The sequence below is a fragment of the Notamacropus eugenii genome, chromosome 5 (assembly GCF_028372415.1).
Source record: "Notamacropus eugenii isolate mMacEug1 chromosome 5, mMacEug1.pri_v2, whole genome shotgun sequence".
NCBI classification, from domain to species: Eukaryota; Metazoa; Chordata; class Mammalia; order Diprotodontia; family Macropodidae; genus Notamacropus; species Notamacropus eugenii.
Window position 1 is genome coordinate 122,834,390 of NC_092876.1, and position 72,089 is coordinate 122,906,478.

The window sequence follows — 72,089 nt, forward strand, 5'->3', positions numbered from 1 at the left end:
AGTCATTTTAAGCTTTGACTAAACAGGGTTTAAGATTCATTCATTTAGACAAGATTTGCTGGTCAATTCAGCTAACCAAAAATAAAAACAACAATAAAACTGGCCAATTCTCTCAAGATTCTACTCTGTATCTTCCCTTTGCATATGGTAGAAGAAACAGACCACTCTCAGACTGAGAGAATCAGGACTTTACATCCTGACCACTTACTAAGTAGATATCTGACCTTTTATAAATTGATTTTCATTGCTGCACCTCAATTTGTTGGAATATAAAATGGATGGGACCACTAAGGTCATGGTTCTCAAACATTTTATCCCAGGCCTCCTTTACACTCTTAGTAATTATGAAGGACCACGTCTTCCAAGAGGTTTTGTTTATGTGAGTTACGCCAGTGGTGTGCTGGCAAATGTTTAACAAGCAGCTCTCCTTGAGGGGGTCTGAGGACCACATACAGAAAACTGAAGCTCTAAGATTATCTAAGGACAGCTAGGTGGCTCAGTGCATAGAGCACCTGGCCTGCAGTCAGGAAGATATGAGTTCAAATCTAACCTCAGACACTTACTAGCAGCTATGCAACCCTGGGTAAGTCACTGAACCCTGTTGGCCTCAGCTTCGTCATCTGTAAAAAGAACTGGAGAAGGAGATGGCAAACCACTCCAGTATCTTTGCCAAGCAAACCCCAAATGAGGTTGGACACAACTAAACACGACCCAACAACAAAGGCGATCTACTCCAGAGATATTAATCTCATTGATCATTGAAATTAATTAATGAGACTAATTTCATTCATCTCATTAAGCTGACCTGAACCAGATTGGGAAATGTGAAACAAAATAAATAAAAACCCAACACAGATAATGTTAATTTGTGGTTTTCTAAGTCAGTATGAGGCCTGCAAGGATCCATTTCTCTTTGAGTTCCATACCACTGCTCTAGCCCAACATATACCAGGAAAAGGATGCCTTTAATAAGCCTTCTGATAATGTGGCCTCTATCCCAAAATGAACCAAATTTATTTGATCACTTAAGCGATCACTTAAGACCTCAGGTGAAAGACCACCTATAAAGGCTCAATCTAGTTTTGTAACACTCCATTCGGAAAATTTCCTGTCTTAAAGCTGGAGTTGGAATATTTGCCCCTTCCACCTAGTAGTCTTAATTTTTACAAGATACATTGTAAATTCATAGTGCTCTAAGTTTTCCTGAGTCCTCAATGCAGCAAAGCAATTTTTTTTTATTCCTCCCAAAGAGACTCCTTATCTCATTCCATGCAGAAACTATTTCAAATAGTCTCTTCTCCCCTCAAGCCTGCCTCTCCTATCTTCCCCCGCACTTAGCTGAAGTCCTTGCCCCTTTTACTGATAAAACTGAGATCATTCACTGTGAGTTCTCCTCTCCTCTACTTCTCAAAACCTTATAATATCATCTCCCACTGTCTAGGGGATAGATGATGGAGATATAGACACAGATTATACATGGATATTGACATATACTCATATATATATATATATACCCACCCCCACACACATATACACACATACATGTACATATACATATATGTACATATATTAAATACACATATGCACATACATGCATTTTTCCCTCTAATCCCAGAAAATGACCTAGCCCCTTTCCTTACTAACACCAGTCTCTCTTCACGTGCCCTCAATCCCATTCACTCCCACCTTCTCTAGCAAATTTCCATGTTCATCATCACCCTCTCTCTAATCTTTGACTTTTTTCTATTACTGGTTGCTTCTCTATTGCCCACAGACCTCCCCTAGTCTCCTCCAGCTTTAAGGAAACCTGCACTAGACCCTAGCATCCCCTCAAGCCATCATACTGTATCTCTCTTCCCTTTCTTAGCCAAACTCTTCAAAAAAAAAAAGCAAAACCAAAACCAAACACCCTGCCCATACTTATCTCTCCTTTTGCTCCTCTAGCTCACTGCTTCACCCTGCGTAGCTTGTCTTCCTCCTTCATCTCTAAGCTACCACTGCTCTCTCCAAAGTTACAGTCTCTAAATTGATAAATCTCCATCTCCATCCTTCCAAACCTCTCCACTGTATTTGACTCTATTGACCACCCTCTTCTCTTAGATATTTTGTTTTCGTTTTTCTGCTCTAGGTATTCACGATTCTCTTCTGGTTTCCCTCTGACCTCTCTCACCTCTCTTTATCAATGCTATTTGCTGGCTCATTATCCAGTAAATGTCTGTCCCCTAAATATAGATGTCCACAGAATTCTGAGCTGGACCCTCTTGTCACTCTTGATGACTTCACCTCTTCCTGTGGATTTGACTTCTTCTCTTTAGATAACTCAATAATCTACATATACAGTCTCAATCTCCCCCCATCCTCCAGCTTTAGTCCCACTAAACTGTCTATTGGACATTTTGAGCCAGATTTCCTAGAGACATCTGAAACCCAGCAGGTTTAAAATAGAACTCTCTGTCTTTCCCTCACAACCACCCTCCTCTCCTAAACCACCCTCCTCTCCTAAACCACCCTGTTTATACAGAAGACACCATCTTTCTTCCAGTCTCTCATGTTTCTAATTTCATTATTTTTCTCTTAAAAGAGAAATTCTTCATTTGGATTTTCATCCTGATTTATGAAGCAAAACTAAGGACAAAGAGAATTAAAATGGAGTTTATTATAAGTATGTCAAGGTAGTAGCATGTTGTGGCAGACCAATCACTAAAAATCAGAGGTGGCTTCAAGATGGGGCCAACTTTTATGGGTAACTTTAAGACAATTCAGATCAGTCAACATTAGCAAGAGAGGTTCAACCTTCTGTGTGACTTCCTCCCCAAACTAGCAAGAACATGACAATTTGCTGGCAAAGTACAAAAGTCTCAGGTAGGGGGTTACTTAGATGCATGACAAATATTGGGGGACTAGGTGACACCTCCTAGAACATTGATTGACAAGCTGGGAACAATGGGTCACTGAGTCAACATAACTTTCAATAATCCTCTCCATCACACTTTCCCTCACCCCCATATAGTCATGTAATTGCCAATCATTGTCTTTTCTTCCTCCCCAGCATTTCTTGCATCTGACCCCTTCTGACCACTCACACAGCTGCTGCCTTAGTGCAAACCCTCATCATCCCCCACTAGGGCAGCTAGGTGGTTACAGTGGATAGAACACCAGTGCAAGAGTCAGGAGGACCTGAGTTCAAATCTCACCTCAGATACTTGACACTCCCTAGCTGTGTGACCTTGGGCAGGTCGTTTAACCCCAATTGCTTGATCCTGGGTCATCTCCAGTCATCCTGATGAATGTCTGGTCACTGGATTCAGATGGCTCTGGAGGAGAAGGGAGGCTGGTGACCTACACAGCCCTCCCTCGCTCAAAACAAAGTCAAGTGCAAGTCATGTCATTATTTCTCTGATGGCATGGTCTTCTTTGGCAACGAAACACAAACACACACACACACACACACACACACACACACACACACACACACACACACACACATCATTCCCCACTTAAACTATTGCATTGACTTCCTAATCGGTCTTTCTGTCTCAGCCTTCTCTCCACTATAATCCTTCTTCCACACAGTCGCCAAAGGCATCTCCTTAAGCAAAGATTGGTCCACACCACTCCCCTACTAAATAAATCTAAATAGCTCCTTAGCACAGCTAAGATCAAACTCTCCCTTTTGACTTTAAAACCTGACACCAAATAATGTTTTCAGTCTCATTATACTTTGCTCTCCTTCCCACACTCTATAATCCTCTCTCTCTCTCTCTCTCTCTCTCTCTCTCTCTCTCTCTCTCTCTCTCTCTCTCTCTCTCTCTCTCTCTCTCTCTCTCACACACACACACGCACACACGCACTTTCTCTCATTCCCTCTCGTTGTCTCTTTACCCCCCCACTCACACACACACGTTTTCTTTCTCATTCTCTCTCTCTCTCATTCTCTTTCTCTCTGTCTCTCTGTCTCTCTCTCTCTCTCTCTCTCTCTCTCTCTCTCTCTCTCTCTCTCACACACACACACACGCACACATTCTCTCATACTCACATACTCTCTCTCCCTCACATGTACGTGCACACACACCCCATAGATGCATGCATGGGTGCATTTTCTTTCCCCATGCCTTTGCTCTGGCTGTCCCTCCTGCCAGAAATGCCTTCCCTCCTTACCTTTGCCTTGTAAAATCTCTCTTTCTTTTTGACACAGATCTTAGACCACACTTTTTTTTGATGCCTCTTGATTGCTAGTGCCCTCCCTCCCTAGCTGCCTTGTCTTTAACTAACTTACATTGATTTTAATTGAATATATGTGCATACATACATACATACATACATACATGTATGTGTTATTTCCCCAGTAGAATGTAAACTTTTGGCATTAGTATTGTCTGATTTTTTTTGAGGTTTTAATGTATGGCTCCTAGCACAGGCACACAGAAGATACATAACCAGTCCACAAATATGTACTAAGCACTCACTATGCGCCAGGTAATGTGCTAAGTACTGGGGATACAAATATAAGCAAAAAAAAAGACAATCCTGGACCTCAAGTTCTGGTCTTCCCCCTGTAATGGGGGAAGACAACATATAACATAAGCTGACAATAAGGGAGGGGGGAAGGGAAAAAGGTACCCATATGAGGGAATTGTGGAATCAGAAGCAAGTCAGAGAGAGGAATGATAGAAGGGCCTTGCCCCAAAGAGAGACCCTGGAAGGAAATCCCTAATGGAAGAAAAGGAGTGTTCCAGGGTGAGAAGGCCACAGACACTGAGGAAAGTTAAGGGTCAGAAGGCAGTTGAATTATGGTGGCAAAGTCTAGAGGGTCAGAAACAGACCTGTGAAAGGAAGGGAGGAAGGCCTGATTCCCTGCTCATAATGGAGATCCTGCTGGAGACTCACCAATGGGGAAAAGAGGCTACAGGGATGGAATGATATTTCAGGGTGGTATGGCCACAGGAGCTGAGGGGGAAGTTACAGAATGAGAAGGCATGGAGGCAAAGGCTGGATGGAGATCTGTTGATTGACTGATTCTACCTCAAGAGCCTACCAGAACAATGCTAATCCTTCAGCTATTTGAAACTAGTTATTATTCTCCCCTCTACCACTTATAGTCTAACATAAACATTCTTAGCTGCTTCAACCAATTTTCATATGGCATGAGTTCAAGGTTCTTCACCTTTTTGGTTTCTTTTTTCTGGATGCTTTCCTGGTTACCAATGATTTGTTTGGTTTTTCTTCTAAAATGTGACACTGAGAACTGAACTCGTTCCCTGTGATGTGTTCCAATCAAGAATTCAACCTTGAAGTTCATTCAAACACCTGGATCTTTTTCAGACAAACTCCTCTCTAACTATGCCTCCCCCACCTTATACTTCAACACAAGTATAAGACTGCATTTGCTGTTGTTGTCTAAAAACAACAATAAACAAAGAATAAAAACAAGACCACATTTAATCCCTTATTCAATTTGGTCCAATGATCCAGCCTTCAAGACCTTTTTATATCCTAAATGTGTTATCCATTGTATTGGCTATCCTGCCACATACCAGCTTTGTATCATCTTTAAAAAATTAGAAAGAATGCCATCTACTCCTATATCCAAGTCATTGATAAAAGTGGAAAGTAACACAGTGTCATGTAGATCCCTGAGGCCCTCCAATGGCGATTTCTTTCCAAACTAACAACATCTTTGTTTGGACTACACATCTCTAAAGGCTCCTTAAAAAAATAAAAAATCTCTGTATTGGATGAATTAAGTGATTGGCCTTTTCTCCCTTCTTGGTAAATTCCTTGATGATACTTCCATCTCTAAATGTATGAACTGTATAGCTCTTGCACCAAGCCTAAAATCTTGCCCACAATCATTACTTAATAATTCATTTGAATTGCTAAGGCATTTGATCCATTTGATCAGAACATTTGGTTACTTCTATACTATGGGAACACTTAATCAGTCAACCTTTACATTTCAAGTCCCTGTTCGCATTTGCTCTAGGCTTTTTTGATTTAACCTCTCTATCTCCTCACCCTCTTTCCTCCAGACTCTTTTGTTTCTGGCAACCATTATTTTTGCTTCATGGCTTTATAATATTCTTGTTTCATACCACTGTATATGAGTTGTTTCCCAGGCATCCATTTACTCTCTTTAATTCCCACTCAAGTCATGGTAAGTTTATTTATGTTGGCCAAGAAGGTCAATTTTTCTACCTCAAGGTATCCATGGACAAACCCATTGATTCATTCTCTCCATGGAGGTTCATCAGTCTCATACATGCCCTGTGTGTCACCGACCACCCAGCTACTTGGACCAGAACCAAAGTGGAGGGTCAGGCAGTGCTGCCAAACATTTGTCTGCTCTAAGCCTCCCAGGATGCAAAGAGCCACACATGATTTGAATCTTAGCCCGGATCTTGTTTTGGATATTGTCTTCAGAGGATAGTTGTAGAGAGAAACCTGTTTAAGAATAGATCTCAACATCTATTCTTTTCTGTGGATCAACTTAGCAGGAGACTCACAGTAACAAACACCTAAAGTACTCTTTGAATGGAGCTGAGCAGGAATGAATTACTGAACTCTCCAGCTGAAACAAGTCCCAGAAAAAGGAAGCACCATATAATGGAAGGAATTATAGGTGCATAAATTTGGATTTAAAGCTGAAAGGTCATTGAGTCTGGTTCCTTTCTTTTACAGAAAAGGAAATTGAGACCCAAGTTGGAAACCTGAACCATAGGTTAAACAAGGCAGAGAATTTAGTATAAGGCAAAAGGCCCTAGATTGGGAATTGAGGGCTCTAGGTTCAATTACTAATATGTATAAAATATACTATGAAATCTTTAACAAGTCACTTGACTCTTCAGGGCCCGAGGTTCTTCCTCTTTAAAATAAGGAAAATGAACAAAGAAGAGTGAATGTTAAAGCATAGGAGTTGGAGTCAGAGAACCTAGGTTCATATCTGGGCTCTAAGAAGCCTTGGGCAAATCATTCAATCTCTCTTCACTCACTTATAAAATAAAGTGACTAGACAAGATAAAGTCTTTTCCCATTCTAAAATCTCTGATTCTGTCATTCCATGATGTCCTGAGGAAACCAAAAGAAATGTCCTCCTTTGGACAGTTGTGTTCGTCCTTCTTTTTTGAAGAAGACCATGACATCAGAGAAATGATGACATGACTTGAACTTGACGTTGTTTTAAGTGAGGGAGGGCTGTGCAAGGTCACCAACCTTTCTCCTCCTGAACCATCTGGATCCAATGACCAGATGTTCATTAGGATGACTGGAGATGGCCCAAGATGCAATGGGAGAACTTGGTCTTTTCAGGTACTCACTTAGAGGGACGTAATACCTATTGAGAGAATAGACCTCTGTAAGAAGTAGTCAGGAAATGGACCTTTTAATAAATAAAGAAAAAATAACTAAATCACACTGGGAGGGAAAGAGTGTCCAACCTATGGCCTTCAGAGTGCACTGGGTTTATCCTGATAAGCAAAACAGTATGGCAGGCAAAGTCAAGTTAATCTGAGGAAACTTTTGGACAGTGTTAATTGATAGAAAGTTTTGTCTTGTTTAGTTTTATTTTTCCTCATTGGGAGCTGAAATTTTTTTTTTATCACTTCTATCCATCTTGCTCTGCCCAGGGGCGTCAAGTCTTTCTTCAGCATTGAAATCATTTCCCATATGCTCTACCGTGTTCCTTTGTTCAGTCCTGTTCATGAAACTTGGAGTAAGCCCTTAGATAATCTAGGAAGAACTGCTTTGCATCAATCATAATGCATATCTCTATTTCTCTTTTTTCAATGAGATGGTTTTTGTTTTTGTTTGAGGGTTTATTTATTTGTTTGTTTTGGTCCAGATCTGTGATTTCACTTATTTAGGTCAAGGTTACCCAACTCAAACCCTGCAGAAAGCACATTGACTTAGAAAACCACAGATTAACATTATCTACATTCTATTAGTACCCTCAACCTAGTTTAGCCTGTCTTCCTGGTACTCAGGTATGACCACTGTGGCTGTGCATGCTATACCTTCTTGGAGCCACAGGTGTGAGTTGGGTGAAAAATGGACACCAAAAATGAATGAGCAGCCTTGAAAGGGGGCTTGGCAAGCCTTCGTACCAAAGGTGCTGGTTTTCCCTGAACATTCCCCTCAAACTCATTGGTGAGTTAAGGGAATGTCTACCCCAAACATGTGAAGACTTCCCCTGCTGAAATAGGTGGATGAGAAAAATTTGTTGCAATTTGTCATGAAGGTGGCTGAAGCAGGCACTCTTAAGCACTAAGAGCCAAGGTCATCCACCGTATCCCATGCCAACGCCAGTCATCCTGACATTTGTCTTGCCACTAGACTTCAATGGCTCTGAAGAGAAAGTGAGACTGATGACTTTGCTGAACTCTACCCCACTTAAATCCAGTCCATACTCAAGTCAAGACGTCACCCTGGGATATCACTGGTCCTCTTCAAAACTGAAAGAGAGCATCAGCCATGTTCTATTGTATTTTTATTTATTTTGTAAAATATTTCCCATTTTATTAAATATTTTTTATTTTGTTCCATATTTCACAATTACATTTTAATCTTGCTGCTCAGAACGTGTGAAACTCCTTCTCTCGATACAGTTCAATAACTCATCTGTACTTATTGACTGCGATTGTTTCTAGAAGGACTGTGCCTGGGGTCACACAGCTAATATGTTTTGGGGGCAGGATTTGAACTCATATCTTCTTTATTCTCAGGTCAGCCTTCTATTCACTGTTCTAGGCTGCAGTATTCTTGATTATAGTTACATGATAATAATGGTGATGATGATGGTGATGGTGAAGATGATGAGGATGGTGATGATGGCCATGTTAGCTAGTCTTATGTAGTGCTTTAAGGTTTACCAAGCATTTTACAAATTTGATTTAATTTAAATTCTTACAATAATTCTATGAGGTAGGTTCTATTGTTACCCTTAGTTTGCAGGTGCACAGTCAGAGACACACTGAGGTTAAATGACATGCTCAGGGGAAAACCACCAGTAAGTGTCTATGGTCTGATTTATATTCAACTCTTCCTGACTCCAGACTTAGCAACACCTAGCTAGCTGCTGGCAGAGCACTTTTCATATATTGTCTCATTGGCACCTCATGATGACCCCATGAGGCAGGTACTTCGAGTACATTTGTGTCCGTTTTGCAGAGGAGGAATTGAGGCTCAGAGAGGTTAAGTTACTTGCACAGTGACTCTACTACAAAATGTCTGAAGCAGGATTCAAACTGAACAATTCCCAAAGCCCAATGTTTCGCTCTTTATACTACACTACACTCTTTCTTACATATAACATGGATTAGTTTAACTGCACTGTGAAATATGGACATTATCTAGACTTGGTGTCTTCCTGCTTTTAAAGTAGATAATGTAATTATAGTTCATAATTATAGTTATAGTAACTATATAATATTGTAATTATAATAACTAACCACTAATGTGACCTAGACCACCACAGCCAGAGGCAGAAGTAACTCATCTAATATGAGAATGAGTTCAGGACTTGAAAGGTTATCTCCTCAACCACTAGAACCAGATTCACTAGACAATATTATTCTAACTAGTTCAGTTATAAACATTCCCCATCCCGCTCCCAGTCACTGTGTAGCTTTTATTAATGTATCCTATATTTAATTATCTCTGAACATACCCTATGAAAGTGTAAGCCCCTTGAGGGTAGGAATTGTCTATTTTATTTGTACTTCTAGCACCATTGTACATCATAGATGCTTAATAAATGCTTATGAATTAATTGGTAGAAGCAGGATCTCTTGAGGAAGAATTCTCTCATGAAACTGGAGATGAAATGAAATTTTCTTCAATATTTTTCTAATGGAGTATACAAACATCATCCCATTTACTGGAATACTTTCTCTTATTATCGCACCATTCCCAAAGAGTCATCAGTCCACTCCTGCCTATCCTGATACAGCTGGATCAACCATTAGCAGATGGGAACATAAGGTCTTAAGTTTACTGAATATAATTTGTGATTAGTCTTTGTCACGTTGGAGCATAACATCTCTTTAATCTGTTCACAGTCATTTTAATTCTTCCTTTCCCAAGGTTCTTCTGCATCTTAACCTTCCCTTCACCTGATCATCCTGGCACAGGTCTCATTGCAAATGATTCGACAGAAAGATTTGCCATCATAGGAGATGATTTTAAATCCTCATTCTGAATCACTACTTCTGAGATACTTTGTAAGTCAATTCAACCTCAATGGACTTCAATTTCTTCTCTAAAATAAAGGAGGTCATACTGGATAAACTTTAAGGTCCTTTCTAATACTGAATCTAGAGAAGTTAGATGGTGCATTGGAATCAGGAAAACCTGAGTTCAAATTCAGCTTCAGATAAGCTCTGTGACCCTGGACCATTCAATTAGCCTCTTTCTGCCTCAGTTTCCTCAACTATAAAATGGGTATTATAATACCACCTACTTCCTAGAGATAATATTTGTAAAGTACTTAGCATAGTTCCTGATACATAGTACATAAACGTAATAAATGTTTATGTCCTTCTTTTCTTCTTCCCTCTTAACCTGGGGTCCATGAACTTTCTAAAAATATTTTATAATGGTATTTCAATATAATAATAGTTGTTTAATCATTTTTAGTCATGTCCAATTCTTTGTGACCCCATTTGGGGTTTTCTCTGCAGAGATAGTTTGCCATTTCTTTCTCCAGCTCATTTTACAGATCAGGAAACTGAGGCAAATAGGATTAAATGACTTGCCTGGGGTCACATAGTGTATAAGTGTCTGAGGCCAGATTTGAACTCATGAAGATGAATCTTCCTGATGTCAGGCCTGCCTCTATCCACTGCACAACCTAGCTGCCCCAGTATAATAATACAATGCTATATATTTTAATTTATCTATTTTTAAAAAATCCTGAGAAGAGGACCATAGGCTTGATGTCTAATCTTACCAGAAGGGTCCATAACTCTTGTTCTAAATCCATGATCCTAATCTCTGGAACATTGCCACATTCCTTAAACTCAAGTCATAGACTTTAGATCTGGAAATATCCTTAGAAATTATTTGTCTAGTACGTCATTTTATTATGAGAGTTAAAATGAATTTTCCAGGAAGTGAGTGAAAGATCCAGGATTCTTACATCATTCTTGAGCCTGCAAATGCAGTGATCTTTTCGAAAGCTAGCTAGGGAATGAGAGAACAGGCCTAATGATCTCCCCAAAGCCAATAGGTATGTCCTAAGACTTTACATCCCTTGGATCAGAGGCGTGTTTTTTCCCAGCTGCAACTTACTTTCTACATCCATCCAATTAATTTAAACCCATGACCACTGTGACCCCTGGGGGAAGTGGGGGGGGGTCTTTACTTCAAACCTGCCTTCATAACTGGGGCAGCTAGGTGGTGCAGTGGACAGAACACCAGTGCAGGAGTCAGGGAGGACCTGAGTTCAAATCTCACTTCAGACACTTGACACTCACTAGCTGTGTGACCTTGGGCAAGTCACTTAACCCTAATTGCCTCATCCTGGGTCATCTCCAGTCATCCTGATGAGTATCTGGTCACTGGATTCAGGTGGCTCTGGAGGAGAAGTGATGCTGGTGACCTGCATAGCCCAGTCTCACTCAAAACAAAGTCAAGTACAAATCATGTCATTATTTCTCTGATGGCATGGTCTTCTTCAGCAACAAAGGACAAACACACACAAAGCCTTTATAGCTATTCAGCATCTGCTAGATGTGTCCTACCTTGTCTCAGGTGATGGCCCTTAATATACAGAGAGTCTGCTCTTAATCTCTCCCTTGTCCATTGGAGAATTATTTAGGATAAATCTTGCTTTCAAGTTTATTAACCCCACCAGTTCTATTTAATCACCTACTTTGTTAATATCTCTCTCTCGTTACAACAAATACCCTCTCCTGTACTCTATTTCCTCATAGCTTTATCTTCCCTGGCAGAGAAGCTATTTGAAGTAGCACTTAGCCACTGCCTCTACCCCAGGGAAATTTCCAGATGGTATCTACATTGAGTTGATGCTTTGAAGAAGTTGGATGGGTAAGATGTCTATTTCTAGCATAGAATGAGATACAAGCAAGGGTTAAACAAAGATGAGAGATGGGTCAGAGGTAAAAGGAAGAGGAAAGGAATGGCAGTTATGTGTATTCTTGTTCATGGTACTGACTAGCTTTCAATTTCATCTTGTTCCTGTAGAGATTTGCCTTTATGGAAGTCATGAATCCTTATTTGTTTATTGGCTTTTTGTTTGTTTGTTTTTTAACAATCACTCCAAATCACCCTTTTGGCAAAGAAAGGGAGGAAGGAAAAAAATAAGAAACTATGTCTTAGTCTCTGTGTTAAGTATTTATAGACCAGATTTCATTGGATCTTTCCAACAATCCTGGGAAGCTGGTGCTATTATTACCCCCCTTTTACAGATGAGGAAACTGAAGCAGACAGAAGGTAAATGGTTTTCCCAGAGTCCCACACCTAGTGTCCAAGGCCACATTTGAACTCAGGTCTTCCTGACTTCAGACCCAGAGCTCTATCCACTGTGCCACCTAGCTACCACAAAGCAGCTCTGAGGTATGCCCACTTTTCCCTTTTTTCTTCTTCTTGTTGAAACCTTAGACCTCCCCCAAGGTCCACCTCAAAGGCCATTTCCTCCGTGAAGCTGTCTCTGGCTGCTTTAGCCCTCAATTCTCTCTCTTCCCAGTACTCTTCAGTGAACATTTAGCCTATCCTGCTTTATATAGAGAATTCCCACCTGTATGTCTTGTCTTCCCAGACAGATTATAAGCTTCTCTGAGCAAAGACCATTTCTTTTACCTCAGTGTTTCCTTTGGGGGCCTACTGAAATACTTTACTTAGAGTTAGCAAACATGCAAATATTATGTGTTAATTGAATACAACAACATTTGAAGAACTATTAAGGCAGAGGTTCTTCATCTGGGATCCATGAATTTTTTAAAAAATTTATTTTGATAATTGCATTTCAACATAAGTGATTTCCTTTGTAATTCTATGTGCTTTATTTTATGTATTTAAAAACATTCTGAGAAGGAATCCAGGCTTCACCAGACATCCAAAGGAGTTCATAACTCCCAAAAGGCTAAAAGAACTCTTGTTTTAAGATTCTGCCACTTTTGAGAGTACTGAGAGTCATATCCCTAAATCAGGTTGGGGCGTTTTAATGCTAGGGGCCTAGTGACCCCATTTTCATGAGCAGAGAGTTGATAAAGAAGGATTCTCCACTATCAAACAGCTCCTGACCTAAATGTCTCAATGTAAGTGATTAGAAAAAATTCTGTGATAAACACAAGACTATAGCTTAAAAGAGGTGTTAAAAGAATCGTTAGGGATTGTGTGACGCACAAAATGTGCCCTTTACTCTCTAACAGACAGGATCCCATGTTTGCTCCTGAAGTAAGCATTTATCAGTCTGAATTTAGGATTGGTGAGTCAAGAATGGGGAAGTCTCATCTGTTCAAGGAAATAAAAGGAAGAGCTTTCATGCAGCTACTTCACAGTCTTGATGGCAAAACTCCATCAAAAAGGGAAACATCACCCATAGGGGTCTAACCATGCATTCCTTCTTTCTGTCATTCATTCATATATTCATTCATTCAATAAGTATTTATTAAGTATGTAGTAGGTGCTAGGCATTGGGCATTTAAATACAGAAAAAAAACTACTCCCTGACTTTAAGCAGCTTTTATTCTACTGAGATAGACATGTACATGGATAAACAAATGCAAAATATATCCCAAGAGTAAAGTCTTTGAACTTGGGCTTTTATTTAACTCTACCCCATCAGACCATGAGCTTAACCTGGTGTCCCCTAGGATTAAAAAAGCAAATACAAAGTTATTTCCAGGGAGGGCAGCAGGAAGGGGATGGGGAAGGGGACGGAGATCCAGGGAGGAACAAACATCAGCAAAGGAACAAAAACAGTCCATTTATTATTCAAGGCTAGAAATGTTGAATGAACTCCTCTCCAGCCAAATGTCTTACTAGGCATCTCTGTAAAAGGAAAGATGAAATGGTTATAGCATTAGGGACCTACAGAAAGCTTTCTTAGAAAAGCTATATCATTGCTTTGATGGGGTGGATAAGGGGAGGGGAACATCTTTTAGATGTCAGTGTGACACATCTGGTAGAGTAAAAGGAAGTTTGCACAGTGGAAAAGACCCTGAATCTAGAATCATGGGATCAAGTTCAAACCTTGACTGTTATTTACTATCTGTGTTACTTTAGCCAAGTCAAGTCTAGTCAACAAGCCTTTATTCAGGCGCCTACTATCTGCCAGACACTATGTTAAGCATTGGGGATACAATAAAAGTAAAAACAGTCACTAACCTCAAGGGGCTCCTAGACTGATGAACTTCCTTTCCCTCATCCTCAATTTTCCTTCTGCAAAATGAAAGAAAGTAAATAATTGAATAGGGTCCTTTCCAGGTCAAATATAGAGGATTAAAAGAAAAAAAACTCTTATTTATATTGCTATCTTTTGTTTTTGCATCACATCCATTTTCAAATAAGTTCCTCCCCAGCCCCAAGCCTCTCCTTGTTTCCATTTCCCAGAGGGAAGTGTTCAAGATGAGGCAGCTGTGAGGGGGCAGCAGTTCCACTGGTTATCATTTTTTTATTAAGCCACTCTGCAACTTCTCCCACCCACTCAGTTTGCTCTAAAGAAGAGAAGGAGATTTATTTTCTCACTTCTTCTCCAAGGCAGAGTATGAGAACCATAATTATAAAGAGGCCAGTTTCTTTTATTGTTAATGTTACTTCTATTGTTTTCATTTACTTCGCTGTAGTTGGTGTATTTCCCTGGTGCTTCTTATTTTCTTCTGCATCAATTACTATAAGCATTCTCATGCTTCTCTGAATTCTGCACATTCCTCATTTCTTCAACACAGCAACATGTACATTACAGATTTCATTGGCCATTCCCCAATCAAGAGATAGCAAAGGAATATTTTTTTTAGTACCTAGGTACCTTACATTAACTTATAGGATCATAGGATCATAGATTAAGAGCTGGAGGGAGTCTTAGAAGTCCAATTTCCTAATTTTATAGATGAGGAACTGAGGCACAGAGAGTTTAAGGAACTTGTCCAGGGTCACATAGCTAAGTAATTATCGGAGACAGGGTTTGAAATGAGGGTTCCTAACTCCAGGTCCAATGCCCTATCCACTTTGCACAGAATTAGTCATGTGTCTGTGGCCAAGGTTTTTACCCTTTTCAGACTTAAGTTTCTTCATCTATCAAATAAAGGGATTTAAACATATGACCTCTAAGTTTTCTTTATCTTTTCACATACTACATATAGTTTAAGGTTTTTTCAAACCTTCACGCCATGTTCTGACATCCTCATCTGAGGTTCCTTCCATCTCTAATGTCCTAGGATCCCAACATAATCTCTGTTTTCTGTTTGATACTTCTCTGTCTTCCTGACTTGGTGAGATAACTGTTTCAAGAGAAGTTCTGTTCCCTTCTCTGACTCTGCAACTTGAAAGTCTGTTCTTTGTTTCGAAGTGAAAAAGTAATCCCAGTGTGTGATTTGAATGTCTCCATAAAGCTTAGTTATGGCTATACTCCATCTCAATCCTACATAGTCTTAGAAGATCAATAGTGGCATGTTCATTAGTCTAGAATCGAATTCTTCTCAAACTTTGGTCAGGAAAAGGTTACTTGTTGTAATGATTTTTTTGCCAATTTCTTCCAAAAATGGAATGCAATGGCAATGGTATTTTTTTTCTTTATTTAGGAGTTTCCTCATTTTCTTCTTCTAACTATGAAGGTCAGGAGCAAACTCACTGCGAAGGCAAACATGTTTTTGTTTCTAATACCAACAGAAGCTGAGAGGTAGATGTTCCTGTTCTCTACAAATTTCTGAATTTTCATGTTAAGCTAAGATAATGGATAATATTTATTTGGAATGTTGTGATTGCAAAATGCTTCTCATAAAAGATTTCTTTTGATGTTCACAATATGGATCACAACTTATCAATGCCTTTCTATTTCATATGATTCCTGTCCCTGTCTTTCCATAAATTCTGAATGGAAAATATGCACAACAGGTGACTGTCTTGACCTGATTCTTTTAGTTTTGGAGGGATACAAATATAATACCAGGGCAGCTAGGTGGTGAGGTAGATGGAGTACTAGGTCTAAAATCAGAAAGACTCATCTTCTTGAGTTCAAATCTGGCCCCGGACACTTAATAGCTGTAGGACCTGGGGCAAATCAGTTAACACTGTTGGCCTCAGTTGACTATCTGGAGAAGGAAATGGTGACCCACTCCATTATCTATGCCAAGAAAACCCCAGATAGGGACAAAAAGAGTCAAACAAAACCAAAACTACTGAACAACAACACAATATCAAAGTTATTCTGATATTCTCAGTCACTTTTTATATGAAAATCATCTTTGATACAGTTATTGTCTCTATGCTGATCACGTAACTTTTCGGTGTATCCCAAGGGATGACTGGTCATTCTCATTCTTCCATGACCATGCTTACTATGAGTCACAACCATATAGATGACCTGAGAGAATACAGGTGGTAAAAACATGGATTTTTTTTCTACAGCAGACACTTTTGGATCACTGGGAAAGTGGAATCGTTTCCCAGATGCATTTGAGTTCCCTCTCCATCGAGGTGACATAGTGGAGAGAGTGCTGAATTTGAGATGGAAATATCACAGTTTAAATCCAACCTTGGACACTCACTAACTTTTGACCTATGTAATTTCTCTGTCCTTTAGTTTTTTTCATCTTCAAAATGAAAGGCTTGACCTCTAAAGTCTCTTCTAGTTCTAAATCTCTGATGGTCCTCCTGCTCATTGTGAACCCCAAACAGGTAACGTAGGATAGGTGAGCCCCATTTTACAAATGATGAGTCTGAAACTCCCAGAAGGTAAGTAATTTCATTTAAACTCCCTGCAACCCAGAGCTATGATGAGGCTCAAAGGAGATGATGAATATAAAGTGCTTAGTAATTATAAAATATCATGAGCATATGAGGCAAACATCATTACTCAGGAATAAGGTGGTATCAGTCTCTTATTGGCCTGGGAAATGTTTATTGAGCACTCAACCAATAAACAAGCATGTATTTATTAAGTGCCTATTATAGGCCAGGAATTGCACTTGGTTTTGAGAATACAAAGATATAAAAAAAAAAAAAACAGCCTTGACCTCAAAAAACAGATATTCAATGAGAGGAGGCATCAGAGGACCATAGTATCAGAGATTTGGGGCTGCAAGGCATCTTAGAAGGAAACAGGTCCCTCAGTTTACATGTAAACTGAGGCATGGAAGGATTAAAGCACTTGTTCAGGGTCACATAACTAATAAGTATGTTTGATGTGAGATTTCAGCACAAAAAATACTAATTTTCAGTCCAGTGCTTTATTGGTCATCTAATTTATGATCTATGAAGTGTACACAAAATAATTATATGCAAAATATATACCAAATAGATACAGGGTTGTTGTGAGCATCACATGATAGAATAATTGCTTAACACTGTGCCTGAATATCTGAGAATTGATTTGAACCCAGGAAGATGAGTGTTCCTGGCGTGAGGCACAGTATTCATTCCACTGTGTCAACTAGCTACCCCAGAGTCAGGAAGACCTGCGACCAAATCCGGCCGCAGGTACTTTCTAACTTTGTGACCTTGGCAGGATATTTAACTCTTGTCAGTTTTAGCTTTCTCATCTGTAAAATGGGGCTCATAATAGCACCTACCTCCTAGGGTTGTTGTGAGGATGAAAGGAGATAATATTTATAAAATGCTTAGTATAGCACCTGCCACATAGAATTAACTTAATAAATGTTCCTGTTCTCCCTTTCTTTCCTTCTTTCTTTTTCTTTCTCTCTCTCTCTCTCTCCTTCTTTCCTTTTTTCTTTCTTTCCTTCTTTCTTTCCTTCCTTTTTTCTTTCTTTTCTTTCCTTTCTTTTCTTCTTTCTTTCTTCAAATGTTCTGTCCTCCCTCTCTCCCTTTCTTTCTTCTTTTCTCACTTCCTCCCTTCATCCTTCCCTAAAATTTTTTAAGGAAAAAGGTAACATGGTCAGACATCTGCTGTAGTAATACCATTTGGGTAACTATGTGGAGAATGGATTGGAGAGAAAAGAGCCTTAGTGTACCTTCTACCATCAGGAGAAATAGGAAGCAGAATTTAGTAGCTCATGGGGAAGTGACATGCTGCAGTGGAAATAATACCCAATAAGTTGACCTGGATTCAAATTTGGGTTCTCCCTGAGTGACTGTGGAGAAAGTAACTTAACTTCTTCACTTCTCAGATTCCTTACCTGTAAACAAAGGGATCAGACTATATGGCCTATGAAGCTCCTGCAAGTTCTAAATCCATAATCTAATTTGTACAATCAATGATATTTGAAGTAATACAGTACATGAGAAGGACCACTGTGTTGAATGTCATAGCCCTAGGCTCTTGTCCTATTTCTCTCATTAACTTGCTTTGTGATCTGACCAAATAATTTCTCTTCTCTGAGCCTCATTTTCCTCATCTGTAAGATTAAGGGTATCACTTAGTGAACTCTAAAGTTCCTTTCCAATATTCTAAGATATACATGGTCTGCCCCTTCTTTCTAACTACCTCAAACTCATCCATCTTTCAAGGTCCTGCTCCATGTATTAAAAAGTGTGGAGAGGTTAGGGGACTGAGAGCAAAGACAGGGAAAACTAGGACCTTAATATCTTGCTTGGTATCTTGAGCGTTTCCCCAGTAAGATTTGAGATCATGACATTCTGAATGACATAGATATATTTATTAGAGAGAAGAAAGCACCTCAGAAAAGGGCTCTTTCTTTGTTTGTTTGTTTGTTTCTTTTTTTTTTTTATTTAAGGCAAGATGCTTCTTTCTCCAAGCTCTGTTATCTGCAGTGGCTGGAGAGGTCAGCAGCTGTGGGAAGCTAATTTCTGTTGGCTCAGGCTCATTGGAAATCATGAAGCATTTAAAAAAAAAACAACAACTAAAACCCAACCCACTCCTAATCACCTAGAGATTTGTATAACTCATTATAACCACACACCAAGGAACAGCAGTGACATTTATTCCACATTTGTGTACAAATAGATTACATTATTTAACTAAATCAGTTTGGGCAGCTGGAAGCTACCAGTGTATTCATTTAGCCCCGTGTAAGACTGAACAGTGATTAAAAGAGAATACCTCCTTAATTCCAGATGTCATATAAAATCCGCATGGAGAGGGTTGCTTGAAACTTCATGATTATAGCCTTCCACTAACCAACCGTCTCCTTTCATGCCACAGCCAAATTCAATGCACAAATCTTAGAGAAACTTGTTTTTGCTGCCATCTGGGACAAATCACTTCATTTCCCTCACCACCACCATTCTTCTTCTCCCACTCCCCATGCCAAACTAACCTGAAGCAGCTAAGATTACAATAATAAGGAATCAGATACCAAGTCCATCTGTCTAATGGCTTGATTCCTTAATTTGACCATCTGGAATTTCAGGTAGCACATGGATTCTAAATGTGAGCTTTAAAATGGGACCTGATCCATTTAAGATAACTTACCTTTCTTGCTGAGTATCTGTTCCTTTTGCCTTGAAATCTTTCCATTTGCTTTCTTTGACCCCAAAAGATTGAAATATGTGGAATCTAGCCAAGGCATCCTTCTCCACAGAGGGTCAACAATATGAATCAAAGACCACATTAGCAGTGAAAACAATCCTGAAGGATTACTGTGATTTGGACTCATTCAAAGGGTGTGTCTGTGTGTGTCTGTGTGTGTCTGTGTGTGTCTGTGTCTGTGTCTGTGTGTATGTGTATCTATATATGTATATGTGTGTTTATGCAAACATACACACATATATGATATAAGGATACAGCCATGAGTATATAATTTCATGAAACAGTAATTGAATAATTCCCCCTACTTTCTTTCAAACCAGCTTAGAGGCCACCTTTACAAAAGGTCCGGACCTCCCAATTGTTAGCAATTGCCCCCTCTTGAAATTATGTTATGTGTGTTACCTTTGTTATTGTTTAGTCATTTCGGTCATGTCTGATTCTTCATGACTACATTTGTGTGGTTTTTTGTTTTATTTTGTTTTTATTTTTTTGGCAGAGATACTGGAGTTCTTTACCATTTCCTTCTCCAGTTTATTTTGTGGATGAGGAACTAAGGCCACAGAGATAAATGACTTGCCCAAGGTCAAACAGTTAATAAGTGTCTGAGACCAGATTTGAATTTAGGAAGATGAGTCTTCCTGACACCAAGCTGGGCACTCCATCCTCTGCGTTACCTGGCAGCCTTGTTATGTATATTTTAAGCATATTTTTCGTTGCTTTAGATGAGCACATGTCCCATCACCTTGGTACAATTTAAGTTATTTGAACCAGATACTATTTCAGTTGTGTCTTTGTACCTCTGCCACCCAAAAGGCACATACGTAACCAATGTCTAGTAAAGTCTTAAAAATGTTAATATACTTAGAGCAGTGGCTCCTATTCTGTAGGCCCTGTCTCTGGAGGACTATTCAGTTTTTGTAAGGCATCCATGAATCCATATACAAAACCACAAAGAAGCAAACGTACCTTCTGTAGACCAGATAACTAATATACCTTGCACATATATCTGTTTTATTTTATTATTCTTATATATGTAGAAGATATCACCCTGTTCCAGTTTTTGCTTGGGTTTATACTTGGCAATGTGGTTTGCAGCTATATCTAGCTCAGAGCTTTGACATTCTAAACTTGGTCAAAATTTTGAAGGTATTAAAAAAAAAAAAAGATTCGTATGCTAAGAAACAAATGCCAAACCCTTACAACAAGGACCCAATTAGTTGTGAATATAATGAAAATTGTTAATCCCTTAAAGTGGTCTCATGCATTTGGATTCATATTACTTTAAGATATAATCATGTAAAATATGGTCATTGGTTCCAGTCCAATATTAATATTCAGAGCAAATTCATATAATGTTACTACTTGAGGAGAATTGCTATTTGCATTAATCCAGGTCTAACTGAAATATTAATCAGCCCTGAATGCTTTGACCAAAAACATGATGATGAGATACATTTCTAATTTTAATCAAAAGGTCCCATTTTATTCTCTAGGATTAAGATATTTTCTTCACTCTAAGGGATAGATAGATAGATAGATAGATAGATAGATAGATAGATAGATAGATAGATAGATGGATGGATGGACGGATGGATAGATAGATAGATATAGATAGATCAGAGGAGAATTCTGTTTAATCATCTCTCCCTTTACTTCCTTTATTGTGCATTTCTAGTCATTTTACTTACCTAAAACTTCCCACAAAGGCAAAGGCCCATCTTAAAAAAAAATCATTGTTGCTATTTGTCATCAAGACCTGAAGATACCATTGCCTCCAAAGAATTAAAAATGAATATTACATACACAGAAGTCATTGAGAAGGTGCAAAATGGGTGACAGCTCACTTGTAGAGATAAAGATTGCCTGTTAGTAGATTGCTGTGTGCATGTGTATGCATATATATGTGTGTATATGTATATATGCATATACAAATGTATACATGTACATATAATAAACATATGTATGGTGTGTATGTACATGTATATATTCACAGATATATATTGTATAGTTGATAACACCTACTACATGTGTGTAATATACATATACACATATTTATATATATTAATACACACATACATGTATATACATGTATATGTGTTTTTCTATGTGTGATCAGCCAGGTGGTGCAGTGGATAGAGTACCAGGCCTGGAGTCAGGAAGATCTGAGTTTAAATTGGACCTCAGACACTTAGTAGCTGTGTGACCCTGAACAAGTCACCTAACCCTGTTTGCCTCAGTTTCCACATTTGCAAAATGAGCTAGAGAAGGAAATGGCAAACGACTCCAATATCTCTGCCAAGAAAACCCCAAAAAGGTCACTTAAAGTTAGGTGAATGAAAAAGACTCAACAACACCTTTTCCTGGGTAATACCTTAGTAGTTGTTAATAATGACAGCAACCCATATTTCTATAAAAGTTTGAGATCTAGAAACTGTTTTCTTTATAATAACCCTGTCAGAGAAGTGATACAAGTATTATCACTCCAGTTAAGGAGAAGAGGAAACTGAGACAGAGAAGTGAAATCACTTTTTCATGGTTACACAGCTAGTAAGAGTCAGAGTACTAACTCTATTCCAGGCTATTGAGTCCAGGACCTGCATTCTTACCATTGTACACAGTTCCTGATCTCAACTACTTGTGTCCTTGCTCCCAAACTGCCTTGCATTCATTAACGTTCCACTTATTGTTTTGCTATTTATTTGCTATATACATATATACATCCATGTTGGCTCTGCCATTAGAACATAAGCTCCTTGGGATGAGGAGGGATTGTTTCCTTTATTGTATTTTGTATCCCTGGGATGTTTTAGGCAATTGAAAATTGCATGTTGATTGATGGGGTTAGTTATACCCAGGAATTGTAGTCAGTGGTAGTAGATTAGGACAGCAGTTCTTTGAGTCAGCATAGCTTTGTGGCTAAGGAGCTGTCCAAGAGCCAGGAAGATCTGGTTTAATTCCTATCTTTGACATGTACTGGGAAGGTTGCTCAACTTCTAAGTCCTATAGGTAACTGTCCATGACTATAAGTAGCGAAGAAGGTGCCAATTTATTTTAGGAGAGAGAATTTCCTTACCAGGGAGTTTTCTATACCAGTAAAATAACAGGTCATGGGCCTATCACTTTGATTCCTCAAAACAAATATTATTGAGAATACAATCAAAACCAATTCAAGAAGCACTGATTAAGCACCTCGTTTGTGTAAGATACCATGCTGGGTGATGAAGATAGAGAGACAAAACAAAAATCTGTCCCTGCCTTCAAGAAGTTTAAAAGTCTGTTGATAATATACATCCATTTTTTATTTCTTCAAGGAAAAAAATGTAATATTATTCCCCTCCCTCTTTCCAGGCTCTAATAAAATTCTCCTCTAATACATTAGGATGATAGGGCAGGGGACCATGGGTTCTTAAAGGCCATGTTGGCACAGCACAAACTCTGGAAAGGACTACCAATCAGGAAGGCTCTGAGTACGGGCTTGGGAGTAAATTGTATGTCTGTCATCTGAGGACCAGCCATCCTAAATGTGCTCTCTGCTGGAAGGTTGGCTGCCAAGACTTGACTTTTTCTTATGCTGGGGAAGAAATACATACAGCAAGGAAATCAGATCCTTGAAGGAAATACAACCCATTTAGAGGAAAGAACCATCCAAATTGCTGGATTCCAAAGGATAAGGGTAGGGTGGGACAGTCTGAGGCTTCAGACAATGTTTAAACATGAATAATTTAATAGCTGAAATATTTGCCTGCCATAAGAAATATGTGACACCAGTCACATCCGTGAACTTAAGAGTGCAGGAAGGAAATGGACTTGCCATTTGAATTGATTTATGATTTCATAAAATCCCATCCATAGCTGTTTCATTTCTTTGCTATATTCACACATAATTTGGACATGGTCACAGCTGTAGGTTTAGTGGAATCATGACTGTGGAGGAAAACAAAAGAACAGGAAACTAGAGGTCATCCTAAGATTCATGGTGAGAAGGCATCACAGAGTTCATTTACTTAATCCCCTTAACTGAATGAGCTGTCTGTGGAAGTAATGAGCTCCTCATCAGTGAAAGTGTTTGCGAAAGTGTATGCTGGATAAGGATGTGACTAGTCTGTTGAAAAGGGAATTCCTGTTCAAGTTAGGGTTTGAGTGAGTGACCTCTCAGAGTGCTACCTACTCTAAGACTGAATGATTCTCTGGATGAGGGGTGGGGACACTTTGAATGAATTTACAAAGATCTCCGAAGGATATATGTACTTACATTCCCAATTTTTTCAAGAGTGAGGGCATTTTTATTAAAAAACAAAGCAAAACGAAACATTAAATTAGGTTCAAACACTCCTAGGGCAGCTAGGTGGATGGTGCAGTGGATAGAGTTTCTAGCCTGGAGTCAGGAATACAGGAGTTCAAATCTAGCCTCAGACACTGACTAGCTGTGTGACCCTGAGCAAATTACTTAACCTTGTTTGCCTCAGTTTCCTCATCTGTAAAATGAGCTGGAGAAGGAAATGGCAAACCACTCCAGTATCTCTGCCAAGAAAACCCCAAAAGGGGTCAACAACATGCCTATACCCCACGAAATACAACCAGTGTTCTTAGAATGATGTAAATCAGGAAACCCTCAAGTCTATTGAAGGGGTAAGATTAAAGAAGGGATTCTTCACTTGTGTGTCTTGAATTCCTTTGGCTGCCTAGTCCTATGGATTCATTTTCTGATTTTTTATGCATAACATAGAGTGGTTTACAAAGAAATTCAATTATATTGAAATATCATTGTTAAAATATATAGGGAAAAAAACCCAACCTTCCAAGAGTTGAGGTTAAGAACCCCTAGAGAAGAGGGAGTTTGTCAAAGAAATGTATAAGAGGGACAGACAGTGAAGAGTACAGGTAATCTAAGAAGATCTTTCTTTTTTATTAGTATGTCCATGAGGAAAGGAGAAAGTGAGGACGGTCTTCCTGCATGTTGGATGGGTCTCCTAATGTGAATTTATGGGAAGATAGGATTGCACAGAATGGATAATCATAGTTGGTAGAGACTTGGTTCCAAGGCAAGAATAGTCATATGTGTGAGGTCACACAGTCAATGGGGTGCTTGAGTATTTTAAGGATCAGTAAACACCAATTAAGTGGGGGACAGGGGAGGACACAGTGACCAATAACTACTGCCTATGTAGTAGTACTTGACAATGAATTTATATATATATATATGTACATGTGTATGTATACACACATATGTGTACATACATGTACACACACATATATATGCATAGTCTCCAAAATACTCAAATGACTCAGTGCTCTACCACATTTGGGAGTTCCTTCAGGCAATGCAGATGACAATTCTACCATTCTGGTCATCTTGTGTTACTTGAATCCCCATTCTTCAAAACATTAGGCACAGGGGGTCCATCCAATGGTCTCCAGGCACTATCTCCTAACATCCTGGAGGTACCAGTAGAGCTCCCTAACAGAGAATCTACACTCTTTCTCTTCTACCACCTCAATGGCCCATCTGCTTTCTGCTCTATCTGTCGTCACATAGTTCCTTAATAACATCCTGTTCTTTGGAGTTTGCTATTGAATATAAACACATACACATATACATATGTGTGAGTGTGTGTGTATACGTACCTACATGTAACACACATACATATCGATCTGTATATATAGAAATATTTGTATAAATTTACATATGTGTATATATGTGTATATATTAATATGTGTCTGTAATGTTAGTTCAGTTGTGTCTGACTCTACATGACCCCATTTGGGGTTTCCTTGGCAAAGATATTGGAGTCGTTTGCCATTTCCTTCTCTAGCTCATTTTGCAAATGTGGAAACTGAGGCAAACAAGCTTAAGTGACTTCCCCAGGGTCACACAGCTATCAAGTGTCTGAGTCAAATTTGAACACAGAAAAATGAGTCTTACTAACTCCAGACTCAGCGCTCTATCCATTGCACCACGTATCTGGCCATCTATTAGACAGCTAACACATTTAACAGGATTAGATTTTTAGGGTTTACCAGTACCCACCTGATATCACTCCAAAGACTGGAGGGCTCGAGGAATAAGACAGGTAATCTTTCAGTCACTGAACAATTTGTTAAGCATTTACTTTGTGCCAAGCACTGTGCTAAACTTGAGAAATACAAGCGAAAAAAAATAAAATACAGTACGTGCCTTCAAGGAGCTTATATTCTAATGGGGGAAGATAATACATAAAAGGGGAAGGAGGGAAGAAGCTAAAAAGAAATGCGGATATTCAGCACAGCCTGGTGAGAAGAGATGGATGGCTTGGGTACTCTCCTTAAATGGAGGTTCTAGGAGGAGCTATAGGTTTGGAGGATGTTCCAGAGTTGTAAATCCCATACCTGAAGGGACCTTCAAAGAAGAAGAGATATCTGGCACATGATTGAGGAGCCTGAATTGAAGCCTAATGATAAATGAAGAGACAAAAGTGATGTAAACAGGGAAAGGTCAAGAACAGGGAACCAATGGAAGCAGATTAGTTTGGACTGAAGTCTTAAGAATATTTGTTTGAGTAATCACTGGGGTAGCAACTGAACCTTTGAGTTGAGAATATAGCAAGCTCACTCTACCAACGCAAGTCAACTGCTTCTCTGTAACTTACAGTCTTAGAGAACTGGCTAGAATACTTTACACGTCAACTGGCTTGCCCAGGGTCAGCTAGCAAGTTTACGTCTGAGACAGGACACTCAGGAACAGACAGAACAGGAAAAGGGAAGACTCAGGTCCCATGAAAGCCCCAAGTGAAGGCCCAGTGAGAGGCAGAGAGGGCCAGTAAGGAACGAAAATGAGTAATGGGAGGAGGCATTGTCCTCTTTAATAATGTATCTCTAGTTCAGGCTCTTAGACCCTCAAAGGAGGCTACAAATTCCTTAGCAGCTCTTGAAATCTCATTATAATCAATTTTAAAATATGGATTGTACATTTACCCTAATAATAGCTGATATTTGCGTAGCATTTTAATTTTTCAAAAGCACTTTACAGACTAGTGTATCTTGTTGATCTCACAAAAACCCAGTACAATTAATACTGCAGGTATTGTTATTTTCATTTAATAGCTAAACAGACTGCCTGTCAGATAGGTTAAGAGACTCGCCCCTAGTGAAGTGAAGGAGTCACAATTTGTATGTAATTCTCTCCTGAGTCGAGGGCCTATCTGCTGGTTGCAGTTACCAGTGAGACATCTTTTTTAAGGGGAAATGTTTGAGCAACTGGATTATTCGCATTTGAACTTTGACTACAGCCTGAGACTATTTTCTCCAGCTGTGTCTTTGAAGTCCACTTATTTGATAGCCCCTTGCCATAAATGGGAACTTGACAGTCTGGTAGAGAAATGAGACTTATATGCTTGAAAGGATAACTAAATATTAGGGGTGGGGGCAAGAAGAGGGAGAAGCCAGCGTATGTTGGATGCTCTCTGAATGGAACCGGCACATCAGAACAGGAAGAGATAACTGAGGTGGAACGGATAAGGAAGATTTCAGTGAAGAGGCTTCATTTGAGCTAGAAATTCAAGGAAGGCTATCAGAGAAAGGGAGATAGGCTTCCTCTTACAGGCTTTATAAAGAGGGAGGGTTTAGGATGATGGAGAGATAAAAAATAAAAATGTTTCAAGACAATAAAGGCAGAGTATGTTTAAGTGCTAGATGGTAAAGTAGACATAGTGCCAGGCCTAGAGTCAGGAAGATGAGTCTTCCTGAGTTCAAATCTGGCCTCAGACACTTACTAGTTAGTTCTGTGACACTGAGCAAGTCATTTCACTCTGTTTCCCTCAGTTTCCTCTTCTATAAAATGAGCTGGAGAAGGAAATGTCAAACCACTCTCATATCTTTGCCAAGAAAACCCTAAATGGGGTTCGGGAGAGTTGGATGCTATTGAAACAACTAAGCAACAACCAGAAATGTCTAAGTAAAAATGCATCAGTAAACTGAGCATCAAATACTGAATTGTCAGTATTCTTACTATCAGTTCGGCCTTTCTAACTCACATAACTGGATGTCAGGTTCTTAATCTTACAAAAAGACGGTTAGTCTTCATGCTCTCTAAGGTCTTCTCACTCTAACGTCTACAATCACATGATTTGAAAAGGGGGAAAAAAGAAAACCAACAAACCTGAGTTAGAACTTGAGTTCAGTCAGTAATTGACCTGTAGCCTGTTTTAATTTTTTCCACTATAAAATAAAATCAATAATCCCTGACCTTTATCCTCCTCAGGATTGTTATAAGGGCAAAAAGATCATATTTAGGAAAGTGAATGCTTTATCAGTTATAAAGTACTAGGCTAACATAAGAGATGGAAATGGTGATGTTGGCACAGTAGATATAGAATTGGACCTGGAATCCAGAGTTCAAGTCTGACCTCAAACACTAGCGGTGTGAACATGGGCAAGTCACTTAACTTCTATTTCTTCATCTGTAAAATGGGAATAATAATAATCCTTTCCTTCCAGGGTGGTTTTGAGAATTGAATAAAATAATATTTGTAAAGCACAGTGCCTAGCATACAGTAGGTGCTTTATAAATGCTAGGTATTAGTAGTACTATAATTATTGCTGCTGTTGTGATGCTGCTGCTGCGGCTGATGATCTTTACATTAAATGTTAGGCAGGCACTTCTATGAGTTACTCCAGAGCCTCAGGGCCTGTTCTTCCACTCTGCCAGCAGATTCTTCACAGAATACACTATTCTTTTCATGGTTTTATTCGTGAATCCAGGGCTTCATTGTAATTCATTCATCACTCCAATCTGGTCGAGCACATGAAACATCTGCTCAGTTCACACATCAGACCCCGTTACTGATATTATGAATTCTACTGTACCCTGCCCAACAACTGCCAAAGAAACCTTTGTACACCGAGAAGCAAGGGTTCTTTTTCTATAAGAGGGAGGGGCAAAGTTATTCATAATTTATAATCACTTCCAGGATATGTCTTTCTAATGCAAGACACAAACAAAGCCAACTTAGAAGGGTCTGAGGGGAAGAAAGGAGGGAGAGAGAGACAGACACAGAGAGGGGGTGAGACAGAGAGAGAGAGGAGAGAGGGGGAGAGAGAGAGAGAGAGAAGGAAAGAGTGAGAGAGAGAGAGAGAGAGAGAGAGAGAGAGAGAGAGAGAGAGAGAGAAAGAGAGAGAGAGAGAGAGGGAAAGAGAGAGAGAGAGAGATCTCAAAAATGCATCAGCTATATTTGGGAAGTTGTAGATACTACAACTGCTGTGGAGGAGTACATTCAGCAAAGTAGAGAACCAGGTGGGAAGCAGTGAGCTGTTAAGTTATCCTGCACAGATACTGGTTTGGCTGAGTTTATCTGAGCACAGTTTGGATCTTCTCAGTTTAGCAGCATCTCATTTCCACACAGATACTATGATCATCAAAGAACTTTTATGAACAATGAATTATCTCATGCCTATGGGTTTTGTTCACTCTTGTACCTCATTGTAAGGTTTCTAGGAGCGGCTAGGTTACATAGGGGACAAAGCATCAGGCCTGGAGTCAGAAAGATTCATCTTCCTGAGTTCAAATCTGGCCTCGGACACTCACTAGTCGTATGACCCTGGGCAAGTCACTTGACTCTATTAGCCTCAATTTCCTCATCTATAAAATGAGCTGGAGAAGGAAGTGGTAAACACTTCATATCTTTGTCACAAATAGTTGGACGCTACCGAAACAACTCAACAGCAACAAAGTGTACCTGTTCTTCTCCACAGATACCTAATACATTGATGGGAGAACAGAACCTAGGTTTAATTGTGGATTGTGATGTATTTGCTTTACTTTCTAAGTTTACTTTAATGTACCTATGGTTATTATTTCTTTTGCCTTTTTGACAAGTAAACAGTTATGCTTACGTTCTAAACGTATCACTGGGAGCAGCTGGTTTGTGCAAATGGAAATGCATGAGTGGGGACTCAGAAGTCAAAGTTGTCAGGGCGAGGGGGGATGCATTTCTCCCCAAAAGAGTTATCCCCACTGTCCTAAGAGCAATTGAATGTAACTATGGAGAACCTAGACCTATCAGTGCGAAGGTAGGTAGGAGTTAAAAGACAACACAAAGCACTTTCCTCCGTGCTTGCATGAAAACTGCGAGGAGCTACAGTGTGGATGGCCAGCCTGTGTACCCTTTATACATAAATAGCTATTCCTATCACACAGATCAGAGAATTGATGGGCTCAGAGAATAAAAGTGACCAGCCCAAAGTCATAGAGCTAGAAAATGGGGGAACTGAAACTAGAACGCAGAACTTTGAGTTCTAAAAACAGTTCTGAGGCCTTCCAAGTTGCCACCTCTTTTGTTAACTCTTTATTAACCCTGCAGTTCAGACCCTCTTTCAGCGTCAGTTAAAATTTTGGTAAAGTACAAGCCTAAGTCCTCAGTGCCCACTTTGACTGCCTTTATTTTAATATCCATTGCTGAATTTTCTTCCTTCATTCCTTTCTCTTTCTGTCTTTTTCTTTCTTTTTTCTCTCTTTCTTTTTTCTCTTCCTTCTTTCGTCCCCTCCTTCGTTCCTTCCTTTCTCTTTCTGTCTTTTTCTTTCTTTTTCTCTCTTTCTTTCTTTTTTTCTCTTCCTTCCTTCTTTTGTCCCCTCCTTCGTTCCTTCCTTTCTCTTTCTGTCTTTTTCTTTCTTTTTTTCTCTTCCTTCTTTTCTTTTGTTTATCTGCCTTTTTTAATATATACATTTATTTATTTGTTTATTTATTGGTCATCTGGACAGCTAGGTGGCACAGTGAACAGAACATTGGGTCTGGAGTCAGGAAAACCTGAATTCAAATCCAACCTCAGACACTTTTTAGGTCTGTGACCCTGGGCAAGTCACTTAACCATTATTTGCTTCAGTTTCCCCTTCTGTAAAAAGGGAATAATAATAGCACCTACCTTCCAGAATTACTTTGAGGATCAGATGAGATGATAATTGTTAAGCCCTTAGTGCAGTGTCTGGCACATAGTAAATGATATCTAAATATTAGCTATTATTGTTACTCATTTAAATTAGTCAATGGATCTTAATTCTGTCTAAGACAGAAAAGTAAAATAAATAGAACAAGGAAAATATAATTAAGAACTATGATAACAGTCAGAAGCCCAAGGAAGTGGAGTCATCCAAGTTTCCTGATTCAACAGTACTTGAATGTAAGTAACTACTCCATTATCTGCCAGTCACCCTTAGCTGTCTCTACACAGTTACCTCCACTAGCCAACAGTCCTGTTCAATAGTCCGTGTAGTCAGTACTCTCCCACCTCAGCCACTCATCATCCCCCCCAGACTACTCGGACTTAGAGGCCACCAGCAACCAACAGACTACCCTAGAATTTGAAGTCTTCATTGTCTACCCGTCTTGCCTTACTACTGCCACAGAATGATGTAGCATTGAAGAATTTTACCAAATATTTTATGTACTAATCTAAGGGTAAAGTAACTGTGGCCTCAGGGCCACATGTGGCCATCTAGGCACTCAAATGTGGCCCTTTGACTGAATCTAAATTTCACAGAACAAATCCTTTTACTAAGGGATTAACTGTGAAGTTTGGATTCAGTCAAAGGACCGCACTTGAGAACCTAGAGGCCACGGGCTCCCTACCTCTGTAAACTAATCCAATGAAGAGAGGGAACACTTTTAAAATTTTGTAGAACTAAGGAAGAAGTCAGATTTTTCTTGAGAACATCAAGAAACTAGACCCAAATGACTGGAAAAGCAACCTGATTACCCTATCTACTGTGGATTTGGTTGGGGGGGAGAGATGTCAACCATTTATCAATAGAATTGCACAATCTGGCAACTGAAAAGAAGATCATCATTTATGGGATTTCATTGAGCCCTGCTGATGGAAAAACGGATGAAATCCATCAGAGAAATGCGTAATCATGGAGCCAACCAGGACAAAATGAGGGCCCACACTTCTGCCATGGCAGAGCATCTTCTTGACAAGTACACCCTTGGAGACAGTGACAACAAGAGAGGAATCTCACTCTGTTTTTTTCCCATCCAGAAAGAGTAGTCGGGACTCTAGTGTATAACAGTGTGTATAGATTTTGATTATCTGACCTTTTCATAAACTGTTCAAAAACTATCATTTATGCCCCAATAAAGTGACTTGACATTGAATAGGGAAAATAATAAGCTGGAGTGGCCACAGTGGTTAGACTGATGAAAAATTTGAGATTCAAGTAGAGGATATCATAGGATCATAGATTTAGAGTTGAAAGGGACCTTAAAGAAAATCAAGCCCAACCTCCACATTTTACACAGAAGGAAACTGAGACCTAAGGAGATTAAGTGACTTGCCCAAGATCACACAGGTAAAGACAGAGGTAAGTCCTGAACTTGGGTTCTTTTCATCCAGTGCCTTACTACTTCCATTGTACTAAAGTTTTGGATGAAGAACTGGGATTGGGAGAAGAAAGGGGGAGGTGACTTTCACCTGAAGCATCCTCATGGCCTCTGATCCAATGGGAGGTACCAAAGTAGGCTACCTATAAGGAGACCTGCATTCGAATTCTGCTTCTAACCCTGTACTGGCTATGTGACTTTATTGCAACACACAGAGACAATGAGAGGGAAGTTCTTTGACCACCGTGAGGCCCTATAGAAATGTGAATTATTGTTCCATGAGTTATCGTTGTTGTTCAGTCATTTTTTAGTCATGTGTGACTCTTTGTGACCCCATTGGGGATTTTCTTGACAAAGAAAGTAAGAGTAGTTTGCCATTTCCTTCTCCAGATCATTTTACAGATGAGGAAACTGAGACAAACAGGGTTAAGTGACTTGCCCAGAGTCACATAGCTAGTAAGTGGCTGAGGTCAGATTTGAACTCGAGAAGATGAGTATACCTGACTTCAATTCTCCTAGCTACCCACTGTGCTACCTAGTTGTCCTAGGGCTATCTAGGATTATCAAAATTTATTATTAGAATTATTAAATTTATGTCAGTAATCATTACCAACATTTATACAAAACTGAACAGTTATAAAAGAACCTTGCATACTTTATCTCATTTGTTGCAGACTTCCATTCCATCTCCGTGCTTGAATTTTGCTCAGAATGACTACCAAAATGACTTTCTATTCTTTTCATTTTTTCCATTATTTCCTCTTCTTTCTGTTTTCCCTGTGACCCTTTGCTAGGTTGGATATTCAAAACCACTCCTCTAGAAGCTATTTATTTTCGTGCCACAGGACCATAAAAGCTCAGAATCCAGAGAAAGAAAATCAGACACCATCAAGTTCAAATATTGCTCAAATGAGATTCTCCTCTACATGCCCCTCAAAGTGGTCATCCACAGTCTTTGCTTGTAGAATTAATGAGAAAATAAGTTTGTGATCTCCAGGGGGGCAGATCCATTCTACTTTAGGCTAGTTCTAATTACCAGTATGTTTTACTTACCTGAAGACTAAATTTATGTCTTTGTAGTTCCCACCCAGTACTCCTAGTTCTGCCTCTTACTTTCAAGCAGATAAGTCTAATCGCTTTTCCACATAAGAGATCATCAAATACTAGACAACAGTCATCATAGACTACTGAAATCATCTCTTCTCCTGGCTAAATATACTCAGCTCTTTTAGTAGATCCCTACTTAGCATAAATTGTTATCTTTCGCTATTCTGGCTGCCATCATCTGGATATTCTCCAGCCTAGAAATGTCTTTCCTATAATATGGTGTCCAGCATGAAGCCCTTGGTTTGTAAATGGGGCAAGATGCCCCACCAGGCAGCTGGTAAAGCCTTTGACTTGACCTCATGGTCCGAGGAAGATGAATTCAATGAAATCAATTCAATGAATTCGGTTGCAGGTTAGCAGTCAACCTGGTTCAAAGAAATGGATATTTGTTTCTGGGAATCTTACCTCTAATACTTACCATCTCTGTCACTTAGAACAATTCACTTAGACCCCAAGATTCACTTTTTTATCAGTAAAATGAAGAGGGGGAGAGGACTACATGTCCTCTGCTGTCTTTTCCAGCTCTAGATTGATGATCCTGTTGTGATCTTTCCAGTTCTAAATTTGTAAATTAGACTGAAGATAAGCTGTATTTGGATGACTCTTTTCATATGGAGTAGGTAATGATGAACAGGGCAAAAAAAGTACTTTTGTACCTAGGAAGAGATCTTTATTAATTGTCAAACAGTAGGGGATTTTGCCCATTTTTGGATGAAAATTTTGACATCTAATCTGAGTAGAAAAAGAATTTAGTTTTAATATAAATTGCTAAAATATGTGCCTGAAGAAATCAGGCTTCAGATGGAATTCTGGACAATTTTGAAAAGAAAATTATCTGTGGTGTTGATTTAATGACTTGGATCTCCTTGCCAACAAGGTAGAGTGATGTCTTACTTGTGTGGGCACCATTTAATGTCAAAGAAGCAGAGAAAGAACTTTTTATTTGTTAAAAATTTGACAAATGTGAGTGTGAAGAAAAAGTTTCAAGGGTACTGAAGAAATACACTATCATTGGAGACTTAAGAGGAAATAAGATGGATACCTTCATTCATCTGCATGTAAGTGTTTATGACTTAAAGAGGGCAAAACGAAAAAAGTGAGAAATCATATAAACATTGTCATCCTGAGGTATGACTGAAAAAATATAACTGTCAAATTGAGAGAAGAAATTGGGGGAGTTTTTACTTTACAAGTAAAAGGTGAATTATAAAGAGTCAGGTGTCTCTCATATAAGCTATTGAACTACAACCACTAGAGCAAAGCTGCACTTAAGGATCTAGAAGGTCACATGTGGCCTCAAGGCTGCACGCTCCCCACTCCTGCCCTAGAGTGAGAAGAGTGAAAAAAAACAAAAGTAAAGGAGAAAGAAGAGTCTGCGTGAAGGACCTAGTTGGGGGTACTCAAGGGAAAAAATATTTCAGCTGAGTGACTGCTGATTGGTTGGAGAGAACTGGTTTCATTAGCCAAAAGCCCAAGGAGAGATATTACCCTTTAGTGCTACCTAGAATTGGAGAACAGTGAGGCTTTGCCTAAGGGAATGCTGCTTCCCTTTTTGACTTAAGAAAACACTGAAGGACTTTGGAGCTGCTGTGTTATCCTAGTCAGAAGAGATACGCTGGTGTGAGCTATGAACTGGTTGATGAGTTCAGTATTCAAGCAATTATCTATCAGTGGTTGGGCAAGTGTGTATAGCCCAGAGATAGCCACTTTCTTAGCTGTCTCTGGTTTAAAGGGAGCTGCTTGGTACGTTAAGGGCTAACACTTTCTAAATTCCCTTGTAAGGGTGATGGTTAATTGAAAAAGCTTGTAAGGACTATTTCTGAGTAAAGAAAAGGATTCCCTCAGCTGAAGAATGATGAGACTGAGAAGCAAGGATTGAGTGAAGTAGCAGGTATATGTGGTACAGGTGTTGAGATGTTCCTAAATGGACCAGGAACATTGGAAGTTTACAGTTAAGAGCTCTCAACTGCTCTAATCAAATAAGGTTTCCTCCCTCTTAGTTCCTGTGCTGCATGTGCATGCTTTGCCAGAGTTATTTAGTGAATCAGTAAAAAAGAGATATGATCTAGGATTACATAGTAATAAATGTGTTCTATCTTCTTATTTATATGTTTGCTTTAATATGTATCTATAATATTTCTTTTGTTTTCTTATTAAGTATATGATTATATTTTAGCTATGGGTCATTATTTTGAGTATTTATGTAGATGGAAGACATTTTGGATAGAGGTTTAATATGTAGAGCAGTGAGTAAAAGTATATTTCCCCTCAACTGAATTTCCCCTAATATTCTAAGTTGCAGTGTAATTGTGTGTGTGTGTGTGGGGGGGGGGGCTCTGTAATAATTATTAGTATGAAAGCAAGTTGGATCTAGAAAAAAAGCAGATGCCAGTAAATGTTTAACAACCAGCTTTCCACCCAAAGAAAATGCTTTTATGTTTAACATTCATTATTAACAATTTTTCCATCATCTTAAGGCTAAACAATCAACAAAACAGGAAATCAAACCCTGATTTTAAGTAGGTATAAATTCTCAGGCTAAAAATTTAACAGTTTACTGATCTGTGCTGACTCCAGCACAGCCTTCCACGGGTTTTATATACCTGGGTGAGAGATATGAGGTCCTGGGTCATATACAATGTGAGTATTGACTGTGGTACCCATAACTGCTATTACATTATGAGTGACAGCATTGGAATTAGACAGAGTTTACTTAGGTGTGATTAACTGAAAGCAGCTGTTGCATATGTATCCATGCCTTTCTGTGCTTAAAAATGTTTTATTAGCAATTAGATGTGCATCTTAAACTAGTATTGCTAATCATTCTTTTTTTTAAACTGTAATTTCAGGATATAAGTAACTTCCTGATGAGGACACCTCCTCTATTAATTTGGATTAGCAATGGCTTTGTAACTTAAAGAGTTGCTGAAAGTTTCACTAATAGAGTTTGTGACTTGCATATAGTCACTTCCAGCATGTGTCAGAAGTAAGACCAAGGCGAGATTTGAACTCACATCTTTCTGATTCATAGCCTAGCTCTTTATTACACCTTGCCAAACTGCCCATTATAGCTAACTACAATAACTTACTAATGAATGAGTTAAATAAACATAAAAAATCACTTTCATTTATAGAAGGCCTTCTGGTTACAAGGCCCTTTTTATACATTTTTCATTTTTAATTCTCAGAATTATGCTGAGGAGGTAGTTTAAAGAACATTATCTATATTTTATCGATCATTAGATGAGTTTATCCAAGATGAGAGAAAGGGGTTGAAAGGAGTAGAGAAACCAGAGAATAAGACCAGTGTAAGCTAGAGGTCCTCCTGATCTGATCATGTTGTCCCTATAACAAGCAGAGAGGTAGAAAAGAAGGCAGGGTTCCAAGTAGAGCAAATACATGTCAGGCATTCAGGAGAATCCCCACCATGCAGAGCAATTATGAGGCCAGCCAGGTGTTTCCTGTTAGGGACTATGATAACAACCATTTTATGTAAGTCAAATTACGGAGAGATAGATGATGATTATTGCTCTGCAAGAATTAGCAGCACTTTGTAACTGATTAATCTGGGGTTCTTGTGTTGGAAAGGATGATGCCTAAGCCGTGTGAGGAAGGATGATGCTTAAGCCATGCATCTGTGCCCTGAGTCCATTCTGAGTACTCTCCCCCTTTCCAAAGGCATTTGAGTGCTAGTGGTCTCTGGAACCTGCCTCTCAATCAGTCCATCACCCAGCAGTTATTACATATTTGTTCTGTGTTGGTACTGTGGTAAGTGCTGGGATTATAAGGAAAAAGCAAAAAGTGCCCATGCCCTCAGAAGCTGGGACACTGGTACATCAAGAAAAACATGAGCTAGGCTCACACCCAGTTTTTTTGGTTGTTTGTTTGTTTTGTTTTCGTTTTTGTTTGGATGTTTGTTGGAGGCTGTTTCACAAAAGCAAACACACAAGTGAAAGACAAAGATTTATGAATGTAACTAGGGGAAAGCACTGGGGAGGGTGTCTGAGTTCTTTAGTAAGTCAGTTCCACAAGTTCAGAGACCCTACCTTAGCTCCCTCTCCATTTTCTCAAGCTTTAGGAATAATAAAGATAAGAACAGGAAGAGAAATAGCATTCATATAGCATTTTATGTATGTAATATATATGTCATACATCTATAGAATATTTTATCATGCAAAATACTATATATCTATTAGATAATCTAAAGATTATCTATATATTGCATAGTTAACACAAAGGTCTGTTATATAGATAATACAAAGATTATTTCATTTGATAATGGGATAACATACCATGCCTTACAATATGTCCTAGATATATAGCATTCCTTTGTTGTTTCTGTTAGCAATGACATTAGCAGAGTTCTAGGTCTGCTTTGGATTCCAACTGCCCTCTGAAGGAGCTTCTAAATACCATTCAGGTTTATCAGAACATAACTTTGACACAGTCTAGTGGAAAGAGCATGAGACTGGGAGTCAGGAGACTGGCTAGGGTTCTGACCCAAGTCTACCTCATTTTAACTGGGGAAAATTGGGGTAAGTCGTTTTATAGAACCTTCAATGTCAATCTGAGAAGAGACTTAAGAGATTAATCTAACTCTGAGCTGATTGGAGCATAACCTTGAACCCAGCATTCAGATTCAGAGCCTTTGTTCTTCTTTCTGCTCCAGACTCCATCCTCAAGCCTGTCTTCTTAGTCCTCAGTTTCTCCACCTGTAAAATTTTGATAAGATGCCCTGTAAGGTCAATACCATTGGTGTCCAAAGTATAGAACCTCTCCAATTTTGTGATTTAAATGATTAGTCTCTAGCAGCAGGCTGGAAATGTGGGCCCCCACCTGTATAGTTTTGTCTCTGTTAACTTCCAACCTGGAAATCCAAAAGTAAACTAGGCACTTTTGTTTGGTCTAGACCAATTAGTTAGTCACTCAGGCATTTCTCGGAAAGAATGACTTAAGGGAAACTCTGGAGTAACCAGGAGATCACTCACACTAAATACATTCAATGGGTAATTTCTCTGTCTGAGCTTGTTCACAAAGCAGGCACTCAGCAGATTTACTCTGATTACTTTTGTAATATGATATTTTGGTAAAACATTGTCTGCATAATCTCTGGGCCTGAAGATAACCTGAGTAACTTACTAAAAATTGCAAAAAAAAAAAAAAACAGGGGTAAAGGGGGAAAGACAGAGAAAAACAAACTGATAGAAAGATAGACTCAAGAAAGAAACAGGAGAAGATGAAAGATGGGAAGAGAAGTACGAGAAGAGTAAAGATGTCAAAAGGGAAAAAGGAAGGAAAAGAAAGAAGGATTGCATTTCCTCTGGAGAGTATAAGGGTTATCTGGCAAGGTCTGAGAGAGACATCTCTAGCTTAAACTCTCTCCCTCTTTAAATATTGAATTATGTTTTGATTTGCATTATAGTCTCAACTTCCCTTTTCCTATTGAAAATTCTTGCCAGAGTAATTTAGGGAAGAAAAAGTTTGTTCTGGGCATATTTGGAAACCAACCATCTCAGTATTTCTGTCACATATAATATATGGATCAAATTTCACTGAAATGAAGCTCTACTGTGGATGTTTACTATTACAGTTCTGCCCATATGCAGAGACGAGTTCAGTGTTCAGAGGTGATGTAATGTTTTCCTTTTTTTACATCATGTTGGTGGCGTTCAATGGAGACAAGGAATGGGGCATCCACAGGGCAAATTCTTCTGTCAGTGGGGTTCCCAGTCTCAAAGCAAATGGATAGTCTAGGAGGATGGGAAGACCAGAAAGATAGGATCCCTGACTCTATGATGTACCCTACCTCCAAGAATTTCTTTTAAAAACTAATACCCCTGAAAATTGCCTCTCCTAAGCTCTTATCAGCTAATACTTGGCTAATAAATTAATTCCTTACAAAAGATTATTACATCCGTTCAGCAAAGAAGTATTTTGTTCTGGGTCCTGAGAGGATACAAAGAAAAATGATACTAGGTCCCTGCCTTCATGCAAGAAATATGTAGGTGAGCCATAGATTAGTAAAGGAATCAAGAATTTGAGCTAGAAGGGACCTTGGATATAATTTAGTCCAACCCCTTCATTTGATAAAAGAGGAAGATGAGGCTGAGAGAAGTTAAGTGACTTGCCCAAGGCCACTCAGCAAATTAATGAAGAACATGATTAATTCCTTATTTTGATAAGTGTTTTTTTTTTTTTCTGCACACTGACTTCAGGCAAACCATATTTTCATACCGGCACAGAGAGAAATCTATGCTCATTATAGGCATCAATCCCCCAAAATGCGTCACCTCCTCTGACACTTTCAGATGAAAATATAAGTGTGACCTAGATGCCTCTGCCCCATATCTATCTGTGTACATCCTTCACTAAAAAGCTTTCTGAAGCTTAAATTTTTAACCACTCCTGCATGGGAGATCCCTCACAAAATAATTAGGAAGTATACAAGCTAATGATAAATGTTAGCTTTTTGAAATGGGTTTTGATGAAATTATCATAATCTGATTACACAGTTTCAAAGACTCTTTTCCAGGCTCTGGTTTTCTCATCCATTCCAATCTGTGTCTGGTCGGGGCCAGTACATGCTCCACATGAGGATTGATGATCAAGGCTTGGAGCTATAAGGGACTCCATTTTTCCAGAGTCATACATATTTATGAAGGAGAAAAGGTGCCCTAGGAGATACCTTCCATCTTTCTCAAGGACTCCCATTATCTTAATCAAATACTTTTCTTCCCCATAATAAAGGGGTCAGTTCAGGTTAAAAGAGTTCACTGGGCCTGGAAGAACAGAGAGCATGCTCAATCCCCTTACTGTTGGCAGACTGTACTCCTTGGGAGAGTTAGATAGAAAAAAAAATAAAAGAAAAATATAAGATTTGGGTCCATTTTCTCAGTTACTGTGAAGCAAGGAAGGAAGGAAAGGAAAGGAGGGAGAAAGAGAGGGAGGAAGGATAGTAGGAAGGAAGGGATGGAGAAAGAAAGGAGCATTTGTTAACCTGCTCACTGTGCAAAGCACTCTGCTAAGCACTGAGGATACAAACAGAACACTGACACATTTCTCTGCTCTCAAAAAGCTCACATTCTAATGATTGCGATACCATACACAGAAGGTTTCAGCTTTAAGTTAAAAGGAAAAGCCCCCTGGTCCCTGGGATATAACAACTAAACATATGCTCAACTGATCTTTAATGTCATTTAATGTCACTATTCCCAGAGTTCTTGGGTTTAGTCCTGGGCTGTCCCCATCAGTGTTTGAAGTGAGATGGTGTTCAAGGTGGTGGAAACAGTTTTACTTTCCTGGTGCATGCTGCTTCCTGACTTTCCCTAGAGTTCCTTACTGCATCAGCTAGACTGGTTTGCCTATCTCGTGCATGGCCATTGGTGGTGATGGCTGACTCTTTCTCTACAGAAGCTATTCTCCTTGATAAAGGCTGGACTGGGCTGGAAGCAAGGATGGTAATCTGGGGAGTGCTGTCTCAAAAAGGGACCCCTTGTGCTTACCTGCCTAGTTGGTGGCAGATGATCAGCAATTATTTCATCCCCTAAAAGTCAGGCTTCTGAGTGTGAACCTCTACACATGCTTGTCCTTGGACCACAGTCACTGTCTATCTCCAGGGCCATATTCCACTTGATATGATCTCTCAGAGTTTACCCTCTGCAGACACAGTGTCACTTCCTCACCATGATGAGGCATGGAGGATGACTTCACAATGAGTTACAGTGAAGGTATGATTAACTGGGGAGATTCACAAGCCATAGCAAATTACTTATTGTCACTTTGTATTTCAAGAGGGGAAAAAGTCTCATTTTTTTTTTTCCAAAGTCACAAACATTGTTTAGATGCCTGTAATGTGTGATTACTATTGCAGTTCTGCATATATGCAGAGACAAGTTCAATATTCAGAAAGACAACTTGCAGAAGTGAGATAACATTTTCCTTTCTTCCATCCTCTTGGTGGAGTTCAGAGGACTTGAAGAGACTGTTTTCTTGGGGTTACTGACTAATTGCATGACCTTCAGCACAATGGATAGCTCCTACAGGAGGTGTAGAGCTGGAAGGGACTTTAGGTATGTTTGATCTTTGTTTTGTTAGACTACATCTGTGATTTCTTGATTGAGGGAAATTCCAGTAAGATGTACAAACATTATAACAGAAACAGTAGCGACTGAGAGATGACTTCATATCCAAGAAGACTTGGGTTCAGGTGCCCTTTCAGACATATACTGGTTGTGTGACCCTGAGAAAGTCATTTAACCTGTCACTGTTCTCAGACAAGTCTCTAAAAGTATATGTTTGAGGGCAAATCCTTATGAGCATGAGTAGAGAGAACTTCCTCACCTGGGAGTTCTCCATACCAACGAAATCATAGGTCGCAAATACACACAGAGACATATACACCAGATGGATAGATAAATGGATGGAGGGATGGATCCATCCTTTGGTTTCCTTCTAGTTATTCAGTCATTTTTCAGTCATGTCTGACTCTGCCATGACCTCTATTCATCTCTGACTCCTATTTGGGGCTTTCTTGGCAAATATACTGGAGTAATCTGCCATTTTTTTCTCTAGCTCAGTTGATGAAACTGAGGCAAACAGGGTTAAGTGACTTACCCAAGGTCACCCAGCTAGGAAGCGTCTGAGGCCAGATTTGAACGCAGGAAGATTGCCTTTCTGACTCCAGACCTGGCACTCTATCCACTGCGCCACCTAGTCTTCCTTCAAGGCTTAGTTAAAATCTTATCTTATGCAAGAGGCCTTCCCCTCGGCATGTGTCTTCACCTGAGATTACTTCTGTGTATATTTCTTTTTTTTTATACTTAGTTGTTCACATGTTTTCTCTCCATTGAACTGTGAGGTCGGTGAGGACTGTTTTTGCTTTTATTTGTATCCCATTAGAGTCAGTGGATAGAGTACTGGTCCTGGAGTGAGAAGGACCTAAGTTCAAATCCAGTTTCAGATACTTACTAACTGTATCACCCTAGGCAAGTCACCTAACTTCTGCTTGCCTCAGTTTCCTTACGTTAAAATGAGAATAATAACAGCACTTACCTCACAGAGTTATTGTGACGATTAAATATGATAATATTTGTAAAGCACTTAGCATTATGTCTAGTTCCTAATAAATGCTAGTTGATTTACTATATTTGCGTATATACACATATGTATTAGAACTATAAATATATAGTATGTAAGCATATTTATTAATATATAACCATATATTTTAAAATGAGAAAAAATGTTCAAATGAAAACACAGAAAATCACACAAAACAGAATATAATAAATGCAAATCTATGAAAAGTTAATTAACACCATAAGAAATACCACAAACCCATATCCAGTAAGTGTCCAATGAATTGCACACAGTAAATTCTATAGGGAAGAAGAAAGAAGTCATTGGACTGAGAAGATCAAGGCTTTGGAGTGGAGTTATGATTTGAACTCCACCTTGAAAGACACCAATAATTGGGCCAGTCACTTCACTCTGCTTACCTCGATCTTCTTATCTCTAAAATGGAGATGATACCAGTTCCTACCTCCCAGGGTGTTAGTGTGAGGAAAAAAACATGACATAACATTTCTAAAGCATTTTGCAAACCTTAAAGTACTGTATAAAGCTAGCTATTTTCAGCGCAGAGAGAAGGTAGGAGGGCATTCCAAGTGAAGAAAGCAGCTTAAGGAAACAGGCTGAGTCAAGGATTTGCATGGATCCCACTAAAGGAGACAGAAACTCATTTGGAGGGTGATGGCAGTTATTTCATATAAGATGATCCCATGAAATTGACCCCAAAACTATATATTGATGGTGCCCCAAGAATAATAAAGACCCACATTAAAATATAATTATCCTCTCTTTCTTTCCGCCATTACCACTTTTGCTTCATTTGTTAATCAGTTAACTACCTCAGACTAGCCAGTAGTGGTTTCAATTAGTTGTTATTCTGTTTTTGGGTGGCCTGATGCTAATTAAACCAGTGAAAGAATTCTGAGAACACCAGAGCTTCCCAGAGTCCTCCTTCATGCTTTCTGCTCCAATAACTTAATACAAGAAGTTTCCAGTCAGCCTTGGATATGGATGCCAGGTGTCTGATGTGACTCTGGAAACACTGGAACACCCCAGAACACTAGTAACCCCTAGATAGCCACTTAATGTCTTTCAGGAGAAGCTTCTGATAGAGGCAACTGCTTCCAAATATCCCTATGTGGTGATAGGCCTGCCAACAATGTAATGCTGGAGAGACTCAAGTGGTTTTCACAAAGGCAGGAGGATGTTAATGCTACATATTACACACAGGATTACAAAATAATACCTGGTATTCATTTAACAGTGCCTCTCATTTCTATAGGATCCTGCTGCTCTCCTCACTGCTTCCCTCTGAAAATGGATGGCAATACTAGCACCCCCATTTACAAATAAGATAGTGAGATTTAGAGAGGTGATATTTTGATCCAAGCCCCCGACTAGTAAATGTTTGAGTTGAGACTTGACACATAGACCTTCTGATTTTTAATTCCAGTGTTCTTTCCACTACATTTCCCTGTTAGACCATGAAGGAATCATGGACTGATCCTTCCTTCAACCCTTTCTGGAATATTGTGCTACTGAATAGGAAAGAAGAGGTCAGGAAAGACCTCCAGGGATAATATCCCAGAATTGGAGTTGGAAGGCATCTCAGATATTAGAAAATCAACCTTATAATAGAAGTTAAAAGATATAGTAATGTGGTACTTTAGAGATGAGGACACTGCAAGAAGATTGAGTGGCAGTCTCCAAGTACTGGACCTAGATCTGTTTGTGTACCCGGGGGGGGGGGGGGGGAGGGGAAGGTCACTGCAAAACATTCCATCAGGCTATAGTAGAAACAGCACTAAACTAGAAATCCAAATGAAGACACTGAAATCAACGGTCAAGCTCAAGGTGGTAACCTTGGTAAATGTAGACCTAAGATTTCACCACAGGGTTCCTGACTCCTAATCCATTGTTCTGTCTAGTCATCCAAATAAATGGCCTTTGCCTTACAGAACATGAGATCAGGAAAGTAACACTGGAGATTCAACTCTTGCAGGGTTCTTAACCTGGGATCCATGGATATCAAAGGGGACTGTGAATTGATTTTTTCAGGGGTCTCAACTTGGATAGAAATAGTACCTCTTTATTTCAATGTAGTTGATTTCCTATATGACCCTCTGTTTTGTGTTATGCATTTAAAGACATTACTCAGAGGAAGGGTCTACAACCCAGAAAAAGTTTAAAAAAACCATCCTAGTCTAGGCCAGTTCTCTCAACAAGGGAATTAATGTTATTATAGGTAGAATGTTAACCTTGAAGTCAAGAAGATTTGGGTTCACACAAACTAGTACTCCAAATACTACCTACCTCTCTGAGTCTCAGTCTCCTTATCTGTAAAATGGGGATAATAATTGCACTTACCTGAACGGGTTGTAGTGAGGATCAAATGAGATAATACATGTAGGGTTCTTTGCAAAACTTAAAGCTCAAAGTCATTGTCAAGTGTTATTAATGCCAGAATTGGGGTTATAATAATAACCCCATCACTGACTCCTAATCCTTTGCCTTCTACTCCAACTGTCTTTTCAATGGAGGAGAGGTATCCTTTCAAATATCTTTTAATCATGTAATAAAATCAGAGAAGTTGTCTGTTCTTTCCCCCACAATGTTCATTTTCTAATCAAAATTCCACACTAGGCAAATTATCCCCCAAAAGCTGCCCTGTTTGTGAAACACAGTCCTCTTTGTATTCAGATAAAGGAGGTTCCCTATTCATGTCACCCAGATTGCTTGTCTTTTGAAATATATTTTGTAGTCCATTTAGCCCACTTCCATGGTATGAAAAGAACAGCAAATTGTAATTAAGAGCAGGAGGGATGTAACACTATAATCATAATTGCTGGAATTATACTCACCATTTTCCCCACATTTTTGTCCTCCTCACAGATGTATTCTCTTTGAGTCACATGCCTCTAGCTTGATCTCATTGGCTCAATACAGTCATTTTGTTGCCACATTTTACACGTTTGCTGTATTTTTATGGTTCTGTGTTTTCTCTCTTTTGTGGGAGGGGGCAAAGATCAAGGGTATCATTCTGGACAAATAACTTCTGGGACACATGGTTTTCACCACCTCCAGCCTCCCCTCAGTAGCCCTAAGAACCTCCCTCTTTTCCTCCTTTCCCTCTCCCCCTCGATTATGTATTTTTAAAACCAGGACATTTCCCTTGCAGCCTGTTCTTGTGGAGCTCAGGAGGGATGCTGGTATTGTTTACAGTGGGTTCTCCCTCATTTTCCCCTGGTTGCTGCCATGTGGGCAGGGAGATGGAGGACAGCAGGAGCCCAAGCTGGAATGGCAAGAGAGGTTCTGACTTCCCTGAACTGACACATTCAAAAGAGCATTTTGATAGTTTAAGTCTCCTTCCACTCCCACCACGTCACTGTTTCTCTCCTAAGCACAATAGAATGAGACGTTGTTACCACCTAAAATCAGAGCCACATAGAGACACATGATATTTGATGACAAGAAACTGTAAAGCCCAGATATACGAAAGACAATGTAGAAGCCAGAAGACATCTTAGACAAAAGACTGCCAAAGTTGAAACAGACCTTGATACATGCAACATCAATCTAGAAGAGACCATGCAACCTAGAATCCGAGAAGGGACCTTAGAACCTAGACTATTTGAACATAGAAAACAGAATGTTAGATTTTCCAGAAACCTTTGAACCAAAAGTTTCAAGCTAGAAAATCTTCAGAGGTTCTCCTAGAGATGCAAATACTATATGTCTGGACTATATTAAGATCTTCCAAACTGGATTCCCTACCCTTTCTCTTTCACTTCCATTTCTACTCGGAGGCAGTTAGGTAGTACAGAGGATGGAGCATTATGGGTGGAGTCAGGAAGACCTGACTTCAAATGCAACCTCAGATACAGCCTGTGTGACCATGGGCATGTCACTTAAGCTCATGAATTTCTGGCAAGCTATCTCTCTCACAGCCTGCAAAGGCACAGACGACTTAAGCCACAAACTTTTATCACAAAGCCACAAACTTTTACTTTGTGCTTAGAACAAAGAAACTTCCATTATTAAAGTTTACCAGATATTCAGTTAGATGAAAAAGCTGTTCAGTCAATCATCCCTAGTCTATGGAGCTCTCTTGTGCTCCTGGATTGGCCGTCAAACATATGAAGTATCCTCTCTAGCTTTCTGCAATTCAAACGTTTTGGTAAGCACACTAGGTAGGCCTTCACCCAAGTCACTAATAGGAGTGTTGAACGGAATAAGAACCAAGGACAAATACTTGAAACACCACACTAGAGATTTCTTTCTTGGCTGATACTAACCCATTCATTATTTTTCTTTGAGTCTAATTATTTAACTAGCTCTGCATCCACCGGATGGCGCTGTCATCCAGCCCATATTTCTCTGTCTTTTCTATAAGAATATTGTGAAAGATTTGTCAAAAGCTTTGCAAAACCCAGATATGCTGTGTGTATTCTGAGTGAGTCAAACCAAACAAATTTCTTACTCTCAGTATATTCTCTCCACACTTGAACTGGTAAAAGAAGCATAATATAATGATAAGAAGGTAGGACTTGGAAACAAGAGATACCCAGGTTCAAATCCTGTCTCTGATACTTACCAGTTATACCACGGGTCTCAAGCCCTCTTGGTCTCAGTTCACTCATCGGTAAAATGAGTATAGTAGTAATCAGACTATCTACTTCAGAGAGTTTTTAAATACATTTTTTATTTTTTCATTAAATATTTCCCAATTACAGGTTAAAAAATTAAAATTTTTTTTTAACATTTTGAGTTTCAAATTGTCTCTCTCTCCCTCCTTCCCAACCCTTCCACCTTCTTGAAAAGGCAAGCAATTTGATATTAATCATACATATGATGGTATGCAAAACATATTTCCATATTAGCCATGTTGTAGAACAAAACATTGACCAAAAGAAAGAAAAGAGAGAAAGTTTAAAAAGTATGCTTAAATCTGCTTTCAGAGGTCATCAGTTCTTTGTAAGTAAATAGCTTTTTTCGTCATGAGTCCTTTGGAGTTGTCTTGGGTTAGAATTGGAATTGTTTTGATTAGAGTAGCTAAGTCTTTTACCATTTTTCATCCTTACAATATTGCTATTACTATGCACAATACTGTCCTGATTCTACTCATCTCACTTTGTATGACTTCATATAAATCTTCCCATGTTTTTCTGAAATCATCCTGCTCGTCATTTCTTAAAGAATAAAAGTATTTCATCACATTCATATAACACAATTTGTTCAGCCATTCCCCAATTGATGGGCATCCTCTCAATTTCCAATTCTTTGCCATCACAAAAAGAGCTGCTATAAATATTTTTTTTTGTATAAATAGGTCCTTTTCCTTTTTCTTTTATCTCTTTGGGATATAGATCCAGTAGTGGTATTGTTATGTGATAAACTCTTCCCTTATCCATAGATTTGACAAGTTTTCTACAATCCCCTAATTTACTTATGATATCACCTTTTATGTCTAAATCATTTATCCATTTTGACCTTATCTTGGCATACAGTATGAGATGTTGATCTATGCTTAGTTTCTGCCAAACTGCTTTCCAGTTTTCCAGGCAATTTTTGTCAAGTGGTTATTTCTTACTTCTAAAGTTTGGATCTTTGGATTTATCAAATATTAAATTACTACGGTCATTTACTACTGTGTATTGTATATCTAATCTATTCCATTGATTCAGCACTCTATTTCTTAGTTAGGATCAGATTATTTAGATGATTACTACTTGGTAATATAGTTTGAATTCTGGTACTACTAAAGTACCTTCACATTCTTTTCTTCATGGATTCACTTAATCTTCTTGACTTTTAGTTCTTCCAGATGAAATTTGTTATTGCTTTTTTTTTTCCTAACTCTCTAAAATACTTATTTGATTGTTGTGGCACTGAATAAGTAAATTAACTTAGAAAGGATTGTCATTTTCATTATATTGACTTAGCCTCCCTGTGAACAATTAATATTTCTCCAATTGTTTAGATCTGTCTCTATTTGTGTGAGGTGTTTTGTAATTGTATTCATATAGTACCTGAGTTTGAATTGTCAGGTAGACTGTCAAGTATTTTATATTTTCTACAGTAATTTTTAAATGGAATTTCTTATTCCTTCAATTTCTTTTCCTATCATATCACTGTAGCTAGCATTTCTAGTATAACATTGAATAATAGTGGGGATAACGGACATCCTTGTTCCACCCCTGATCTTATTGGGAGGTTTCAAGTTTATTCCGCCAGGATCCCCCAAGATCAAACAAAAAACTGTATGTTGAGTATTTTGGAACCTTCCATGAACTACATAAATTTCAGGTAGCTTTAATATTATTTTTTTGTGACTAAAACAGAAGAGAACTATTAACCAGTCCAATAATTGTGCTGGTACTATCTGCTTAATGAAAGTATTCTAATTTGATTATTGACTTTAGTAATACACTGACTCTGTTCCACTTTAGAGAGATGGAAGAGAAGGCAGAAAAGGAGGGTTAACATTAACTTGGAGTTCTGGGAGTCACAGGACACAATGGAGGGGGTTATGGTAAGGGGTAGGGGAGGGAAGAAAGGAGAGTTTCTGCATAGTTGAACTGAATAATGGAAGGAGGAAATATGGAACACAAGGAAAGCGCAAGGGTATGGCTGATTGCTGTGTGACCTTGGGCAAGTCACTTAACCCCAATTGCCTCATCCTAGGTCATCTCCAGTCATCCTAATGAACATCTGGTCACTGGATCCAGATGGCTCTGGAGGAGAAGTAAGGCTGGTGACCTGCACAGCCCTCCCTCACTCAAAACAAAGTCAAGTGCAAGTCATGTCATTATTTCTCTGACAGAATGGTCTTCTTCGGCAACGAAGGACAAACACACAAAAAAAGTTTATTAAGGATATAGTTAATTGTTCAGCTTTGTTTGGAAATCTGTAGTAAGAGACAACTCAGAGCATTCTTGAGCTGAACTGAGGGAAGTGAAGATAGACAATAAGAAGAAGAAGAACAATAAAAATTACATAGCCCTTGATATGTGCACAGTACATTCACATTCATAATTGCATTTGATCCTCAAAACAACCCTAGGAGGTTTGTAGTATAATTTGTTACTTGTGTTACTTGTGTTACTTAACACTTGTCAAGTGTTTATTGAATGACTGAATGGTTGGATGGATGATGAATAAATAAAAATCTTCCTTTCTTCTAGCAACCTCTGATTTGAATACAAACGTATAGATTTTGCTGCCCCCCAACCTACCTACTTTTTTCTTCATTAACCTCCTTCTTTGCCTTTTTCTAATACCATTAGTTATTATCACTTTGCTCAGAGGTACCGGAACTCCACATATCTTCCAATGGAGCAATTCCTTTTAAAATTAAAATTGTAAAAATAATTGAAGAACTCTAGCAAAAACACATTCTTCTTTTCAGACACCACTGCTACCAATGAGAGAGAACTTATACTTTGGTATAGAATCATAGAGTTTCTAACTCTATGATCCAGGAATAGGACTTCATGGATCATCTATGCACTTATTCCTTTATCTAACAGGTAAGACCACTGAGGCTAAGAGATTAAAAAAATGACTTACCTGGGCAAAACTCCACCATAGATCATAGGATTTAGAGCTAGAAACATCTAATAGCCTAGTCCAACCCCTTCATCTTACATAGAGAAGGAAATTGAAGCTCAGAGAAGTGAGGTCACTTGCCTGAAATCACACAGCTAACAGAGCTGCAATTTAAAACCAGTTCTTCCCATTTGAAGTGGAATATTTATTCAACTATGCCACACTTATTTATGTATATATTTTATTCTCCTTCCCCTCACGCCCCTATATATACACCATTAGACGTTAGATTCACTTCTATTAGATTCTGAGCTTTGCCTTCCTCAAATGAGCTAGGATAAATCCCCTCCTTAACTGGGAAATGAGAAAAATGTTCTCATAGAAGAGGCTGTGTTTGTGTGCATATGGGGGTGGGGGTGGGGGTGGGGAGGGAGGTGGATTGTGCTTTTTACTTCTCCATCTTCTTGGCAGTCCGGCCCTTTAAATCCCAATGGTCTTATTTTTACTTGTGTATAGACTCTAAATGATTATCAAGTAAGTGACATAGGTGAGAAATAATAGTGCAAGGTATACTTATACATCAGAAAGGAATGGCTGAGAGTTCAGAAATATTTCTAAAATTTAGTAATATGATAGTTTGGAGGGAATACTTTGAGTGCTATATTTCCCTGATTTCTTACTCTGGCATCTTAACACGAGTTGGAAAGTACCTTATAAATCAACCTCTTGGTTTTTACTAAAGAACAAATAGAAACCCAGAAAAATTAAAAGACTTTTCCAAGGTCACAAAGCAGAGAAATAGAAGAGGATGAATTTCAACTTCATCTGTAGCTCCAGATCTAGGACCCTTAGCTTGCTTTCTTCCTTCTCTTCTCTGTTTTATGCTTAGAGGGAAAAAAATAGATAAATTCATTTAGTCATGAACTCTCCTCCTCCCTTTGATCTCACCTAAAACTGTAACCCTTTTAAAATGTGGGAATGGTACTCATCCATGGGAAATGCCAATCATTGGCTTCAGGTCTCTAATTTGAGTTGGAAGTGCCACATAATTAGTGGGTGACATGAAATCACAGGGCTTTGGGAGTCTCATGTTCCAATTAGCAAATCAAATTTACAAAAGTTATTCCAGACAGTGTGTTTCAACCATGCCCTTGTCTGTCTGGCATGCTGGCTGCTGTAACAAACTATTTGAGGAGGAGGAGAGGCTAGCACAGAGAACACGAAAATATTGATGTGATGTGTGTCATCTTAAAAAATCTAATATGACCATAAAACCCCTAAGGAATTCTGAATGACAATTTGTCAGGTATGTTGTAATAGGGAATCCTTCTGGTATTGGCTAAGCTGGGTGGCCTCTTAAGTGCCTTCTGACTCTGAAAGTCTATGATTCTATGAACCTGTAGAAAGGAAAATTGTGCCTCTGAACAAGGGAAACTTTCTTAATTATTAGTTACAGGAAAAAAAATAGATTGAATTACCTTGGGAGTTAGTGGGTTTTCTTTCTCTTGTGAGGTCTGCAGTAGAGGGGACTCCTGCTTTGGGGAGGAATTTGAACAAAATTATCTCTGAGGTCTCTTCTAACCCTAGGGTTTTCTGATTATCTGTTTGTACCAAGTATTTCCTGGGGTGGCTATAAGGAATGTGTTGTAGAAATTGCAAAGCACCACATGAATGTGAGCTAGAATAATTATTATTTCACTGTAATTCTAACCATTAGCCTGAAAAGGCTATCTTTTCCCACAGTGGTTTAGAGAAATTCCTTTTTTAAAGCTTTGATCAGTGGCCCAGAATGGAAAGTTGAACCATTGGCAATAGCCAAAAGAAAATAACCAGGCTATGCATTTGGGAAATACACAAAGAGTAGGAGGAATTGCATCCTACAGATCTGCAACCGTGGGAATGACAACTATTCACATGTATACAATTAATGAATAATCCTGTCTTCTCCATCAAGAGGTGGGCTGGTATAAGTAGATTAGCTTCTGATCCTAGCTCTGCTCATCCTTGAGCAAGTCATTTAGCACCCAAGGAGATGTAACCTGACAGGTAAAAGTTAGGTTGAGTTCAAGAACTGAAGAACCCTGATATCACAAGGCTTCCTGAAAATTTCCTTTTTCCATATGGTCATTGTGAGTCATACAAAAAGGCAGAACTCATATCTTAGTTGCTAGCATACATTTCCAGGCAGGCTTTAACAGTATTGAATTGAGTGGGAAAAGCTGGAAAAAAAATCATCGTTCATACCTCAAAGCTTGAGAGAAAAAGGGAGACATTGTATACTATCTGTTCCAACCTCCTCAATTTCCATATGAGGAAACTGAGACTCTGAGAGATTAAGTGATTAGGGTCACTTACAGTCACACAGGCAGTCAATGGCACTTTGTCAGGTACAACTCTGGACTGCATATCTAAGGTCCTCAGCACTAAACCTGCTCATCCTTGACCATCACTTCAGCCTTGGAACTCACTCTTGAGAAGCATCCTCCACCCCTCCAACTGGAGATTGTGGTTTTTTGTTCTTTTGTTCTCAAAGAGGACCAACTAATGACATCAGGAGAGTGATGTCTTGACTTGCAAGTGAATTTGATTTAAGTGAGGTAGGGCTAAGTAAAGCCACCAGCCTCACTTTTTCCCCAGGATCAATGGTGGCTAGTGAGAAGACAAAAATCCAGATGATTGGTGATGGTCCCAGGTACAGTGCGAGACCCCAGGTCCCATTTTGTCTGAGGAGATATCCATTCAGTAGTTAAAGGCTAGGTAAGAAATGAGGCAAAGAATAGCTTAGTTTGCCTTCACAAAAGAATCAGTCTGAAAGGGGAAGACTCTCAGAGCTTCTGGCCAGAATAGAAACTTCTGACTGGATAGCCCTTCCACCTAAAGAGGGCTCCCAGGCCAGCCATCCCTTCATTTCCCACCAGGCTGCTCTCCTCTGGATTTCTTTAATTGAGGGGGGGAGGGAAGAGGCTCCCATCCCTACTATCTCCCCACCCCCCCACCCCCTGTCCCCCCCTCCCCACCCCCTCATTTTTAACTTCTTTTTATGTCTTTCCTATTCAAATGTAAGCTCCTTAAAGGCAGGAATCATTGTTCTTTTTGCTTGTATTTTTATTCCCTGAATTTAGCAAAGCACTTGACACATGAGAAATTCTTGTTCAACTGACAAATTGATTAAATCTATGATCTGAGTGGTGGATGCCACTTAATTTGCTTCTTTTTTGGAGGAAGAGAAAAACTGTGATAAGTAGAAAACCAATTAATCTATTAAGTATTACCAAGGCTCTACTGTATTCCTTCCCTGTAATGTAGGCAGTTTTCACAGGAGACTCACAAGAGTCAGGATGACCTGCCAGAGAGTTGGTCTTGATCCAGGGAGATCTGGGATAAAGCCTTGCCTACGACACATACTGATTGTGTGCCTTTGGGCAAATCAATTCACCTTTCAGTGCTGTAGGCAACTCTCTAAGACTCTAAGTTGCAGAGTGGGTGCAGACCTGTATTGGTAGAAGGAAATTCTTCACCTGGGAGTTCCCTATACCAGTAAAAATCCATGTCCATGTCCTCCTATCCTCAGTGCCAAACACTGTACTGATTGCTGGGGATACAAAGATTAAAAAAAATAATTAGCCAGCCTCTAAAAATGCTGAGACCCTATTATGTCAATGAATATACCCATGTGGACAGCAGCATTACAAGGATATACAAAACAACAAAAAAAAGTTCCTGTCCTCAAGGAGCTCAGTCTAATGGGAGATGCAGCATGCAAATATCTCTATACAAACTGTATGTGTATACACACATGTACACATACATACACATATGCACATGTGTGTATGGGATATGTGTATATATAACATATATATAGCCTCCATACACACACATATACCTCATATATGTGAAACCTCTCTATCTGAACGTCCAAATATATTGAGCTATATCATATATATACCTCATATCCTTCATATATCTAAATATCCTCCATATACATGTACACATATATGTACGTGTACATGTATATGTGTAAATGTATATCCTCTTTCTCTCTATCTCTTTCTATCTCAGTCCCCTTCTCTCCGTCTTTCTCTCGATGTCTTTTATCTCCTCCATATATATACCTCATATATATATATATATATGTATATAACCTTCAATTATACATGGCATATATAAACCTCCAAATATATTATATCATATGTATACCTCACATATATCCTGTATATAACACACACACACATATATAACCTCCATATACACACATATACCTCATATCTCTGAAGCCTCAATTATATATATATGAACCTTCACATATATTATGAGATATATCATGTATATACCTCATATATCCTATATATACTTCATATATGTATCATATATAAATATCTTCCATATAAACATATATATACTTCTTATATAAAATCATATATATATATATCATATGTATGTACCTTCCAAATATGTCACATATGTACCATATATACACTGTGCATATACCTCACATGTACCCTACATATATCCTGTATACACATACTCATATAGATGCATGTATATGTGTATATGTTTGTGTATGTATATATCTGTATCTATATATCACAGAATCCCAGAAGACACTAGCATTAAGGAGGATTTGAGAAAGGCTTTTTGCAGAAGATAGAATTTTAGCTGAGCTCTTAAGGAAGCCAGAGGAGCCAGAAGGCCTACTTTTGTCCCCTGCAGCTGAGTCACCTTGCCATGAAACAAATGTGCTGATTCACTCATCTATAGAGAAGCCTGGCTGTTCGTGCTGTGCTCCCCTCTCTCCCACTCTGTGGCACTGTCTCGGTGTCTCACAGCCCAATGGGCCTCCACAAAGGAGTGAGCAGCAGCTGCATAGGCATGGGGAGAACAGGACATGCGTTTGGACAGGAACTCATGCATCCTGAGTTTGAATCTCTGGCAAATAGCTCCCAAAAGATCTATTTCTCCTTTGCTGTAAGCCCAGTGAGATTAAGGCCTATAAATTTTAGCTGGAACTCAGGTTTATTTTCTAGGTCAGGAGTGTGTTGCATATCAATGGTGAAGAGAGGTCTGGGTTTACTGACTTTTACCAGGAGTCCATTCACCTACTTGTTGTGAAACAGACACGCTTAGCAGGCCCCAGGGCCCCAGCTGTCCAGCAGAGGCCATAAACTTCAGACAAGGATACAGAGGGATCCCAGACAAACAAACAAGCCCGGTATTTATTTTATGATAATGCGTCCAAGTCAATTTTTTAAAGCTTTTAAGTACCGAGGTGGTGCTGGATTGTGCTGAAGGCAATTCTGTTATGTGTTCCTGATTTGGCATTTTATGGGTACATGTTGAAGGATATAGCAATTTAGCAAACAGGGTCCATGCATCTAGGATTCTGTTTCAATGTATGCATTAGTGTTGGCCTTACCCCTAGAATCGCATAGCAGTTATATGGCAGAATAGACAAAGTGCCAAGAGCCAAAAAGACTTGGGCTTTTATCCTGCTCTGATACATACAGTCTGCATGACCCTGGGCAAGTCACTTCTCAGTACTCTAGGCAAGAAATGTCAAATACATGGCTAATAGATCCATTGGGGTCAGCAACACTCCATGGTAGGCCTGAACCAAATTAAACTGTAATTAGGAAATATTTAACAGAATTAAGTAAAAAATGCAGTTGTTGTTCAGTCATTTCAGTTTTGTCTGACTCTTTATGAGCCCATTTAGGGTTTTCTTGGCAGATGCTAGAGCGGTTTACCATTTTCTTTTCTGGCAAAAATATAGTAGAATATAGATAATATTAATATATGGCTTTCTAAGTCAATAAGCGACATGCAGGGATTCTTATGCACAGTGTAGAGGCCCGAGTTATTATCTGAGTTGAACAACACTGTTGTAGGCAACTCTCTATGACTCTAGATTGCAGAGATGGTGCTGACTTGCGTTGACAAGAGAGAATTTCTTCAACCAGAGCTTTCCCTAGAGCAATGATATCACAGGTCCGAGCTCTATCCCACAGAACAATGACAGTAATACTTTACATTTACATGAAACATTAAGTGACAGAGTGATTTGAGGACATTGTCTTATTTGATCTTCATAATAGCTCAGTGAGTTAGACAGCTAATGTTATTTTTATTGTTTTAAAATTTGAAAAGCACTTTACTTTTGACAAAATACAGCACCCTTTTCCTATGAAAAACTCTAGAGAGCATAGGAATAAATGGAGTTTTCCTTAAAATTATAAGTAGCATCTATCAAAAAGCATTTTAAGTATGTTATTTATAAGGCAATCCTATGATGATAATAAATATCAGGTGGCATTTACATAATACGTTTAGGTTGACAAAGCACTTTACTAATATCTCATTTGATCCCTCACAGCAACCCATGGAGGTAGATGTTGTTATTCCTGTTTTACAGGTAGAAAAACTGAGGTAGACAACAGGTAAGTAACTTGGTCAGGGTCACACTGCTAGTAAGTCTCTGAGGATGGATTTGAGCTCAGGGAGGAAGCAGTAAGACTTTGCCCTGGATCAGACCACATTGAGAACATGGAAACCTTGAAGGGCCCCAGACTGAGCTGCCCCTGAGATCCTGGAATGACACAGTATTCAATACCCCAAGAAAGCAATGGGTTCATGGATAGCCACAGCCAAAGAATCATCTCCTAGGACCAAACTTCATAGAGTTGAATCTCTTTGTACTTTGCCAGGCAAGTCTTCATTCAGTAGATGAAGTCTCCCACCAGTATTACATTGTTTTTTAGTTGTTTCAGTCACGTCTGTCTCTTTGTGAACCCATTTGGGGTTTTGTTGGCAAAACTACGGAAGTACTTTGCCATTTTCTTCTCCAAATTTAAAGATAAGGAAATTGAGGCAAACAGGGCTAAATGACTTGCCCAGGGTCACATGGCTAGTATGTGTCTGAGTCCGGATTTGAACTGAGGAAGATGAGTCTTTCTAACTCCAGGCCTGCACTACCTACATGCCTTACCAGCATCATATTCAAAGCCTTTTGAGCATAGAACACTCTGCCAGCACCAGTCTTCCATAGACATGTGCCCACTACAGTGAGTTGTCAGAGGAAAGCTTTGGGATAGATTTCCCTCTATATTGAAGAAAAAGGAATCCACTTGGAATCAGAGCTGGGTCTTAATTCTCACTCCAATCCTTACTGCTGTGTGACCTGGAGGAAGATATTCACCTTTCTGGATCTCAACATCTTCATCTGTCAGATGGAGGTGATAATACTTATGCTAAATACTTTGCAACATTGCTTTGATGAAAATGTTTTTTAAAATATATGTACATGTGTGTGTACATGTATATTTCTTTCCATTACCAAATATGCCCTCTCTCTCTCTCTCCCTTCTCTGAGCTCTGCAACTTCCTGACTTGAGTTTGGGTCTGAGACAAAATAGATGCCATTGGACTCAGCCACCATCAACCAGTTGGAAAACTCTGCTGATCCAGAGTGACAGAAGTGCAGCATACACTTTGGTGTGGAGTCTTTGCCCTAGTTATTCCTTTGCAGACTATAGACTGGACTAGAAATTTGAACTGAGACCTCATTGTCCTCCTGGAGGCAACTGCTGGTAGCACAATAGATAGAGAGCTAGGCCTAGAGTCAAGAAGAGCTGAGGTCACATTCCTACCCCTAGACATTTAGCTGTGTGATCCTGGGCAAGTCACTTCACTTCTGTCTGCCTTAATTTCCTCACCTATAAAATGGGAACACTAATATCACCTACCTCACAGGGTTTTTATGAGAAACAAATGAGATAATATTTGTAAAACCCTTAGCGCAGTATCTGGCAGACAGTGGGCATTTAATAAATGCATATTTCCTTTCTGTTTCCTCCCTTTCCTGGGGTCTGAGCAACACAGCTCCTTTAAATAACAGCTCCCTACCCCAGAATGCCACAAAAGCTTCTGAGTGAATTTTTATTTTTTTATTATCGATCAAAACAGCCCATCTGGGATCATTTCTTCCTGTTTTAAACTAGACTTAGATAGGACAGCAAAATTAATTTTGCCACATACTAAGTAAGGAGTTGCTGAGTAGTCTCTGAAACCAAGTAAATAAAGATGACTTCCAGAAATGCTAGGCCTGCAGTGGTCACTCCACAGGTATTTGTTGGCTGACAGATCCTGATGACATTTTGAAAGTCACAGAGGACGTAGAGAAGGATGTTGACAAATAAAACAAAAACAAAACTTGAGAAGCTATTATCAGACAAAGGCTAACACCATTCTGTGGAGGCAAGATAAAAAATACCCACAATTCTACTCCTCTGAGAGCCACAGGATGATGCCAATGATACATATTTGCTATCTGAACATTCCTGGGCTGAGGGAGGCACCATTCAATTATAACCAAGGGATTTTGTATAAAATATGTTGGAAGTCTTGGTTGAAGTTGAAGAATGCGTTTGTTTGTTTGTTTTTTTTTACAGAAAACTGGTATGGAAACATTTCATAAAGAAAAAGAAACACTAGAGAATATAGAGGCTGGATCCTTGGTATATCTCATATAACTACCCAATACCTGTTATTTCATGGCTCATCTTCCCCTCCATGAACAATAGATAATTTTCCACTGTTGGTTCCCAAAACAATCTGTTGGGAGAGCTCAATGCCTAACACATTTAAGATCCCCTAAGGATCTATGCCTATGATGGTGAGATCAAAAGTGACCATGGAAAATGCCATTGATAGTTTTGGGGACACAGTAAGGCTGGTTCTGGGGAAGTTTGTTGTGTTTAATGGAACATTTTAATCTGCTAGTCTGTGATGACTTCAAGGGTCTGAGAAACAGGGGATTTTCTTCTGGGTATGGCTGTATAAAAACTGGGGTAAAAAGGCAAAACAAAAGATGTAGACATGACTATCTGTTTACAGAAATGGAGGCTTATTTTAAAACACCGTTATTCATATCACAAAAGAGAAAATATACCATTCCCCTTTCCTATTACATAAATAATGACCTCAGATACAATGTACCACCATTGATATGTTTTTCAGCTCCATTTTCTCCCAATCTCCTGAAACAAGATAAAAATAACAATACACATCATATAACACTTCAAGGCTTATAAAGCATTCTTCATTATAGTTCTATAAGGTAGCCAACTTCTGTATTAGTATCTTCATTTTACAGATAAGTCAACCAAAGCATGGAGTGATTAAATACCTTGGTAAGGATATTCCAGTCAGTGAACATAAATGCCAGCTCATCATCATCATCATCACCATCATCCTTTTCCCTTATTAACTGTTAATCCTTCCACTAAAAATGAGTCCCAAACAATGTATCTGACTCCCTATAATTGCTGATCACTGAACCAAGCCAGGTGAACACTTCATTCTCAAGCCAATATTTAAACCTCTTAGAACACCCAGAACTCAGGTTTCTGGTTTCTTCATACAATTAATGGTTGTGTGATCCTGGAAAAGTCACTTTAATTCTCTAATCCCCTCCTTCCTATAATAAAGGAACTCATATCAGTACTTTATTTTACAGGGTTATAGGGAGGATGACTTGAGATGATTTGTGATAAGCACTTTGGGACCTTAAAGTACTGTATAAAATCTGAACCTTCATCATCCCCATGATTGTTATCATTGTAACTGTTTTTACTATATTTCCCTGTTTCCTCATAAACTAACCTCCCCTACCCCTCCCTTTTCCCAGGCAGCTTTCAGACAAACCCAGATCTGCCCTCAACTTCCCCTCAAGCATTAACCCACATTGACTTCTCTCTCCAGTACTCCCTCTCATCTCTGCATGTTAGGGAAAACTTTATTTTGATGGCAGAAAGGTACTAAACTATTGACTTGGGACTAATGAGATTTGAGCTTTAGTTTTAGCCCTGTTGTCTCTAACTACAGTAAGGTCAACTAACCTCTCTGGGCCTTATTAGCTCTCTAAAATGGAGATCAGAAAACTGACTTTCCTTACAAGCTTATAGTCAGGGCTAAGAGCAAGGGGAAACATTTATTTTCTATTCTCCCTAGCCACAGGTTGATTATAGAGATTACCACTGTTGCTACAGTCTGTGTCTCTCCATATCTGTCCTGTAAGCCTCCTCTAAATCTAGTGGGAAGAACTCTGGACTTGGAGTTAGGAGCTAAGAGAGCCGATCTTAGCCATTTTCTTTTACTGAGGTAACTAGGTAGTATAGTGGATAGAACCCTGAACCTAGATTCAGGAAGACCTGAGTTCAAATCAAAATGCAGACATTTCCTAGCTATGTGACTCTGGGCAAGTCACTTAACTACTGTCTGCCTCATTTTTTTCTCTATAGAATGTGGATAATCATAGAATGTACTTCCCAGTGTTGCTGTGAGAATCAAATGAGATAAGAATTGTAAAGTGCTTTGTAAACCTCCAAGTAATTTTGCTTGTTTGCTTGTTGAGTCATTTTCAGTCACATCCAACTATTCATGACCCATTTTGAGGTTTTCTTGTCAAAGATACTAGAATTATTTGCCATTCCTTCCTCCAGCTCATTTTACAGATGAAGAAACTGAGGTAAACAGGGTTAAGTGACTTGCCCAGGGTCATACAGCTAGTAAATGTCTGAAGCCAGATTCAGATTTTCCTAACTCTAGGTCTGGCATTCTATCCACTGTGCCACCCAGTTGCCTCCAAATACTATAGAAGTGTTAGCTATTACTGTTCTAGATGTCATCTCCTGTAGAGGTTCAAATTTAGAGCTGAAAGAGAACTTAAAATGTATCTAGCTGAGCTTCATTATTTTACAGATGAGGCAACTGAGGCCCACAGAGCTTTCATGATTTGCTCAAGCAAAGTCACACTTGAAATAACTCCCTGAGGCAGGATTTGAATTCAGGTGTTCTGACCCCACATCCAGGTCTTTTTTCACTACCCCAATTTCCCAAGCCTCATTTGATTCACATGCACAGTGAATATCATAATGATAATAATAGCTAACATTTATAAAGCTCTTACTGTATACCAGGCACTGTGTTATACACATCACAGTTATTATTTCCTACCTTCTAAAGCTCCAGTGAGGAGGCTGCTAGGGGGTGTCATACAGGAAGATCTGAGTTCAATTTCAGTTTCAGACTGTAAGTCAGGCACTTAACTTCTGCATGCCTCAGTTTCCTCAGCTGCAAAATCGGGATAATATAAAGCACCTACCTCCCAGGGTGGTTATAAGGATCTAGTGAGATAATATCCATAAAGCTGAGCTGTCAAAATTCTGCCTGGCAAGAAGCAGCAAATCTCCCTAGCCTGAGTTCCAAATTAACATGTAATTGAGAACTGTTTTAAAAAAAAAATAAAAATACAATACCACAAAGAAAATGTGGATTTATGCTTTGAAAAGTCTATCTGTAGTTAGCAGGGATCCCAACTGGACAATGCTATCCCTCCCTCCCTCCTTCCTTCCTTCCTTCCTTCCTTCCTTCCTTCCTTCCTTCCTTCCTTCCTTCCGTTCCTTATCCATTGCATAAACATGGGAAATGTACTTAATTTGGAGTCAGAAGACATGGTTTTGATTACCCCAGGTCTGTCTAGTCACCCAACTTCTCAGAGCCTCAGTTTCCTCATTTGCAGGATAAATAAAGGAATACCAATCATACCTACCTCATAGTATTGTTTTGAGGCTCAAGTAAAATAACGTCTGTAAAATTTTTGATAAACATTGAAGGGTCTGTATGAATTCCTGAAATTATTATTCTGCAAATCATATAACGCATGTAAAAGTACTTTGTAAAGCATGCCCAATTCCATTCTTTCTTTATATCCTGGCACTGGGCACAGAGTATGGCACATAGTCACCGTGTACCCTGCTGACTGACTGCCAACATCTAGGAGCTTCACTTTCCTTATCTGGAAAGAGAACAGAAGAGTCCCAGCCCTATCTCACTGACAGGTTGTTGCAAGGTTCAAATGAGATAATGTGTGTAAAGTGCTTGATAATGCTGGAGTGCTCTATGGATGGACATGACTAATTTTTAATTATTGTTATTAACACTCACTCCAGGCGGTGGATTGGGGAAGCAAGCAGGCAAGAAAACAGGCAGCCATGAGTGTTGCTGCTTGAGCATTCTGTTAAATATACATCAGGAAGAATAAAAGTGCTACCCAAAAAGCATTTCCTACCCTTAGCGAATATATTAGGAGAAATCAAGAGTATGTAACATGTGGGATGGCTTTCATGTTAGATGTTGAGAAATAGATGGTAAGATATAGAGATAATGAAAAGAGAACTAGGCCTAGGTCAGTCAACAAGCATTTATTAAATAGTACTTAGTATGTACTAGGCTGGGCAGCTAGATGGCACAGTGGATGGAGTGCTGGGCCTGAAGCCAAGAAGACTCATCTTCCTAAGTTCAAATCTGGCATCAGACAGATTACTAACTGTATGACCCTGGGCAAGTCACTTAACCCTGTTTGTCACAGATTCCTCATCTGTAAACTACTCCAATATCTCTGCCAAAAAAACCAGAAATGGGTTCACAAAGCATCAGATGTAACTGAAAGGAGTGAATTACAAAAATGCACAAAGCACTGTGCTAAGAACTGGGGATACCAAGAAAGAAAATAATATATGATACCTGAGATCAGAAAACCTGGCTTTGGGTCACAGTTCTGTTACATACTGGATGTGCGACTTTGGGCAAGTTCTCTTGTCACTGAATGTCAGTTTCCTCATTGGCAAACGGAGAGTAACAATTCTTGAACTACCAGTCTCACAGGGATCTGTTGAGACTCAAGTGAGGCAAAAGATTAAAGAATTTTGTAGGCAGTAAAATGTTTACTCTCTTTCCGAGTCACAGTTTCATATTTGCTATCCATCATGCAATATAGGTGAAGGAGCATAGTAGACTTGGAGCCAGTCTTGGAATCCAGAAGACCAGAGTTCAGGTCCCATTTTTGACACCTACGGGCTCTGTGACCCTCAGCAAGTCACTTTAAGCTCTTTGTACTAGGCAAGGGCTGTGATTTTGCTTTCCTTTGTATATCCAGAGATTAATCTAGTGCCTGGAACTTAGTAAGTGCCTAATAAATGCTTATTGTCTTTTTTTAGTAGTATCCCAAACAACTTTCCAAGACTGCAAGTTGCAGCTAATGCATTGGTTAAAGGGAATCTCCTTCCTTCTCACCTCTACTCAAGCACTGAAAGTGATGCATTTTTTTTAAAGTTATGATTAAGAGTCAGTAAACATTTATGAAGCACTTACTTAGTGCCAGATATTGTACTAAGAGCTGACTTAGGTATACTAAGAAAGATAGAAGACCATCTCTGTTCTCAAGGAGCCCACAGTCTAATGAGGGGCAAATAAAACAGAGAGACTTAATAGAACGAAGGCACTAGAAATATGGAAGATGAAGAAAGGTGGGATTTTACCTCATTACACAGCATTATATGTTAATCCTTGTTGCTGTTGTTCTTTCAGTCATATCCAACTCTCTGTGACCCCATTTGGGGTTTTCTTAGCAGTGATACTGGAGTGGTTTGCCATTTCTTTCTCCAGCTCATTTTACAGATGAGGAAACTGAGACAAACAGGGTTAAGTGACTTGCCCAGGGTCACACAGCTAGGAAGTGTCTGAGGCTGTATTTGAACTCAGGTCTTCTTGACTCCAGGACCAGCTCTCAATCCACCTTGCCACTGACTTCTCCACAATTTCACACCTGAAATTAGTGGAAGAATCTGAATCTATATCCTCTTGATTCCAAGCCCAGCTCTCTGTCCATATTTTCATGGAATTTAGAGCCTAATAACAATTTAAGAAATAAACATAGATGACCATAATGCAAAATACTACATAGTAAATGCCTCAAAGCAATTCAAACAGAAGGATTGTGTGAAATCCAAGGAAAATAATTATACATTAACAAAAGGAAACAGGGAAGCCATCATGGAAGAAGAGACATTTAGTTGTATATGGGTATGAATTATACAAAGAGAAGAATGAAAGCTATTCCTGGAAGAGGTAACAGTGTGAGCAGATATAGTGATGAGAAAATAGAGTTTGTGTTTGTGGGCGGGGAAATATAATCTAACCAGAGAACAGAATACATGGAAAAGAAAAAAAAAAAAGATGATTACCTCTCTGCCTTGTCCCTTCCCTCCCTGCCCCCAATCTCTCTACTCAAAGGAGAGAGAGTTATTAGTGTATTGTTTCTATGTAAGCAAGATCAATGACTAGAATTGCTCAGCATTTGATTTTGTTTTAATGTCCCTTCATTTACACTATCGTAGTCATGATATACATTTTGTTTATCTAACTCTGGTTACTTTATGTTGCACTGGTGCCTTCTGCCTTCCCGCGTTTCTTTGTAGTCAAACGTCATCATTGTTTTCAGAGAGGAAGTTTTCTTTGGTAGAGAGGTAGGAAACTACAGATGTTCAGTGGTACATGTTGCCAGACGGTTATGTTAGTTGGTGCTGCTTAACTATTTTTCTGTTACAAGGGAAGGCTCATTAGTTGGAAGGTATAGCCAGAAATGGCTATAATAGAAAAACTAAAAAACATCACTAACTCTTGTTTTTGAAAAATAAAAAAATAAAAGTAATGAGCCTTGCCTTCCCCTAGTCTTTTCCCTAGGTCTATCTAAACTTTGTGCAAGTACTTTGGAAGTCCAGGAAAGAGTGACAAGGAAGTAGCCATGTATCTCAAAATTGTGCTATTCAAACACCTGGAAAAGATTGGTGATATTTAAACCGAAAAAGAGAAATCATGGGTAGGATAAAATCTCTGTCCTGAAATATCTGGGATAGCACTGGGAAAAGAGATCAAGATTATTCAGTTTGGGTCCAGAGGGAAAAGTGAATACCAATGTGTTAAAATTGTAGGAAAAGAGCTATTAGTTTAAATAATAAATTTTATCTATATAGAATTTTAAAGTTTGTACATCTAAAGATATGTATATATGTATGAATTTATATGAATGTATGTATATAAGTGTGTTTGTGTAGATATATACTAATGTGTCCCTCACTGTGAACTCATGTGAGCCCACCCTGAGAGCCTGTGAGGCAGGTACTATAGGTGGTACTAGAGGTATCATTATGCCTGTTTTAAGATGAGAAACTGAGGCTTAAAGAGGAGGATGCATGACTAACTCCATAGTTATACAGACAATATCAGGAGCAGAATTTGAGTCTGAGTCTTCCTAACTCCAAATCTAATAGAATATCTATCTCCCAAATAGATTAGACTCCACTGGTATGTAGTAATCTTCCCATCACTGACAGTGTCCAAGCATGCTAGATGACCACTCATTGGAGATGCTGTACAAGTTTATGGTTTGAGAACCAGGTTGATCTGACCTCTTATATTCCTTCTTAAATTCCATGATTCCATAATGTGTTGGCTTTTTAACAGAATCCATACATGAAGGATGTTGCTTAACCTCCCCAAAATAAGTAGTGATGGAATTTCTGGTTTTGGTGGGAAAGACCATTAGCATGGATATTTCCTGTTGCCATTGGTGGTGTGCATACTTCCTGGAACCCATCTCAACATCTCACATGGATAACAGTCTAATATATTGCTTCGCACCAAGACATTGGCTTAAATATCTGTTGGATGAAAAAAAATGGGAGATGCTATCCAACTATTTCATAACTGAATATCTTATTGCTTGTCAGGCCATAGAGAGGACAGAAATTTTAATGACACACAGGCTATCCACTATGCAGAAATTTGTGGCTCTTTGGGGGAAAGATCTTTGAGCTCTTTAGATGAATTTAATGTATTGACTGATTTCTTTATTTCTCTGTCCAGAGAGAATTCTGAACTCTTTTTTTTCCCTCCAGCATTGATAATAGATCCCATTTCTATAGTATTTGAAAGCTTACAAAATGCTTTCCTTATAACAATGCAGTGAGGTAGAAACTGCAATTAAGATTAAGTATATTTTGTAAAGGAAGAAATTGAATCTCACAGAAGTGAGTAACTTACCCAGAGTTTCACAACTAGTTTGATGGTCTAGAATTCACACACTAGAGATTCTGACTCTAAATCCATTGCTCTTTAGGCAGCCTACATGGTTCAGTGGATAGCATGTTGGCCTTGGAATAAGGAAAACCTGATTCAAATACAGTTCTATGATACGGGGAAAGTCATTTAACCTCTCAACCTTAGTTTCCTCATCTTCATTACACTCTATAAAAGAGAGATAATAATATCACCTCCCTCCTAGGATTATTGTGAGGATCAAATAAGATAACATCTATAAAAGTACTTTGAAAACCATAGAGCAGTATGGAAATGTCATCATCATTATCACCATCATAATTATTCCCAGTACCAGGCTGTCTCTTCTGGGTCTGAGTTTCCTCTTTTATAAAATGAGAGGATTGGGCTAGGTGATCAGCCCGGGCGCTTCCAACTCTGACAGTCTGTGAATATGTGAGATCTCTCTGACTAAGCCAAAAAAAGAAAAGGTCAGTTATATTTCAGGCTGTGGTCTTACCAGTACTAAGGAAACTCAAGCCAAAATCACATTCAGCATGTTGGCTGGAATTATCTGAGTAATTCTAGCGAAATGTGGTGAGTTATTTTCACTTATGCTACCTGAATGATTGTGGCCAAGCGAGGTATTTTAATAATAAAGATGCATGTCATAAAATAACTCAGGGCCCATTTATATAAACAGCCATAAAATGAAACTGTTGGACCAAAGTCAAGGCAAGGCCCTGTGATATATTCATCTTGATAATGAAACATTGCTTTTTCACTCAAGTTAGGAAAAAAAACTCACAGAAGAAAGAAATCTTAGAGCTAGGAGGGACATTATAGATTATCTGGTTTATCGCCTGCATTTTTACAGCAGATGCAAGTGAGGCCCAGAAAGGGAATTTCAATTCAATTCACTTCGGTTCAACGAAGATTTATTAAGTGACTTCTTATGTTCAAGGCACCTGTGTTACACATTAATGATACAACTATCCCCTCTTTCAAACTTTCTTCCCCTTCCACTCCCAAAAAAGCAGAATCTTGCCCCCTTTAGGAGATACGTTTTGTAAACAAATAAACCATTTGATGATCATTTACAAAAGGCAAAGAAGATTTCCAGTAGGAAGAGACAGCAGAGGTCAACTTTGAAGGAAGGGAGCTAAAGATTGTAAGCAAGGGAAGGAGGTGAGAAAGAAACACATTTCATGTGAGGGAAATAATCTGAGCAAACACATGGAGCCAGAAGATGGACTGCTGAATTTGGGGAGCATCATGTAAGTTAGTTTGGCCAAGACATAGAGTACGTGAACAGAAATAATGTGAAATAAATATGAAAAAGTAGGCTAGGAGCCAGACTGGGGAGCCAGTATTTTTCCTAAAGGCAAGAAGGAGAAACTGAAAATTCTTTATGTTGTACCTTTAGAATGATTAGATTGGTAGAAGTTTAGAAATTACTTTCTGAAATCACAGAGTTACAAGAGGGAGAAAAGCAAATGTGTTCCACATGATTCTATCAATGAAATACTAATAGGTCATGTACTTGAATTATTCCTCTAATGAGATCCAGTCAAGTAAAAATAACCCCAGACTTGGAATCAAGAGCTCTGGGACCAAGCTCTGACTCTTTTACTTAACTAGTTTTGTAACTGTTGCTATGCTTCCTAAATGACTAAAATGGCCCATTTTCTGCTAGTTAAGGTAGCCTAGCACTACCAGATCTCAAATTGTATTATAAAGCAGCAATTATCAAAACCACTTGGTACTGGCTAAGAAACAGAAGGGTAGACAAGTGGAATATACCAGGCACTCAAGACACAGTAGGCAAGGAATATTTCAACCTCCTGTTTGATAAACCCAAGGACCCCAGCTTCTGGGATAAGAACTCACTGTTCAAAAAAATTACTTGGAAAACTGGATAACAGTGTGGTGGAAACTAGGCATAGACCCATGCCTGACACTGTACACAAGAATAAAGTTGAAATGGGTACACGATCCAGGTGTAAATATTGATACCATGGATAAACTGGAGGAACAAGGAATAGTGTATTTATCAGATTTATGGAGAAGGGAAGGATTTTTTACTAAACAAGAGAGAGAAAGCATTATGAAATGCAAGATGGATAATTTTGATTACATTAAACTGAAAAGTTTTGCACAGCCAAACCCAATGCAACCAAAATTTGGAGGTATGTAGTAAATTGGGAAAGAATTTTTACAGCTAATCTCAGGAATAAAGGCCTCATTTCTAGAATATATAGAGAACTGAGTCCAATGTACAACAATACAAGACATTCCCCAATTGATAAATGGTCAAAGGATATGAACAGGCAATTTTCAGAGGAAGAAATTAAAGATATCTATAATCATATGAAAAAATGCTCTAAATCACTTTTGATTAGGGAGAAGCAAATCTAAACAACTCTGAGGTACCACATCACACTGATTAGATTGGCAAACATGACAGAACAGGAAAATGATAAATGTTGGAGAGAATGTGGGAGAGTTGGAACTCTAATTCATTGCTGGTGGAGCTGTGAGCTCATTCAACCATTCTGGAGAGCGGTTTGGAACTATTTCCAAAGGGCTACAAAAATGTGCATACCCTTTGACTCAGCAATATTGCTTCTAGGACTGTATCCCCAAGAGATCATAAAAATGGGACAGGGTCCCACATGTACAAAAATATTTATAGCAGCACTCTTTGTAGTGGCCAAAAATTGGAAATCAAGTGAATGCCCATCAATTGGGGAATGGCTGAATAAATTATGGTATATGAATGTAATGGAGTACTATTGAGCCATAAGAAATGATGAGCAAGAAGACTTTAGAGAGGCCTAGAAGGACTTATACAATCTGATGCTGAGTGAGAGGAGCAGAACCAGGAGAATTTTGTGCACAGCAATGACCACTGTGTGCGATAGTTTTTTCTGGTAAACTTGAAACTTTGTAACAACACAAGAACTTAAAAAAAAAAAAATTCCCAATAGTCTTCTAAGGCAAAATGCCTTCCACTTTCAGAGAAAGAACCATGGAATTCATTTGAAGAATGTAGCACATCATTTGTGTGTGTGTGTGTGTCTGTGTGTGTCTGTGTGTCTGTGTGTGTGTATTATGTTTTGATGTGTTTTATGATTCTTCCATTTTATTTTAGTTTGTCTACACAGCATGACTATAGTGACAACGTATTCAGTAGGAAAGTATGTGTAGATCCTATATAGAATTGTATGCCATCTTGGGGAGTGAGGGGGGTGGTTAGGATTAGGTAGGGGGGAAGAAAATCTAAGTTTTATAGTAGTGATTGTAGAACATTAAAAAGAAAAAAAAGAAATAAAATGGCCCATTTTCTTCATCTGTATAGTACTGCCTATACAAAAAATCACCAGAGAGATGACCCTCAGCTGATGGATTTCTATGGCTATAGCAATTTATGAAGATCTTCTTTTATTAAGGTCACTTATCTATCTGCATGGACAGAAGAAGGACGTACTCACATGCTATCACAGGTCTTTCATAGTAGGTATCAATGTACACAGACACACAAAATATATACATATATGCACATATGTATGTATACATAGATAGATGCATATTTCTCTGTGTATATATCATATATACATATATATATATATATAAATGGGATTTATGTTATTCAAAAGGCACTTTCTAACTGTCTTGCGATTAATGTAAGACTTATTATGAGCATTTTACACATGAGAAAATGGAAGCTCAGAAAAACTGAGTGGCTTGTCCACAATCATACAATCAATAACTCTCAGAGCTAGAAATAGAAGTCAGATCTGATTCAGAATCACAAAATGTGAAAGTTAAAAGGGATACCAGAAGTCATCTGGTCTAGTTCATACTTCAACAGAAATCCACTCAACAACATGCTCCAAAAGCATTCATTCAAGCTCTGCCACTAAAGGTGAATCCACTGGTTTTCAAGGCACTCCAGTCTACTTTAAGACAGAGATAAAGTAGTCTAGTGGATTGAGCACAGAACTTGGAGTAGGGAAGGGATAGACTCACTTCCTGCCTTAGTAACTAGCTGTATCACTATGTTCAAGTCATTTAATCTGTTTATGCCTTAGTTTTTTCAACTTTAACATGAACAAGTTTAATTTGATGTCCTCTAAGCTCCCTGCTAGCTTTCAATCTAGAATCTGAATATAGACTGCACTGCTAATATGAAAGCTTGTTGAAAGAAATACCTGTATGTACTATAAAAATCAGTGTAATTTTAAGTTGAATAGAACTGGCAACAGTTTTAGATAATGCTGATTTAATGGGAAAGTTTTAAACATATTTAGATCAAAAAGGTAGAGTTGTGTGTGTGTGTGTGTGTGTGTGTGAATGTGAGTGAGTGTGAGTGAGTGTGTGAGAGAAAGAGACAGGCATACCTCTAATAATTCTGCCCTCTGCTGGGTTTTGTAGGGCTTAATTAATACTTGTTAGGAAAGCATTTTGAGATCTTAAGAAAAACTGTAATTATAATTATTATTTATTTTCTTGTAAATGTCAACTGAAAATGCAATATTAAATGTAAAAAGGAAAAAAAAAGATAGCTCTTGCCCTGCGGGACCACACAAGGAACACAGGTAGAACCAAATATCTTATAGAAAGATTTTCTCATGTGTAATTGAAATGTAAAAACTGAAGAGGAAGTTTAACAGCATTTAATCCAATTCTCTCATTTTGTTGTTTAGTCATTTTTCAGTTGTGTCTGACTCTGTGACTCCTTAGGGATTTTCTTGGCAAAGATATTAGAGTAGTTTGCCATTTCCTTTTCCAGCTCATTTCACAGATGAGGAAACTGAGGTAAACAGGACTAAGTCACTTGCCCAGGGTCACATAGCTAGTATATATCTGAGGTCAGATTTCAATCCAGGAAAATAAGTCTTCCTGACTCCAGGTTCTGGCAATCTATCCACCACTATACCACCTACCTATGCACTCTCATTATACAGAAGTGAAACTGAGGCTCAGAGAGAGAAAAAGACTTATACAAGGTTGCACAGTAATTTAGTGGAAAAGGAAAGGCTAGATCCATATCTACTGATGAACTCTATCATATTTTGTGATACAGGTCACAGATCAGAGTACACCAAAAGCAATCCCCTTAGATATCAAATGAGAATAGGAAAGAACAAAGTAATCTTCATGGGAGAAAAGGGAAGAATCTTCCTATCTCTTTCATGATTCAATGGATCAGTTAAGTCCAAATTTTAGATTAGGAAAAGGGGAGAAGGGGAAAGATTTCCCCAAGGTCATTGTTACAGTTCAGTGGAAGAGTCTCATGATTCTTTCTCCTGCCATTAAAAAAAGAATTTCTCCACATTCTTGTTACTACAATCAGGAAAGCAAGGCAGACTGAGTTGCAGGAAGAGGAAAGAAGTGACTGATGCCAGTGGTCCTAATGAGGGCACCAGCCTCTGCTACTCTGGGGCTACATGTGGGCAGTAGAGAGAAGGGGGGAAAACAAGAACATCTGAGCTAGTGTTCCTAAAATAACACTTTGACTTTGGTTAAAAAGCTGAGTGTGTTGATAGGAGGGAGAGTAAGAAAATCAGGTGATCTTTTTTTATGCCAGAGCTGTGCAGCTTCAAAGACATTTGGTGTTCCAGCATGGCTCTTGAAGTCTCATTGTATCCTTGTACAGCACATGTCCCTGGGGAAGTCCTGTGTGCCAGGTTGTGTTGTGAGTTGCCTGAGGTCTTGAGCATAGAGAACACCACAGTGCTGTCTGATAATGACTAAGTATCACAAATTCAAGCGTAACTGGGCTTTTGACAGCACCCCCTGAGCTCTTCCCTAATTTATCAGGCTCAACACTCCTAGAGTTCTCAACACCCCCATGTAGTTCCATGAAGAACCAAGTCTTAGGCAAGATTTCACTTTAATTCAGTAAATATTTAGTGAACAAATACTGTGTCCAATAAACCACATTAGATGCTGGAAACACAAAGAAATAGCAAAAAAGTTACCATCCTTGCTCTTGGGAGCTTACATTCTACTAGGAGTTGTTGCCTCTATTCTTATGACCTCAGTCATAGAATCTAGTGTTAACTCTTACATTTGATGTTTTTTTTTCATTTTTTAAAAAATTGATTTATTTACTTTTAGTTTTCAATAGACACTTCCACAAGATTTTGAGTTCCAAATTTTCTCCCCATCTCTCCCCTGCCACACACCCCAAGACAACATGCATTCTAATTACTCCTTCCCCCAATCTGTTCTCCCTTCTATCACATCCCTCCCTTCTCTTATCTTTATCCCCTCTATTTTCTTGTAAGACAAGATAGATTTCTATACCCCATTACCTGTATGTCTTATTTCTCAGTTGCATATAAAAACAATTTTTAACATTCATTTTTAAAACTTTGAATTCCAACTTCTCTCCCTTCCTCCTTCCCCACCCATCCCCACTGAAAAGGCAAGCAATTCAGTATAGGCTGTATATGTGTAGT

General features: G+C 38.8%; 1 long non-coding RNA gene across 1 annotated transcript; it reads right to left on the bottom strand.

The window, feature by feature from the left end:
- Positions 1-13,911: 13,911 nt before the first annotated feature.
- On the bottom strand, positions 13,912-40,717 carry LOC140508891 (uncharacterized). The gene is made up of 4 exons (XR_011968517.1): positions 40,578-40,717; positions 37,695-37,787; positions 14,344-14,397; positions 13,912-14,007 (listed from the first exon to the last, which is right to left on the bottom strand). It is a non-coding gene; the product is annotated as an uncharacterized lncRNA (long non-coding RNA).
- Positions 40,718-72,089: the final 31,372 nt, after the last annotated feature.